This window comes from Ursus arctos, unplaced genomic scaffold (assembly GCF_023065955.2).
Source record: "Ursus arctos isolate Adak ecotype North America unplaced genomic scaffold, UrsArc2.0 scaffold_19, whole genome shotgun sequence".
Lineage (NCBI taxonomy): Eukaryota > Metazoa > Chordata > Mammalia > Carnivora > Ursidae > Ursus > Ursus arctos.
Genome location: NW_026622863.1, coordinates 12,886,759 through 12,958,373, shown reverse-complemented (window position 1 = coordinate 12,958,373; position 71,615 = coordinate 12,886,759). Strand labels below are relative to the sequence as shown.

General features: G+C 48.4%; 1 long non-coding RNA gene across 1 annotated transcript; it reads right to left on the bottom strand.

The window, feature by feature from the left end:
• Window positions 1-42,018: 42,018 nt before the first annotated feature.
• Window positions 42,019-63,260, bottom strand: LOC123000798 (uncharacterized). Its single transcript, XR_006409056.2, has 5 exons — window positions 63,045-63,260; window positions 44,103-44,176; window positions 43,457-43,712; window positions 42,620-42,708; window positions 42,019-42,514 (listed from the first exon to the last, which is right to left on the bottom strand). It is a non-coding gene; the product is annotated as an uncharacterized LOC123000798 (long non-coding RNA).
• Between the last annotated feature and the right edge of the window lie 8,355 nt (window positions 63,261-71,615).

Sequence of the window (71,615 nt, the reverse complement as noted above, 5' to 3'; positions counted from 1 at the left end):
TTCGTAGGCTTCCTCCCCTCTCCCTGATCCCAGCAACTTAGAATGGAACCCTTTTGGAATGTTTGGTGAACCGGAAATGTTTACTGAGTCTCTGGCCCCTCTATTTGTGTGTGGGGGGAGGTGGGGGGAGTAGGGGAGGGGAAGGATGTCAGCACCGTTGTTTCTTAAAACACAAATTAATCATTGTATCAGTTCGCTATCACCACGTAACAAAAGACGCCAAAACTCAGTGGTGTGAAACAACAAACGTTTATTATTTGTCATTAGGCTATAGGCTGGCTGGCTGGTGGGGTCTGGGGGCTCACGCTTGTTTCTGCAAAGCTGGCAAGTCAGCTGGGGTGGGCTGGTCTATGTGGGCCAAGCTGGGACGGCCACACGGTCCACTGCACGTGGTCTGCGACCTCCCAGCAGGCAGTCCTGGGTGCTCAGGTGGGGCACACTCCCAAGGGAGACAGTGGAAGTGTGCAAGGCCGCCTGAAAGCCAGGCTCTGTTACAGCCCATGAGATGTCGATGAGCAGATCCGGTGGTGGGGGAGAAGACGCCAACACGTAACGGGAAGAGCTACCAAGGCCCATTTAAAGGCATGAAGACAGAAAAAGGTGGGACTATTGCTGCAATCCGCCTACCACGATTCTAGCTTCTCATAACAAGCTGGGAGATCCGGGGTCTCTGTCCACAGTGGACTGGAGCCAAGGAGTGGCTGCCCCTTTGGACTGGGTGTGCTTTCTCTGGCTTCTGCGGCCTCCCCGGGCCTATGTTACCCGCCTGTAGGCAAAAGAGTTGCCTACGTCGTTCCCCGAGACCACCAACTCATGTTCATGAACCATCTATGGTTCCCCACTGTCTACAGGAGAAGGACTAAGCCCCTTAGCTTGGCGCTGGAGGCCCTCCTTCATGCCTATTCCAGGCTTACTTCCTGTCTCGGCCTCGCCTCCCTCCTCCCCTGCTTTTCCTTATACCATAAGCCCTCCTCCCATGTTTGCAAACACAAGACTTTGTACACTTCAGAATTTGTCAACTTCACGGGCTGTTCCTTCTGCTGGGACTGCTTCTCCTCAGCCCGGGGAAGCCTACTCATGCTTCAGGGCTTGGCTCGATCACGGTCTCCAGAGTCTTGCTTGATCTTCTCGGGTCTCCCCTGACACCGCCCTCCCCAACCTGACCTGGCACCACGAAGCCCTCCTTCTCTTCCCCCGTCTCCGAGAGCACTGTACGCACAGACCTCACGCTCACGCCACTGCCCCCAGTGCTTCTGCCTTCCAGGGAGCCCGTGAGTCCCACCGGGGCCAGGAGTGGGGACCTGTGCGGACAAGGTAGGCTTTCGGCCACTCAAGTACCAGCTCCAGAAACCCAGTTGCCTTGGGTTAATCGTTGCATGAGCTCTCTGAACCTCAGTTTTTCCCCGTCTGTAAAATTAGTTCTCAACATATCTACCTTGGGGGGTTGACCCAAGAGGCTTAATTGAGATAACCCCTTGAATATACTTAGTCTGCTGTCTGGAACGTAGTAGCTGGTCAGTAAATATTTGTCGTGTGAACCAGCGAGGCTGGATCCCAGGTCCTCTGCAAAGGCTGCCGTCCCCTCCCCGCCGCTGCCCTCCCCACCAATCCCCGCAAAACCCTCATTTCCTCCGTGACAACAGCATTTCTGCTCTCTGATCCACGTCGACTTTCTAATCACTTTGTGAGGATGGAGGGAGGGACACACACACACACAACATGCTCACAAAGTACTTGAAATTATTGCCATTCAGGGATCAGGAGACAAAGATTAGTTGCCTGTTTCTGTCTCACAAACAAATTAATGGAGTGGCAGCTTTTGGTGCAAAATACGATTCTTGTCGAAAGGATTAGGCGTACTAAACCCAGCTCGAATATGCTGTGATTGTGTGTGTGTGTGTGTGTGTGCGCGCGTTTGTGTTCAAGCAAAGCTTCAATAATCATACATTTACAACTAATAAATTGGGTCCTTTAATTCCTCCGCAATAAGTCTTTGAAATATAATCTGTCATTTCAGGCTCACAGAACATGACTTTTCATAATTATAATTCTCTAGCACATGTTACTACTTATAATTAAATTCACTTTTTAAGAAATTCAAAACGTTTTTTTTTTTTTTTTTTGGTAGATTATCTGTTCATATGCTGTCCTGGCAGTGAAATTAATGTGTAATCTGTTGAATAAATGTGGTTAGTTCTTACAGAAGAAACACACACTCTGCTATCAATTGAAAGCTGGAAGGACAGATAAGATGAACAAAATATACACTATTTCTTAGCAACAGACGCACACGAAAGCAGAACAAACCCAAGCCTCTCTCCCCGTCCCTGCCTCTCGAAAAGGGCGGCTAGCCCCATGAAAGGAGAGCGTTCGACACAGTTGAAAGAACACACATGTTAAGTCATGGCCAAGTTATGCCCTGAAGAGGAGGCCGACCCACACATTCGGAAGAAAAGTTGACTAAAGACCCCAGCCTGGATGATCAGAAAACACAGCCTGAAAGGCTCCCACCCCGTGACTATGTGCAGGAGAACACGTAGGCCCCCAATCTATGACACACAGGAAAAGCAGATAAGGAGAACAGGAACTTTGGACTCAGCAAAACAGGCACAGAGAAAGCGGGCGTCCGTGATCTAGTGGTAGCATCCTGAGCTCTGCATACAGAAGAGCCCAGAAGCTATGTTGCAGTTTTGCAACCCCAGACACATTTGAGCCATGCTTTATTAGTCAGCCCAAGGTCAAGTCTGGTCGCGCCCACAAACGGGTGTGCCCCCTCCTTGTGCCTCAAGGGAAGTAAATGCTTCCTCCAAGGTGGGACCTCAGGAATGACAGGAAATGTCTTTCCAGGTAGAGATCCTTGCTAAACAGGGACAATTTTTCCCAAGGGGCAGCTTGAGTGACAGTCGAGTGTTTTTTTTAATTTAATTTAATTTTTTTATAATAATATTTTTTTATTATATTATGTTAGTCACCATACAGTACATCCCTGGTTTTTGATGTAAAGTTCCATGACAGTCAAGTATTAGCACAACCGGGTTCCTTTGACAGAGGTGTGAGAGAAATGACGTCATCCTGCACCCGGGACGGCGCGTTTGAGCAGGAGGCCTGGGTGCGTTGCTGCACGAGTGGCCTCTGGGAGCTGGGAGCTGAAGGTAGGGGCGTGTGCGCACATGTGTGTCGATGTCTCCGTGTGACTGTGTGCCTGTCTGCACGTGAATGTGGGTCTGTATGTGTGTATCCGTATCTGAGTGTGTGTGTGTGTGTGTGTGTGTGTGTGTGTGTGTGTGTGTGTGAAGACTGTAAGAGGGAGAAGAGCGGAACAGGCTTCAGGTGAGTCTCTTCTCTTCTCTGATCCTTAATTCCCCATCAGCAACATGGTTTTTCCCCCAGCGGGCCGGTGACCTGCAAATGTCACACGTGCTACGTGCAGGCTCCGTGCTGGGCCCTGGGGTTGTACAAGTGACAAGTCGAGGTCCCTGCCCTCACAAGGAATCAGTGGCATCAGGTGGGGGATAATTAGGACTGGCCTCTTCCCAAGGCCCTCAGCTCAGCAACAAGGAAGGCCACCACATACAGAGCAGGGCCTGCCTTGCTCGTGCGGTTAAGAGACCCACCCCCCTCCCCTCCCTCTCCCCCTGCCATGCATGAGGACACCTGGGGACACAGGAGGAAGTTCCCCTTCTGGCAAAAGCTCTTCTGACTGCAGTCCAGGCAGTCGCTTATCTCTGAGGAGATGATGGATACCACTTTCTCCTTCGGCTAAAAACATAAAATGCAACAAGTCCACAATGGTGGAAGCCTTTCCTGCGGTTACGGTCCAGGCAGGACACAGGGAGGAAGTCATGATTCAGGCAGGTGAGCCTCTGAAGGCCAGCTCCCCAGAGGGGATGTCAGTGCAAAAGTGACCATTGGCCTGGGGCCGGAAGTGAGGTCAGGAACCAGACCAGCAAGGGTCCCTGTGACAATTGAGAGTCTTATAAAAGGCTCTTCGGCTTGTGCTCTGAGAAAGAAGGGAAGGCACGAATCCAAGGTCCTATGCAACTTAGAAGTCAAGACAGGTCTATCAAAAAAGCTTGCCTTTTAATTCCTGGTCTGTGCTTAAAACACACATAATATTATTTAAATACTGTATCTGGCTACTTCCCTCTCTCAAGCCAAGATAGGATCAGAATGGGCCTGGAGGTAAGACTGAACTTGTGGTTAGACTCATTTCTGTTTCTATTGTATTCACTTGCACCTGGAGGCATTGGTGAATATTCAGTGGAGGATGGATGGGTGGATGGATGGGTGGATGCATGGTGGATGGAGGGATGGATGCATGGTGGATGGAGGGATGGATAGATGCATGGGTGGATGGATGAATGGATGGATGGATGGAGAGATGGATGGATATAGAGGTTAAGGAAGGGACATGCCTGGGACCTAATAGTCCCCTCCCGGGACTGAAATTCATTCACACATGTTTTATTTTGGTCCTATGTTGATCCATGCAAAGGTTTAAATATTTGAATAGTATTAATCAATATTAATATTAAAATAATATTAATAAATATAAATATTAATATTTAATAAGTAGTCAATACAAAATCATAAGATTTCACATTTGAAAAATGCAGATTTCTGGATTTTCCTTAAAAAACTCAGAAGGCAGAGTGATGCCAGGTTTGCACTCCCACATGTAAACAATCTTGAAGCTGAGTAGCCACCATCCCTTTTGAGGGGACAATGATTTCTAGCTCACGGCAAACCCCACCGCTCCCTCCTCCCCTGCTCCTTCCCTACATCCTCAATCATTTGTCACTTGTCTAGCCCCACAGCTATCTGCATTTTCCATTCCTGAGTTAAAAAAAATTCCCATGTCCCTCTTGTTTCCCTCAGTTTGCTGATGTTGCACCCAATTGGTCTGAAGCTGATGTTTTCTCTTATGTCCCCCCACGTTTCCAGCGCACCCCTTATTCTGCAGTTCTGGGCTATGTACCCAAGTAACGCTAATCCAGGCCTTCAACTCGGGCAGCTCAGATCCAGAGAAGCCTCAAGCAGGGATCTGCTGCCCACCTCCGTCCGGTCTCCCGTGGGGATGGTGAGGGTCTGGACGAGGGCCCCCCCCATGGCAGAGAAGAAGGGTGGGTTGAGTACCGGTACTGAGGGGCCAAGCTAGCAGGCTTGAGGGAAGGAGCAGCCAGCCAGCCGGAAGTTAAAAGGGAATGATTTCTGAGATTGTCCCCTATGCACTTTTGTATTTCATTGACATTTTAATTAAGACTGGAGCACTCTTTGGGGAGCTCTGCTCTGAAGTTGAAATCACTTTAATATGCTGCCCTCGCATAAAGCTAGAGATGAATGGAAGCCTGGGGTTCTCATATGTTTCGTGGTACTTAGCGATTCTTTTCCACAACGCATTACGGTGTTAAGACGGTTTATGAGTTTCCATTGGCTGAGTGCAGCCATATCAAATTATAATTTTACCCAGTGGATTTTGCTCTAAGAAGATTAAAGGGTGCCCAGGCCTTCCCCTGTGGGAAGGAGGTCCCAGGACCACCTCGAGTTCCAGGAAAGTTCCAGGAGTTAACATTGCTACTGGTAACGGGAATCCCAGTTGGGATGGCAGTTATCTTGTTGTGTCTATGGAGTCACACCCTTAACAGCGTATTCCAGAAGCTGTCCCAGCTGGGGGTGAGTCCACGTGTCCTGGGAATTCACGCTTACATGAGAGCCTCCTCAGTCCTCGTGTTACAAGTTTTTGTTTACAGAGCTGTGCACTTTTATATCTCGTGTTGGTATTCAAATTTTCCCACTTCGTGGCTGAAACGAGCACACAGTCAGAGGTTCACAATGGCAAGTATTCGCACCAGGCTTTTATTGATAGCATGGGTTGGCGTAGCTCTCCAATGGGTGCATGCTTCCTCCAGCCCTTGGTCCTTAGCAGAATCGTTTTACCTGTATCACCTCCACTGTGTGCAAGATGGCTCCCACGAGCATTGTGAGTGATATTGGCATTGTGGAAATTACCTCGCCTCCAAACAATGAAATAAATGTAGAATGCTGAAATAGTCCAAGGTTTGGGAATTTCAAAGAAGTGGGGGAAAGATGATTTACTGAATAAATGTCTTTGGAATAACTGAGCAGCCATCTAGAAAAAATATAAAATTGGACCCCTACCTCACAACTTCTATCCAAATTAACTCCAGATAAATCCATGTTTGTATACATTCAATAATGCATAAATGAATTGGAGGGAAATATGGGGGAACTTTAAAACAATCTCAGAATGGGTAAGAGTTTTCAAAATATGATGGAAACACTAGGAGCTATAAAAAATTGGTCAATTGGCCTACGAAGAAATATTTTTAAGGCTGCATAAAAACAACAACAACAACAACAAAAACCAAAAACCCACAGAGTATAAGCAATCTAGGTATGGAAGAAATATTTGCATTCCATATCATACGGAGATGAATTTACTGACTATATAAAGAGCTCCTATAAATCAATTAGAAAAACTCATAAGACTGGACAGAAAATCTTTTAAGATTATGAACAGGCCATTCAAGAAAAATACTATTTTTCATCGATCAGAGTGGCAAATATCACCAAGTTTGATAATACATTGTTTTGGGGAAGGTTCTGGAGAAATAAGTAGTCTCTTGGCATATGCTTCACGTTTTCTGGATAGACTCATGAGAAACTAAGGCCAGTGTGTCTGAGGAGAGAAGCTGGGTAGCTGGCTGTTGTCTGTGAGAGACACTTTCCATGACTCAGAAGTTTGGTTTTTTTTTTAACCTTAGGCCCGTATTACCGACTAAAATAGAAGATCGACGTCTATACCCAGAGTGCTACTGGCTTGATGCTTCAACTTATTTCTCCAACAATGGTTGACATAGACTCGAGCTCAAGAAAAAACATTTTGGTTGCAGTTATACATTAATTAACAAAGATTGTTCTCCTTTTCTTTTCATCTCTGCACACTCCAAACCCCTCACAACCTCACACTGAAGAGAACTAACACGACTTTCTTCCCACTTTTTATAAGGATAGGACCTGAACCTCCGGCCTTCCCAGTTTCAAAAAGAGAAAAATTGAGTAAAATCAAATGCCAGGACACTTGGTCCAGAGACTGACAGGCAGAAATGGTGAAGTCTGGCTGTACAACTTAGGGCACGTGACTTAAACTCTCTCTCTTTTTTGAGTTATAATGGACAGATAACATTGTATTACTTTTGGGTGTTGGAACATAATTGTTTGATAGATGTATACATTGGGAAGCGATGGCCATAAAAATGTTAGTGAATACCCATCACCCATCACCACACATAAGTACGGTTTTTTTTTCTTGTGATGAGAACTTTTTTTTGAGAACTTTTAAGATCTACTCAACTTTCAAATACACAATGCAGTTTTGTGAACCTTCGTCACCATTTTGTCCATGACATCGCCAGAACTTATTTACCTCATACCTGGAAGTTTGACCATTGGCCTTAGCCCATTTTGCCGACTCCCACCCCCCGCCACTGGCAATCAGCAATCTGTTAGCTGTTTCTGTAGGTTTGGGGTTTTTTAGGGTCCACATGTAAGTGAGATCCTAGAGTATTTGTCTTTCTCTGTTTGAGTTATTCCATTTAGCAGCATGCCCTCAAGGTCCAACCGTGTTGTTGCAAACAGCAAGATTTCCTTCTTTTTTGTGGCTGAATGCTATTCCAGTGTGTGTGTGTGTGTGTGTGTGTGTGTGAGAGAGAGAGTGTGTGTGAGTGTGTGTGAGTGTGAGTGTGAGCGTGTGTGAGTGTGTGTGTGTGTGTGTGTGTGTGAGTTGAATTTGCTGTATCCATTTATCTGTCAATGAACATAGCTTGTTTCCATGCCTTGGCTATTGTAAATAACGCTGCGATAAACATGGGGGTGCTCGTATCTTTTTAAGACTGTGATTTGGTTTCCTTCAGATAAATACCCAGAAGTGGGATTGCTGGATCATAGGGTGGTTCTATGTTTAATTTTTCGAGGAGCCTCCATACTGTTTGGCATAGAGACTCCACCAACTTTTGGAGTCCCTGTTTCCTGGTCAGCGGAATGGGGAAAGTGAGAACTGTCTCGTCTCACGATCAGAAAAGGCTGATGGAATTGAATGGAGCTCTTATCAGCAAAAGGAAGAGCAACCTCTTGGTCGCCATGGAGATTATGAGGGTGGGAGGCAGGAAGGGGGCAGGGTGGCCGTCCAGGGTGGGCGACAAAAGAACAGCTGAGAGCAGACGTGTTGGGGTGGGTGGGGAAGGGGGTTTATTTCATACGGGGTTTACAGACCTTCAGCCCAGGGAGCTTTGGCTACTTTTATGCCACGTTGAATCAAGACACCAGTCATGGAAGGCCGGACGAGCGTTTGTTATTTTGCAGGCTTTTAGGTCCTTCTGCTTATTTGGATCTCTGCCGTCTGCATTCCCAGGAGTACGCGTGCGAGCGGATGTGCGGAGCGTCGCCTGCATACACACGCGCTTTAGCAGCAAAGGACCTGAACCAGGACTCGGGTTCCATTCTGGTTCCACTAGTGAATGCCTGGAAAATCTTTGAGTCAGGGCTCGGTTTCCTCGTTTGTAAACGGAGATCATTTTCCTTCCTGTCCTCACTTCCAGGGTTGGTTTTGTCTTTGTGTTTTAAGAATTCAATGAGGTGATGGATGAGGCTGTCATTTGCGTGTTGGAAGGAGCTTCCCAACAAGAATTCTCAGGGCTTTCCTGCTTTTTGCTGAATTTCAGGCTGTGGCTCCTGTTAAAAATGCCGACTCTGCGGTCCTTCTGCTCCCCACCCCCGCCCCCCATACTCCCCCTGCTTTTACTCATCTGTGCCTCCGAGGTGAGTGGATAGGTGTGGCCAAGGCGAGTGTAGGGGAGAGTAAATAATAGTACTGGAAATAATCATAATAATGACATCAACAGTAATAGTAACAGTGATATGGATTGAGCGCTGACTCTGCCCTAGTCTCAGTGGAGGCCTGTCCCGGGTGTGGGAGGTACAAGAGAGGAAGGGAAAGTAGAGTCATTTCAAAGTAGACTTGTTGCAGGAGGGCGCTGACGCTCATTCATGCCGTGTGTGTGCGCATGTGTGCTTGTTAGAATGCTGGCTCTCCTCATCGCTTCCCCCTTCCCCATGGCCAGAGGGTTGGGGAGGCATAGAAATCGGGAAGAAGGCTTTGGAGCTGGGTCTGTCGAGCAGCCTGGGGTGGTTGGAGCCCTGGGGGTTCGGTCCCACCACCGCCTCTTCTGGCAGCCCCAGTGGTTAGCAAGGGGATTCCTGAGCTGAAACATCTGGGTCAGAGTCTTGGCTTTGCCAGCACCTTGCTGGGTGATTGGCCAAGATTCTCCTCCCTTCGCTTTGTTACCCCCTCTGCTGAAATGAGAGGGCTGTCATCTCTTCAGGGTGAAAAGAGAGGTCGTCATGGTCGCAGGCATCTGTGGTTTTGCCTCCAGCCCCAGCCTCCATTCAGAATCCCCCACTCCCAAGTCTGGGCATGTTGAGCCAAGAGGAATCCGTCCCCAGGTCCAGGAGGATGTGTAACCTTGGGCACTGTGGTTGGTTCCATGATGGAAAAGTGACTCCATCAGGGCCATGGAGATGCCCAATGGCTGTTGTTTAGATTTCTGGGCAAAAGGACATGCTGATTTTCATGGGACCCAACCTCAGAAACATGTGTGGCTAGAGCTGCTGGCAGCCATTTTGTCACCATGAGGGAAGCATCTGCTAGAGTTTGGGGCCAACACAATAGAAAGTGAAGGAGAGAGATAAGAGAAACTAAGTCCTAGGGACCTTGTCAGAGCACCTGGACCCACCTCTGTACTCTTCTGTTGCATGAGCGAGTGAAGGGGATTGGTATCACCATTATTTGCAGAACCCAATTCGACTTGGGATTCCATCACTTGGAGCCCATGACTTAGTCTTGGCTTATGCTGTGATCATCAGACGCCTTTCAGCTCTGGAATCCCAAAGGTCCACAGCTCCTGCGAGCCTCTCTAAAGTGAGTGGGGCTGGCTGTAGGAAACTGGGTCACAAGATTTCCACCACGGATGCCCCCCTCTGCCAGAAGACACTCCCGACCTGCCAGCGTGGTGAGGGCCTGCCAGCCCTGGTGCCCCATGGGGGAAGGAAGTGGTGACCGGCCCTGTGATACAGAGATATGAGTGAGTCTGACTGTGTCACGTTGCTCCAGAGCCCCACTCAGGGATGTCGGGTAATAAGTGGCAGGTGTGTTGTATGATGTTTTCAAAGCTGCGCATTTCTGAAGGGCTCATCACCCCTCCAGGAGCTGTAATACTAACAGTAGCTCAAGCTGTGGAGAGCCTCCTTAGTGCCAAGCACTCTTCACGCATCAGCTCATAGCATCGTCACAACAGCCCCGGATTGGGGGGATTCTGTCCCCTTTCAGATGCGGAGACAGAGGGTCCAAACTACTCCGTGTCCTGCCCAAGGCCACACACCCTTAGGAAGTGCTGGGGCCGGTCACATCCCTGTCGAACTTCTCTGGACCGTCGTCTGTGGGTCAGTCACTCTGCTGACTGGACCGTGGGATCCCCAACCCGGTCCAGGTGTGGAAGAAGAGAGGGAAAGAAGAGAAATAAGAAAACAAGGGTAGGAAAGGCAACAATTAGAGTAGACGGAGCGTGTCAAAGTGAGGGGCTTTCAGATTATTTGGCTCGCTGTTCTTGTTTTCTCATGGGGCAAGTGGGGAAAGTTCCAAGTCCAACCCCCAGGGTTGGTTTGGAACAGAGAAAAGGGTCATCACAGTGGTTACAGGGAACGGACTCTGGAAGCTAATCCGTATCCCTGGGCTTTGCCATTTGACATCTCCGACCCCCTGCAGCCCTCATTCACTTGCTTTGCCAGAGGGAGGCGAAGTGCCTGGTGCCTGGGGGGTCTTAGCTCGCTCTCTCCCACCTCCAGAACCACCCGCCTCACGGGGGGAGCTTTCTAGAGCACTGGCCCCCGCTGGTGTGCAGCCACACTTGAGCCCGGAGGAGTGTTAAAATTCAGCTGGAGAGGCACCTAGTGTTAGAGAAGCCTAGATGAAGGGAGAGGATTTCAGGCAAGAGGAAAAAATAAAGAGGCAAGACTTAAAAATGTCCTGTGAAATGGAGAGCATTTGGCCCTGGGCACACATGTCTGCGGGAGATGACTCAACTCCTTTAGAAAGTGGTGAGTTTTGTGTGAGCACAGATGCATTTTGTTTTCCTAGGAGGAATCAATGATTAAATTATCAGAAACCAAGCTAAAAACCAGGCTGCTCGCATATTTCCCACACCTCCCCAGCGTCTCCTGCTTATGAGGTGCCGGCTTTATCTTGGAAGCTTTAGTTTAAATGTCCAACACATCTTATTAATGAAAGTAATAAGCTGTTGTTGATTATATGTCATAATGGGGAATATGACTATTTAATATAAATCTGACATTTAAATTCCACTTAGTTCTGCGATGTGGACGATATCAAGGCATAACTCTTTACCCCGGAGTAAAAACTCCCTGGGTCTGCATTTTAAAGCATTGAAGTTTTCAAAGTAATCAGGTTCCTTTTTTTTTTTTTTTTCCAGAGGAACCAAATTGTGAAGACATCTGTTCTGTTATTAATTTCACATAAATCTTAAGCTCCTCAAGGCCAGAAATGAGGCTTCATTCACGTCGAATTAATGAAACATGATTGTAAGTCCCTTGCATGGAAATGCTGTCACAAAATTCTGAGCTGCTTATAAGCACTGAGTAAAGCTCAGAATGAGCCAGGGGACAGCCATGTGAAATCCGCCCTCCCCTCCCCCTGCTACCCGAAAACAATATCTGCAAATATCACAACACTAACCATATCCTGAAAGATTAATAGCAGATGAACATTTCTGCGAAATGAATCAGACTTTCTCAGTAAAGGATACAAATGTCCCGGGTAAGAGCAGATTGCGCAATGTCAGAGCTCGCCCTGCACCTCACAGGAGGGGGGAGGGGGTCCTGGTGTATCTGGCAGGGGTGTCCTTCGGGAGGATACGGAAGAAAGACAGAGGTTTGAAACACGAAAGCTGGACCGGCCCAAGCACGATACCTGTGTCACACGTGTGGGAGAATCTGCGTGCATGCGTGTGAATGTGTGGGTGAATGAGTGCATGTGTGGGAGTGGCTGATGCACGTGTGCGTGTATGGATAGGAGTGCGAGGTTGTGTGCGTGTGAGTGTGAAAATGTGGTCTGAGGGTGTGCGTGAGAAGGTGTGCGTGTGTGTGAATGTGCATGAGTGTGTGCGTGTGCACGTGTGCATTTGGTGTACGTCTGTGGGAAAGAGTGCGTGTGCAGAGGGTGTCTGTAGGAACTGGTGTGTGCGTGTGTCTGTGGTGTGTGTGTCTGTGAGTGCGCGTGTGTCTGAACGATGTGTGTGTGAGTGTGTGAGTCCGTGCACAGACCCACCCGCACAGATAGAAACCTCTCGGGATAGACCCGAATCAGTCAGTTGGAGAAAGATCTTTAGTAGTTCAGCAAAATCTGACGCCCGTTTGTGCTCCTCTTGAAAGGAACTTGCTTCTGGGGTTTCGAGTGCGTGGGGCATGATTTTTTGTCAAATAACCAAAACTGCCAGCAGAAAGATTGTCTGGAGGGAGGCCTGGAAAGGGGAGCCTGAGATTTCTTAATCAAACTTCCAAGTGTTATTTTTGGTCTTCCGCTGAGCTGGGACCCAAAGAGAAATCTGCATATGATATTTACATCTCGAATCTTCAGAGCCTCATTAGCTTTGATATTTATTTATTTATTTATCTGCAAAAAGGAATTTAAATCAAACGGAGAGGCACAAAAGCAAAACCTTTGAATGCGGTGCAAAATTAATTAAAACAGGCAGCCGATGGGCAGAGTGGAATACAATAGAACTCAGAGAGAAGACAATGAAACTAATTAGACTCTGATGGGAAAGATCTCTCTGCGTTTAGTGATCACCCATTGGTAATTAATAAGTCACAAATATTGGTATTAGAAGAAATCGCCAGAATTTTATCCCACTCACCCCCCTCCCCCGCCGGGTTTTCTAGAAGTTTCCTTCCTCTCCTTAGATGCTGATTTTCCAAACTGAGCCAATCAAATTATGAGAGGAGGTTGTGTTTATTTGGTTTTGGAGAAAACAGTCTAGTTGATCCCAGCAACTGACTAGCTCTCACCAACTGTCCCCAAAATAACACATAGGTGGGCTGAATTTCACTGACAGCAGGTAAGGACACATCCAATGCAAGGGGTGTTGAACTCCAACAGTTAGCACTCACCCAAGTGGCAGAACCAATTTGTGTATGTGAACAGATACAGTCCCCGCTACATCTTTGCCCCTGGACATTTTGAGACTTTGTTTTACCATCGTGCTTTGTAGATCTCTGAAAAACATTTCCAGCCACCCAGTCGAAAAACCCTTGGCCAACAATATAAGAGAGGCTTTTAGCTTTGTTTAGCATGAGACGGCATCAAGGGGTCCGGCTTTCTGGTTGGAGTTCTTTTGAATGAAATGATCAGTTAGTATTTATGCTTTTTGTCCTTCTGTATTATGCAACAGCACAAACGTACAACTGTCACAGTGGGACAATTTAATGCATAGCCAGCCTGTCACAAAGTTTTAAAGTTGGCCACATGTGTCTTTCAGCTTCTTTTAGCATCTCCTTCCTACCACCCCCTCTCCCCGTCTGCCCAGCACTCAAGTCTCTCAGGGTGACCCTGGGTCATGCAAGCTTAAAGAGAGGGAGCTTTGAGAAATACCTTGATAAACCTGTTTGAGTTTAAAAGATGGATAAAATGCTAATGGTGGAATTTCAGGTATTGTGGCAGTCGGATGAAAGGGATATTTTTGAGCAAAAGATCTTTCTGACGATTCCTCAAAACCATCCTCCACCCACGCGTGGAGTTGGCCGTGTTTAGGTAAGTCAGTAAATTAAGCCAGATCTCAGTTTTCCTCTGTGTAAAAGGGAAGGAACTGAACTAGAACCAGATTAATCTTTAGGATTTCTTTAAACCGGTGTAATTCGTGATTCTAGCACACACATCACATATGTGTGTCTCTACACGTGTGTGTGTGTATATATGTATATACAGAGAGGAGAACTTTGTTATGTATAAAGAAAACAAGGCTCTTCCTTATAAGTAGAATATGGATTCATTCATTCACCGTGAGTGTGTGTGTATGTGTGTGTGTGTGTGTGTGTGATATCTATGGACCAGGTCCTGACACACGCAGTTCTTCTACATCATTCCATTGAACCCTTGAACAACCTTTCAAGATAGGCATTCCTAACAGGAGTGATAGTCAATCTGTGTAATGATCCATAAACCATGACACCTGCCAATCAGAAAGGACACCTGCAGAGCCCTGGATGCCCTTGTCTGTGCCAGGTATTCACTGAAGATGAGAAGACACAGAGTTTGGGGGAGGTGGGGGACGGGTAGGGTGGCTGGCCAGATGGACAGGCGTGTGGGAGGTTGTTAGCAACTGGCCTGGGAAGTCCTCTAATTTTTAAATAACCAGTACAAGCCTGTCCCACTGGATATTGGCTGAATATCGGCCCTGATTTTCAGCCTCCGCATTCTGCAGAGGACAGACGTGAGGATCTGGGGGGCCAAGGAACCTTCTCAAGGTCAACCCTCAAGGCAGTGACTGCCCTGAATTAGAAGCCACTTTAAGTCTTTAAGACTCCCAAGTTCACGTTCTTAACCACTATGCTGACTATAGAGATCTCTCTAAGCTGACCTCAACATGTCCCAGGCTGGCCCAGCATTTCTTTATAAGAAGAAGTTCGAGAGTTCTGTTTGAGTGGTGGGAGAGCTGCCAGATTTAGCAAACAAATACAGGACACTCCATTAAATGTGAATTTCAGATAAACGCTGATAATATTTTTGGTATATTTCTAGCATATTGCACGGGACACACTTACACTAAAAAAAACCCGATTCATTATTCATCTGCAATTCAAATGTAACTAGGCATCTTGGATTTTATCTGGCAACTCTAAGGGGTGGGGGTGAAGGGGTGGTCACAGGGCTACTAAGATATGTCAGCCCGCAGAAACATTTTCTTTTCTAGAAACTCCCTCCTCCAAAGCCCACGGGTCTCACCCGCAGTCACCTCATACCCTGTACCTTCTTGATTCTAAAGTCGAAATGCCAGAGCAGGGGTCATGTAAGCCAATGCCCTGCCTCTCTTTGTCCTCCCTCCACTCGAGAAGGCAGAACCCCCGGCCCAGTGGCTTGGCTTTGAAGCCGGAGAACATGGTCCACGAGGCGTGTCCTCCTCTCCGAAGCACATGGAAACTATTCCCTTCCAGAAGGCCCTCATGGCTTTTCAGCTACAGATATAATTTCTGTGGCACCCCCACCCCAGCTCAGATGGTAGTTATTAGAACACATTGCTTTTGACAAGAAAACTGCATCTTCATTAAAGGCTGCCGATCCAAAGCCTGTGTGCAGATGAGAAAAATGAAACAATGCTATGAAGCGGGCAGTGTGTCTCCTCCGTAGGTGGGAACACGGCTGTCTACACTCAGGGAGGGTCTCCTATGTTTCCGAGTGCGGAGTGCCACTCGGTGCGACAAATGGAAATGAGCCACCGGGCTTAAGAGGAAGAGCTTTCAGAGCAGAGATGACGGGCTTGTCCCGGATCTGAATCAGTCCTTTCCGCAGCCCGCTGTGCAAACACCTCGCCCCAGGGCGGCTGGGGGGTTAAGGAAGGTGGTTTGGTGTTCAGAACCCAGCCCACTGTCCACGCCAGTGGGTCAGTTTCTGGGTCAGGTCGAAATGGGGAGAATCTGGCTCTGCTCCACCTCGGAGCCAGGACGGAAATAAGCCAGCGGAGAGGGGCCCCTGGGTGGCTCTGTCAGTTAAGCATCAGACTGCTGATTTCTGCTCAGGTCAATGATCTCAGGGTCCTGGGATCGAGCCTTGCGTGGGGCTCCCCATGCTCAGCGTGGAGTCTGCTTGTCTCCTCTCCCTGTGCCCCTCCCCCTGCTCCTGCATGTTCTCTCTGAAATGAGCAAATAAATCTTTAAAAAATAAATAGCTGGTGGAGGATAAAAACACCCATTCTCGGGTGGGGCTCATTAACTTGGGTTTCATGGATGATCCGTGGGAAGAATTCAGGGAGTGCATGAGCTTGCACGGGAAAAGCTCTCGCACACACACACTTGCACACACACGTACGCGCACACAAATGCATTTTTTGGGGTGCAGATTTCTAACTGAAAGTTAGCATTTCCTTCAGTTTCGAAGGAAAGCTCCTTCAGATAACAAAGCACAACCGTTATCAGCACGAGTACTTGTGACTTCTGTGTCTTTGTCATCCATAGATGCCACAGGTGTTCGATGCCATGGGAGAGTTCTTACAGGGTATCTTGAAACAGACTCAATACTATCCTGAAATGAGAACTACAAGACCCACTTCTATATTGTGTTATTTAAAGATTAATAAAAGCACCTGAATGACTGTATCTTTTAAAATTATTTGGAGAACGGTCGTTCGATAGATATTGTTTTCTTTGTAGTCGTATTATTATTATTTTTGGTATCCTTGTGAAAATGTTACTCTGTAATGAAACGCGAGGACATGATGCTTGAATGAAACGAGCCAGGCACAAAAGGACAAACATTGGGAGCCTGGGGGGCTCAGTCTGTTAAGCGTCTGCCTTCGGCTCAAGTCATCTCAGGCTCCTGGGATTGAGCCCCACATGGGGCTCCCCTACTCAGTGGGGAGTCTGCTTCTCCCTCTCCCTCTGCCTGCTGCTCCCCCTGCTTGTGCTCTGTCTCTCCAATAAATAAGTAAAATATCTTTTAAAAATTTTTTAAAAAAAAGGACAAGTACTGTGTGATTCCACTCAGATGAGGTAAGCAAGAGGAGTCCAATTCTTGGAGGCAGGAAGCGGGATGGTGCGGGGCCTGGGGGAGGAGGGACGAGGGAGTTAGCGTCTAGTGGGAACAGAGTTTCAGCTTGGGAAGATGAAACAGTCCTAGAAATGGATGGTAGTCATGGGTTACAACAGTGTGTGCTTAATGCCACGAACCCTCTGCTTAAAAATGGCTAGAATGGTAAATTTTATATTACGTATATTTTATCACACTTTTTAAAAATCCTTGGGAACAATACAGATATTTTCATATCACATTTTTAAAAAGATATACCCTGTAGAGGGGTTCATAGGCCTCCCTGGAGGGCTCTATGTCACAAACTAGGTTGAGACCCCCTGATTTTGGAGGGCTTGCCCTTCCTCATGCCTGCTTTTCCCGGAGGAATGTTCCGTCCTCTTCAGGGCCCGGCTCATACGGCGTTGTCCCCGCGGCTTCTGTTCTGTCCCCAGGGCTCACCTGAGGACACATTCTTCACATCCCTCTAAGCATGCTGGACGTCACCGCCGGGCAAGAGCCCAAGGCCTTGCTCTCTGCCTCAGTGAAGGGTTATTTGGCAAGTGTCAGAGGAGTGGTCAAGCCATGTGAGTCCCAAACTGAGACTTCCCCTTGGTGCTGCAGAGAAACTCGAGTGAATTAATTAATCACTTAATGCTTGTCCACACAGCATTCACACGCATTTCATTTTGCAGATGAGGAACCGAGGCTCAGAAAGGTGACCCTGCCTGACCCCAGAGATCTTCAGCCTCAAGCATCCTTCTGCAGCGATGTTCTTCAGCAGAAGCCCTGGGCTGCATTACATAAAGATCGCGTCTCATTGGAGAACCTGGCTTTGAACCCATCAGAGAAAACTGAGGGACTAAACAAGCAAGGATTGTCTGAAGCTCAGAACTGGAAAGGCCATCCAGCTTGTCCCACCTGTTTCTGCAGGATCGCTGAGGCCATGGGGCTGAGTCTTAGTGTCCTAGCACCAGCCTGAGTATCTTTGAGTTTCTTCTTCAGCCTGAGTCCTGGTGATGGAGGGGATGGGGGAGCGGGTCTGGGTTTGGAACACGTCGTGCTTCTCAGGAGTCATGGCACCTCTTGAGCTGACACCAGAAAACAGCAATCGTCACCACTCTGCCACCCCCTGATGTGGATCAGCTCCATGATTCCAGAACTTCCTTCCCTTGTGGCTCCCTTTATAAATTTGGGCATATCTGAGTGTCATCGAAACTTACCTACGTAATGATTTTTTTCCCCCTTTCAACAGACCTGCTTTTAAGAATTAGACCTACTGATTTACAAAGCGAATTTCACATCACTACCGTAAATAGGCATGTAGTTAGGAACCATGCAAATCACTTCAATCAAAAGAAACTATTTCTTAAATTCGACGTTTGTATTGTTACCTGGAATAGCCTCGAGGCCGAAATATACTCTCTCTTCATTAAAACACGATGGAAATGACAGAAATACTCAGCACGTGTCAGGTGTTAAAGACACACTATCATCAAACGGAGACTTTCATGATGTAATGAGGAGGGTCCAAAGGGAGTTAAAAAAGACATAATGGGGACGCCTGGGTGGCTCAGTTAGTTAATCAAGAGTTGGCTCTTGATTTCGGCACAGGTCATGATCTCAGGGTTGTGAGTTCAGGGCCTGCATCGGGCTCCTCGTTGGGCACGGACCCTACTTACAAAAAGCAAAAACTAAAACAAAATATAACATAACGTCCTTACACTGTGAGTCAACAGTATTTAATGCCTTGTCTGAGTATCACCTAAAATCATTTCAGGGGGCGCCTAGGTGGCTTAGTCGGTTAAGGGTCTGTCTTCAGCTCAGGTCATGGTCTCTGGGTCCTGGGATCGAGCCCCGAGTCGGCTCCCTGCTCAGCGGGGGGCCTGCTTGTCCCTCTCCCTCTGTCCTTCCCCACTGCTTATCTTCTCTCTCTCTTTCTCAAATGAATAAATGAATGAAAGAATGAATACATAAATAAATAAATAAAATAATTTCATTTAAATAAATAAAATCACGTGTGGTCTCTGTAAGCTTCCAAACACTCTGTTATCTGAGTTCCTCCTGGCAACAACCCTGTGCTGGTGTGCTAGTATCAGTCGTTAGTACTACCCCATCTGATGGGTACAGAGAGGCTGCTCCGTTAGCCTGAGGTGGCACAGCCAGCAGGGACACCCCTGCTCTCTGGGCCTCCAGAGCTGGGGCTCTCTCCCCCCTCCGTTCCGTGGTTACATCATTCCTGGGATTGTGTGGCGTTCTGAGAATCCCCAGGAGCTGCCGAGAGAGGCCGGGTGTCCATCCAGGCACGAAGCCCGCTGTGTGGAGCCCCAGGTGACATGGGCTCCGGGCCTGTGACCTGTCGCTGCTGTGATGGCAGCAGGCACGCACCAGCCCCCGGACCTGCTCCGACGTTGCAAACAACGATGACGTTGATGCGGGAAAGGAGGCAGGGACAGGAGGGGAAGACACGGGGGCAAGGCATGGAGAGAAAGAGAGCAGCCTCAACGTCTCCGTCTGGAAAATGGGGATACTAGAAGCTACTTCGTGGGGTAGGTGACTTCGGAGGGACTTGAGCACGTCGTAGGCGCTTCATTCCCCCTCTCCTCCCCTCTCTCCCATCTCATATACCCCCTGCCCAGCCATGAGTGCGTACTACTCAAAGGGAAGATAGGGACTGTGTAGCCAAGGTCTGAACTGACATGGGAATGCACGGGACACTGGGACAAGCAAGGCGCAGTCTGCCAGAGGCCCCTTGAGCGTCAAGGCAAATTTACCAGAAGCTGGAGCAGAGTCCCTGAAGAGGTGCCCTCGGACATGAGCCAGGAAGGCCCTCACCGCCGAGCAGCCTGCGATCCCCTCAGAGCCTGAGTTTGGCTTCCCCGGGCTTCTGCAGGCTCCCTGCGGAGATGCGGGAGCTGACCATAAAGCAGAAATTCGGTTTCAGGCGCTTTCCTTCAACAGATGGCCCAGGAAATGGGGGACCCCGAGAAAGGGAAGGAAGGGGAAAGGACAGGACCCAGCAAGGGTAGAGATGCTTCTCCCTCGCACACGGGCTGAGGGGTCCCGGGGCTTCCCTGGTGCCTAAGAGGGGGAGGGCAGGCCGGCCACAGCCCCCAGATGAGAGAGCACAGAGGGGGCCCCGCGGTTCGTGACCGGGCGTCAGTCCCCTCCACGCTGGCCTCTTATCTGCTGTGGGCGGAAAGTCGGGCCTGATGAGAAGGCCAGATTACACCCCAGCCTGGGCCTGCTTCTCATCGCAGGCAGACCACTTCCGCGGGCTCCCTGGAGCCCGGGACATCTGGCAACCTGGTGGGCTTCCCTTTGGGACCAGGGAAAACACAGACACAGTGGTGCGGGCGTGCGGGCTGGAGAAATACAGCCAAGGGGTGCAGACCCAGGGTAGATAGAGGAGGAGCCCGGGAGTGGGGCATCTAACCTGCTCTGTGAGCCCCAGGAGCCTGTCGCCTCTCCGGGCCTGTTTCCCGAACTGTAAAATTGTGGTGTGAAATCCAACCTATCTGAGGTTTCAGAGCACTTCTTGTTCTTAGAACAAAAAATAATACTATGGAGACTGCTCTCAAATAAAAATACAGATGCACAAGCAACGCCCAGAAAAATGACCATGATAATATATTATTGATCGTCTATTGATTACTGATTGCCTAACGGATAATATATTATGGATAGGCTTATTATCAGTAAGCCTATTGCCTAGTGATAATATATTCAGTAGGCGATAACTTATTGCCTACTGAAGCCCTGTCTCCCATGGAGCCAAATATCTCCATCTTAAGAAAAATCCAATTCGACAACAGAATCTTACTTCTCAGCCAAAGAGAGGGAGTAATGCAGACTTAAGGGCCATATTTGTTTGGTCTGAATTAAATGAGCTTTCTCTGGCTTCTGCATCAGAGCTCAGACACGGGTGGCCTTCTCTATGTTGTGCTGTACGATATTTTCCAAAAACTGAGCAAACAGCTTAATAACAAAAGATTTCCGATGAAAATGCCAATATCTGATGTCGCTAGGAAAATCTGGATCTGGCCACAGTCAGCGGGAGCTGAGCAGGAGAGGGCCGGCCTGCAGGGCCACCGTGGGCTCATCCCGTCCCGGCTGGGTGGCATTTTGGTGTTTGAGTTTGAGAGTTTGCTTTACAGGGAGAAGGTCTGGAAGTTCAAGGCAGAAAAGGGGGGATGCCCCTGGTGGGGGTGTTAGTCTCCTCCCTGGTGACCGATGGAGACACAGCCTGGAGCCTGCTTTGCCTTAAAACGATCAGCCAGCTGCTGTAGCCCAGAGCCGGCCTTGGGTGAGTGGCCCCTCCCCGCCTGTTGGCCAAGCAGGAGGCCCCCCGTGTGGCTGTCTGAGCCCCTGAGAAGCGAGTGTCAGCCTGCTGAGGGCTGGGGCCCATATGCGGCCCAGACGCGTCCCAGCCTCCCACTTGATCTGGGTTTTCCGCTCCACTTCCAGGGCACCTGTTGCCAACTGGTGGCTTTTCATTTCTTCTGCCCTGGGCCTTTTTCCAGCACGTGAAATTGCTTCCTCTTTCTTTCTGCGGGTGGGTTCCATGCTTGGCCCCAGAGTTCTCCAGATGGCGGCTTTTGCAAAAGTGGCCTTTCAGAAAGGCTTTTCTCGGTCTGACTTTCGAGACCCCACCTACCTCATGGTCTTCAGTCTCTCGCTTTGCCTCCCCAGTTTGCCGGGCCCCAGGGGGCGTGACAGCCAGAGAAGCCTTCCCCGGGGGAAACGCTTGATCTGGGTTTTGGAAACAGCAATGTATTGACTAGAATTAACGTATAGAAATGGTCACTAAAAGTTGAAGAAAGAATAAATGCTGCTTTTTCAGTTCTTCTTACAGCTTTAGATTCAAGGCTCAGAGAAAGCCAAGCCCTTGTCCTAGATCACACGAAGATCGGAGACCAGATCCTGAGGGACTTCTTTCTCCAGCTCTGCCTTTCACATTTTACAAAGCCTGTGTCCGCCCCGCGCAGGTGTTTATAAGCGAGAGCCCAAAGAGAAATTGAGAGACCTCACTCTAAGTTTGAACTTCCTGTTTCTTTTGCTAAATCAGATCAGGAGGGGCGCCTGGGTGGCACAGCGGTTAAGCGTCTGCCTTCGGCTCAGGGCGTGATTCCGGTGTTCTGGGATCGAGCCCCACATCGGGCTCTTCCACTAGGAGCCTGCTTCTTCCTCTCCCACTCCCCCTGCTTGTGTTCCCTCTCTCGCTGGCTGTCTCTCTGTCAAATAAATAAATAAAATAAAATAAAAATAAATCAGATCTGGAGACGTTAGATAGTCTCTTCTTTTCAGTTTACCGCACTCCCCACCATTCCCCAAGATAGCCCCCGCACTAGGGTGGGAGGACAGTTGTTATGGATTATTGGGCCTGCATTGTTGTTTTTTCCCTCCTAGAAGAACTGTTATTATATAGTCATGGCTTTAACACGTGGCTTTAAGCAAAATGAAGCTGGCGTGGGCCCAATGTTTGGAGGGAGAGAGAGTCTTTACTTCTTTTTGGTAGAAGTAAAGATTGCTTCCTGTGCTAGCTTGAAGGGGCAAATGACCCCCTCCTTCACTCACTTTCACTGGGACCCCTGTGCCCAAGGACTCAGGCACCAAGGTCATTCCACAGAGGCAGTAGGGCATGGTGGTTGGGAGCGTGGCTCTTCCAGGGACCTTAGGCAAGTTCCTTAAACTCTCTCTGCCTCTGTTTCATCATCTGCAAAGTGGGGTCATGACGGTAATGATACCTACCCTGTAGGGAGTCGCAAGACTGTATAAGGCAACAAGTGTAACGAGCTCAGAACAGCCCCTGACACCCGATAAACACACAAAGGAAAGGAGCTACTTTTGTCATTAGGGTGAGTGGCAACTCACTGACTTATTCAATTATTAGTTAAATCGTTTGATAAGCATTGATCGACTTTAGAAGGTCGATGCCTTTGAAAAATGCCAAACTGTAAAAATGAGCTATAACTCAGTGATTCTCAATCATGATGGACATGGAATGATCTGGAAAACTGGCAAAATACTGATTCTGGGGCCCACCCGAGATCAAACACCAGACCCTCCAGAGGCAGAGTCGGCAGCCCCCATAATGATGAACTATGTCAAGTCGTGGTCAGGATGGGGCACCGTGCTCCAGCCAAGTCCGGGTGTGCGTGACCTTGACAGGGGCTACCTTCTTAAATTTTGCACTTGGTGTGTCTCATTTGCTTGACCTAGCCCCCGTCTTGTCTCAAAGCACTAAAATAGGCCTTCCACAAAGGCAAGATTTATTCCCCCCCCCCCCCGCTGTATTTCCAGTACCTAGAACAGCAGTGAACACATAGAATGCCCTTGATAAATATTATATTTTAAAGGTTTTATTTATTCATTTGGCAGAGAGAAAAAGCACAAGCAGGGGGAGCAGCAGGCAGAGGGAGAGGGAGAAGCAGGCTCCCTGCAGGGAGCCTGATGCGGGGCTCGATCCCAGGTCCCCAGGATCAGGACCTGAGCTGAAGGCAGACGCTTAACCGACTAAGCCACCCGGGCGCCCCCTTGATAAATGTATATTGGATGGCTGGACCTGCCTCTGCTGGGGAGAGCTGGCTCTGCTCTTCACAAGCCAGATGCGTGTCGTTCTAGATGTTACACGGTCCGTGTTGCCAGAAGGGAGCTTGCAGGTCAGCTGGGACAGATTTTCCCAAGCCCAAGGCATTCGAGTCTCCCCATCGAGGTGTTTGCCTTATCTGCATCCCTCTTGAACTGTTTATTATTTCTATACTTCTGTCTGACAAAGAAACCTTAAAAAATCAGTCCTGTAAAGGAAAAACTATTACTGCTTGCCCTACATAAGTAGCTATAAAAATAAATACAAAGAAAAGACCTCATGTTATTAACTTGAGTTGGATGCCAGGTCCGAGGAGGGATGGGAGTCTGAGGCCTCCCCTCTTATAATGATGAAAAGAGGTTTGGAAGCAGAAGAGCAGTGTTAAAGTCATAGTACCTTCAGACGGACACTTTTTCTTGCAGGGACTCAGAAAGCTCGAAGGGTAGTTCAATAGTGACCCCTTTCTCTCTCTGTATGCCAATATGATTTAATGCCATATTCATGTTTATCACCCAGTCCCATCCAGATGGTACCCAGCCATCATGGTACCCATCCCGCTGCGGAAATCCGCAGCTAGTCAAACCCTCTCTTGCTTGCAAGACTTACACCCCAAAGGAGAAGGGTTTACCCGAGGTCACATTCACTTACTCATTCATATATTCATTTGATGTCTATCCATGGGGCGCCGCCTGTATGCCTGGTGCTGTGAACCAGACAGGCCAAGTCCCATCATCATGGAGCTACCGTCCTACAGGCTACATCCCAGGTCCCCTGACTCCCAGTCGAGTGTGCCTTCCCTGCACTAGACTGTGGCCCCCATAAGGTCAGACAGAGACGCTCATCTCCCAGATGGGAGAAGGTGTTTTCATAATTCCTGTCCACTGCCTGCCTGCATAGGTGACTAGCCCTCAGTGTTACATTAACATCTTTTCATCTTAATCAAGCAACTACATTTTCTCCCCGTCCTGAGCTCCCCATCCCGCCAGCACGCACTTTGAGAATGCTGCTAATTTCAGCGTCTGGCTTCCAGACCCAGACGTTAAAACGACTACCTTTCATCTCAGGTTCGTACCACAGAAAACCTCCAATATTGGGAACAGATAGCCTCGAAGGTGGGTTCATATCTCTCAGCAAGATTGCTGTAACTTTACTCTCCCGCGCCCGATCAAGGCTTTTCTCTCTGCCTCGTAGGTATTTTAATACAAATGTTCCTTTCATTTGACTGATTGAAGGTCTCCAACCTGCAGTAAATGAAACATCTGATCCCCTTGAATCCAAATCACTTTTTCTTTGATTTCCTTTTACTTCTATTTCTTCATCCTTTGTTCTGCAGCTCGAGTCAAATTTCCCTTTAGAAATTGAAAGAATGTGTGTGGGTTTTTCCTGCCTTTTTTTTAAAAACCAGGCTCTAGTGTGAGTGCTGGCTCATGGACTAGAATATTAAGGGTCGAGTTCAATGGCTGACTGTCTCCAGCAATGTGTTTTGCGTGCCATCGTCCTCCCCACCCCACCCCGTCCCCCAGTTTTAGGCAATGGCTGTGCAAATTAGCCTCTGTGTACAAGTCATGGAAGCTGGCTTCCTGAGTGACCCCTGGGCTTGAGAGAAAATAAGATTAAAGATTTTTTTTTTCTCCTGCTGCAAGAGTTAAGATATCCACGCACAAAGGCCTACGTGTTGGCATTTGGCTATGGCGGAGAGCATTTCATTGCCTCTGTAATGACTTATACCTTCTACGTGGTATTGGGTCCTCAGTTTCAAGTAACGAGCCGGTGGAGACTGTCAGTCTCTGGAATGACTGGCTTGTCCGTATTAGTGAGTTCAGACGGTGAGCAGCGGTCTTTCAGGAGCTGGCGAAGCGCTCTGTGAGTTCACTTCTCTGGTGGTGCCCTGCGCCCATACTTTGCAAGGATGTTCACCCGAGCAGTGGTCTTGTCTTTGCATCTGGGGAGGCCTTAGGGGCATGTAATGTGGGTACCAGTGCCGCTCCTTCCCTGTGCTAGTTAAACTGTCTTTCCTCCTGAACTGGTAAAAAGGTTTATTCCTTACGGATGATTGGGTAGGTATCAGGGGGCCGTCTCAAGGAACATTCTACTGAACTCTTTACCCTTTGACCGGCTGCTGGCCAAGACCAGTGAGACTTCCTGAGCCTGTGCAGTCTTCCAGGCTTCAAGAGACTCTCTCTGCGGATGACCTGTGTCTAATTCCTGCCTCTCGCTCGCCTACCCACGGCTGGTAGTCAGGCGTCAAGATGGCCCACAGAGATCCCAACTTCTGATAGTCACACGCTCGTTTAGTCCTCTCCTGCTTTGCACCAGGGTAGGGCTGTGTGACCACAAGAAACTGGCGACAGAAATGGTATATGTCATCTGAGAATGGGTCATAAAAGATTCACTTCCATGTTGGGTCCTCTCTCTCTCTCTTCCTTCCCTGCCTCCCTCCCTTGGATCTTTGGCTCTGGAGAAAGCAAGCTGCTATGTTGCCAGAAGCCCTCTGGAGAGACCCACCCTGCAAAGAACGGAAGCCTCCAATCGACAGCCAGTAAGAAGCTGAGCCCTGCCAACAACCATGTGAGGGAGTCTAGAAGTGGGTACCCCATCCCCAGCTGAGTCTTCAGATGTCGGCAGCCCCAGCTCCTTGAGAGACCCAGAGCCACCCAGCTTAGCTGCTTATAGATACTGACCTTCAGAAACTGCGTGATAGAACGCATGCATTGTTTAAAGCTGTTAAGTTTGGGGATAAGTTGTTATGCAGTAAGAGATAACTGATACAGCGCTGAACTAGCCCCAAGGCTCTCTGTAAGTCAGCTTACTCAATCTGTGGGGCAGAGTTCCCTTGCTGTCCCCTCATAGGTATTTTCTGTTCTTGCTCCACAGAGAGACCCCTGGCTTTTAAATGGCTCCTTGGCTGCCTGGAAGAGGTACTGTCCCGCTTTCCTGGCAGCTAAGTGTGATTACGTGACCACGTTCTAGTTAGTGGTCATATGTGGAGGCGGGATGTGCAACTTCCGGAGGGTGCCCTCCCTAGAGACACTGTCTTCCATCTTCCTTTCTTTATAGTGTCCTCCTTCCTGCAGGCTGGGACTGTTCATGAAGGCTGGAGTTCCAGCAGCCACCTCGAATGTTGTAGAAAAAGATAGAAGGCACTAGGGTCCCCAAGAGGGAGGAGAATCAAATCAAACCCTGACCACCAACCCCGGAAGTCCTAGATGGGAGAGAAATAAACCTTCCCCCTGCCTGTGTTATTGTGAGGACTAAATGAGTTAATAGATGGACAGTGGTTAGAAGGCGTAGGCAATGCCAGGCACAGGGGAAGTGTCACGTAAGTTTAGACTCTAGAGCTCCCACCAAGGCCTTGCTTTGACTGAAGGGCCCAAATAGTTCCTTGGAAGCTTTCTTCTCTCCTGGAAATTTAAACGCTCCTACTGAGACATTCTTTCTTAGAGACCCACATTCTGTTCCCTTGTGCAGTCTCCTCTCTGTATGATTGGTCTTGGGAGGCCCACTCCCCCCCATTCTTTCCAGTTGCTCACTCTGCACCCATGGGTTCAGATCGGTTGGTCCCTTGGGGCAGGATCTGGGCTCCAATTCCTGGACTCATCAAATAGATAGCTCCAAAGCATTTGGCTGGATTGACCAGGTGAGTGGCGGCGCTATTGTTGGGATAAGAAAGACCTGGGGGATGGTCAGGGAGAAGGCTTGGAAGGGAAATGTCAAGACTGTGGATCTGGCCGTGTTGAGTTTGAGATTCAAGCCGAACTGTCGAGTAGTCAGGTGGAAATACGAGTCTAGGGAGTTGAGGGTTGAGGTTAAGGATGGGAAAAGAAATCTGAGTACAGAGCATGCTGTACTTATGTCCACAGCAGCAGACCTTCACCTTCGAACTTTGCTGGCAGAGTGGACAATGCTGACCCATCCAAGCCCAGGCAGGTGCCAAGTCCAAATTACTCTGGTGTCATTTTCAAAGAACATCAACTGGACACTTTCAATGCGTAGGCTGTCAGTGAGGGGGCCACATAGACATTTTTAAAAAAATATTTATTTATTTGAGGCGGGGGCAAGGCAGAGAGGGAGGGAGAGAGAGAATCCCAAGCAGACTCCCTGTTGAGAGCAGAGTTCTACGCAGGGCTCAGTCTCATGACCCTGAGATCATGACCTGAGCCACAATCAAGATTCAGACGCTCAACCCACACTGAGCCACCCAGGCGCCCATGACCATTTTAAGATGAATATGAATGGATATTTCTGAAGGAGCTCAGGTTTTAAAATCAGAGAGCCCTGGGCTGGATGTCCGGCTTCATCACTTAGAAATCTATGATCTCTGGGCCACTCGAGCCTTAGTTTCGCCACCTGTAAAATAATGACAATAGAGTTGTTAGGATATTAAAATTAAAAAAAATCATACCACACATGATTCAACTAAGAGAGAGGACTAATTCATCTTACTCAATCTCCCCACTTCCTGGAAGGAACATCCTATCGCTATTTCTTGCCAATGTATATTTTTGCTATAATTCCTAAATAAATTTTTTGGCCAATGTGGTGAACGAAGGCAGGAAGGTGTTGTAATGGTACAAGAGCTTTGATCTCCAGTTGGCACCTTGGAATGTTCCAGAACTTCTAATGCTACAGAATAAGCCCAAGGTGATTTGGGACCCACACATTAGCCACCCACTTCATTTTGCAATAAAAATTTTGGGAGAATGAGAGAGAGAGATCAATCTATGAGTTCTTCCCCCTAGCACCTAAATGCGGCCATGATTTGTGGCCCATGTCACGCATTGAACCACAAATACCGGAGTCAGGCATGAGGGTCTCTAGATACTTATATTTACAGACCAGGTGCCCTGGCTGGTGAAAGTGAACGTGGGAGCTGGCAGGTGGCAGCGTCCTGGACCAGGCTTCCAGAAATCCCAGCTTAAGTGTGTGGAGGAGGGCCTGGTGTCCCCACCTGGAAGGGCCTCAGCTCAGGCCCATGCTCCTGCCGACACCCCCTCAGGAGCTCAGCGCAGCGCTGTGTGGGGGTGTTTGTAAGCTCTTTAACGTGTCCTGTAGTCAGTTTTAAAGGGTCTCGTCGTCCTGAAAGCTCTCTAAACAACAATCATCTCTCTCCTCCTTCTTGGCTTCCTTTCTTTCTTTTCTTTTCTTTTCTTCTTCTTTTTTTCCATCTCTGGATGTGTTTCAAGCATGATTGGAAATCTGCTCTTGTGAGTTTGTGTGGAGGAGGTGAAGGCTTCCCATGTCCTTCTGCTTGTTCCTTGCAGGAAGGCAAACATCAAAAGGCCCCGCGCCCCCTCCCCACGTGGCCCAGATCTTCCTGTATAATGTGCAGAGGAAACTGGGGCCTTTGTGCTTCCCTCGCTCAGATCATATCAATTCAGTTTTCCCCTCCGCTTACTTTGTAGCTGGAGTCGTCTTGGCAGGCACGCGGCGGTGGGTGAGGAGGAAGGTCAGGACGGGAGAGGAAGCGGGCTGGGGAAGACGCCCCAGGAGCTGGAAACGAGGGGGGAGGGAAGGGCCAACATCACCGGGGTAAACCTCTGGTCAAGGGATGGCAATAGGGTTGCAGCATTAACCCGGCTGCCCCTGGCCTCCCCGGGACTCCCCGGGACTCGGGGCCGCTGTCTGTTTTGAATCCATAAAACAAGTTGCTGGTAAGGGATGAATGTTAGAGGCCTCTCCAGCCATGAGTTAGTGATTCTGCATTCTCTTCTGTCTATGAACGTCCAGCCTGGTCCCTGTCACTTCGTCTCCAGGAGTCCGTTCCCGCCTATCTACAGCGGAGCTTCTAGGGGCCTCGGTAGGAGAATAACCACGAAGGGGCTTAGTTGGTTCCTGGAGCATAAGAGAGACCCAATAAATGCCACTTACGTGTGCACCCCTTCTCCACACCCCCCTGTGTAGGCACGGGGAGCACCCAGGGGAGTCATAAGTTGATATATTTATTCTAGTGCACATCTCAGGCTTTGTGGGCTGGGTATGGTCCTGTTGCAGATTTTCCCCCAACTATTTAAAAAATGAGAATGGTTATTCTCAGCTTGCAGTCTGTACAAAAGCTTGTAGAGGGCTGGGGTTGGCCTCTGGGCCATTGTTGGCCAGCCCCTCTGCTCTCGAAATCGACAGTGGGCGTTCAAATCCCAGCTGTGGGACATGGGACAAGTCACTTAGCCCGCCTGAAAATAATTTTCTTCAGCTACCAAGTGGGGCTTCTAACTGCCTTTTCCGTAGTGGAACTGTACGAATTATACACACAGATACAACATTTAGCAGAAAATCTGGGCTAGAGTTAGCACTTAGTCATTATTAGGACTGCTATTAATCAGCAGCTGGGAATTTGGAGCCTGCCCGGATTCCAGAGCTCAGCTGGGGTTAGAACTTCATTTTTCTTGCCACAGGATCAAGGGAAAAGGAGTCTTTGAGCACAAGGTCCAGGGCATCTCTGGACCAAAGATTGATCGATTCATTCATTCATTCATTCATTCACCCACTTACTCACTCACAAACATTTACTGAACGTCTACAGTGTGCCGGGCAGTGTAATAAGAACTGGGGATACAATACAGCAGAGCACAAAACAGACCAAATCCCTGCCCACGAGGAGTTCAGAGTCTAGTGGGGGGAGATGGTTGATACACATCAAAATAAATGTCAGAAAGTGATAAGGACCATGAGAAGAAAAGGAAGCAGCAAAGAGAGGATTAGGAAGTACTGTGAAGGAAGGGTTATTTTTTTGTGTGGAGATCAGAGAAGGCCTCACTGGGAAGGTGTTACATGAGCAGAGATCAGAACGAAGAGAGGGAATCAGCCATGTGGATATTGGAGAAAGAGAATTCCAGGAGCAGCATATGCAAAGGCCCTGTGGCTGGAACGTGTTTGGCCCATTGCAGGAACACTGAGGAAGCCAGAACACCAGCGAGGCCAGAGCTAAGTGTTCTGGAAGAGGTAGCAGAACAGAAGTCAGTGAAGGAGGGAGGCTGGGGAAAGGGTGCAGACCATGTCAGGCCTTACAGGCTGTTGTGAGCTTGTTCATGGACAGGGACGCTGGGGATGCAGCCAGATTCTTTGCTCAGTCCCATCGCAGATACTTTTTTCATCCAGTTCGTATCCATGTAGCACTCACTCTATGTCATAGTCACTCACCATCGTCTCTGCTTTGAAGGAGTTCAAAAATCAAGCGGGGGTAGATAGCTATTACTTCAATAAAGATACAAGAATAAGACCACTACCCTGAAGGTGATGGGGTAAGAGGCTAGAGGGGAAACTGAGTCTGGCAACCAGGGAAGGCTGCCCTGAAGAAGGAACAGTGGCGGGGAGACTGGGCATTTGCTGGGTGGGTCCCCTCCAGGAGCTCGGAGAAGGCCTGCGTGGCTGGGAGGTGGAGAGCGATGGGGAGCATGGTGGGCATGTGAAGCTGGCTCAGTGCCACCGCCTGGGTCTCCCCACGCCTCGTGGACTGGGTAGGGATCCTCCTTCTCCTGAGAGCAAGGAAGCCTCTCAAGTGAGCAAAGCAGAGAACGACATGATCAAATACACAACTGGACAAGATCACTTTGGCTGCCCTATGGGGGCGGGAATCAGACTGGATTTGGGGTTACCTGTTAAAGAGGTCATGACAATTATCAAGCTGAAAAGTTGAAGTTTGTTAAGAGTGGAGGCAGGGGGGCCCGAGAGAGGTGGAAGGACCCTGGAAGTGTTTTGCAGGTAGTATTGGGAAGACTCAGTGGAAGATTAGCCTTGAGGTGTAGACAGAAAAAGGCATCAGATTGCCTCTGAGGTTTGGGATTTGTGCCCCCAGATAAAGGGTGGGCAAGATGCCGGCTGAAGGAAGGAAGCCTTGAGTCTCCCCGCTGCTGGGAGCTGGTGGAACAGGCCCCTCGAAGGTGAGGACCATGGTTAGTTCCCTCCCCAGAAGCACCTGGCTCCTGACCTGGTTACGACAACTGCGAGGTCAGGGTGGCATCGAGGTCCCTTCGAGCCAGGCCCCCTCCAGGGAGTTAGGAGAAAATCTGAAAACACACGAAGCTGGCCAAGGTGGAGTGACATCGAAATTCAGTTTGAAAGCAAAGAAGATGGGACTAAAAAATCTGTGGGGTTTTGACAATCAACTAGGAGAGTGGCCCCCGATTTTACCTGTCAGTTTCTCAAGGTGACTTTGGCTGCCTCAGTTCCCTCCCACGCTGGCTCCTTTCTCTCAGCCTCTCTCCTCTGCCAGCCTCTCCATTCCCCCTAGAGCCTGTTTCCGGAGGCCACTCTGGAGGGCACCTGCCAAGCTCCTTCCAGCTCGAGGCTTGTGCATACACTGGCTTTGCTGTGAGTGCCTTCCCACCCACCCCACGCCATCTCCGCGAGTCCTTCTTGTTCTTATGTGCCACCTGTCACCTGCTCAGGTCACCTTCCCGGATCCCCTTCTCTAAGTTCTTCGTTCCCTGAGCGTCCTGTACTGCCCCTGGGTGGCTCTGCTCACAGCTATCATTGGCTACTGTCCTTGTCCTTTTATATCCTTCTGGGTAGTTGGCGATCCCTGGTGCCCAGGGCTGTGCCGGCCAGTTGCTGAATGAATGAATGAATGAATGAATGAATGAATGATGGGTGGACGGCAAGGCTTCTGCTGTTTCAGGTGCAGATGAACCTGCAACCAACTCATATTATCCAACAGTGTTTTAGGAAGAAGAGACCCTGCTTGCCATCTCCGAGGCATATCTGCATTTTATGAGATGAAATAAACCTTAGGCTAAAGGAATGCACCTCTCGTGATGGAGAAAATATTTTAAAAATATTAAATGCCGTGGTTTTCATCCAAGCCCTCCTTAAATCACGTTGTCCACAGCCCTTCCACCATGCTTGCTCCAATGAAGAGTGAATGCCACCTTGGGAAGGAGGATGATAGAAGGTAGGAGACGGAGGTGAAGAGGAAGTGAAAAGCCCCTTCCTGGCAGGGGAGCAGTGAGAGGAAAACGCAGGGCAGGGCCAGCTAGGGAAGCTCCGACCGCCGTCCTCCGCGGGAAACGCCGTATTCTCCACAAGAGCAGCACCTCGACTGTCCAGATGGGACAGATCGCTGGGGGGCTCTGGTCCTGCGGGCAGAGCCGACACCAGCAGGTGCCGGCAAGTACTCAGAAGGCACGGCTCGGATCAGAGGTCCCTTCCCTCCAGTATCACACATGTGAGGACCAGAAGAGATGATGTGAACTCCGAGGAGGTGCCTCCCCACCCCGCAAGGTAGCACCGTAGCAGCAGAGCACTGAACGCTGTACCGTAAGATCCCTGCCCTTGGCGCAGCCCAGCCACCCTACGGTCCCGAGCGTGCCTTCTCCTCCAGGCTGTCCTCCTCTGCATCGTCCTCTGTCTCTCTTGCACTGGAGAAGCCCAGCGCTGAAGGACTGTCGTAGTCCAGAAGTAAACAGCAAGTGGGGGTCGTGAGGCCGAGGCTCAGCTTCCTAGCTCCCAGCCTCTTTGGTCCGAGACTCCGATGCACAGGAAAGAGCAGTGCCCACAGGTGCATGCCTGTCTCCCTCCCTGCTTTCTTATGCCCAAGATGGGTTGTGTCTCCCTCCCCTGCCCACACACAGACGCTGGGGCCTCAGACCCACTTAGCCAGTCCCCCCACAGGTTCTGTACCCTTGGGCTCCTTCACTGAGCACCCTGAACCCTGATTCTCTTGTGTGGCCACTCTCGCCCATGAATCCCACGCTAACTGAACAGCTTTTCAGTTCGAGCTCATCCTTCGGTCCACTCCAATTACCCTCTGCTCGTCCTAGGAGTTAAATACTCCTGTCATGACTTGACCCTTTTGAAAACGTCTGATGGTTGTATCATAAAACAATGGCGAGGCAGTTTAATTGAATCCTTTTTTTTTTTTTTTCTAAGTGCGTGCTGACATCTGATGTGGAATAGTCATGCTTGGCCCTCCCAGAGAACTTTTCATCTTCAAAGCACTTTGCTCCCATTAAAGGCCACATTTGCCGAAGATAGATTCGCTTTCCTCTGTGTCACACCGGATCGCGTCAGATTGAATTTGGAGGGGACGCGGAGTGGGGGGACTCCCTCGGAGTGCTGAGTGGTGCTTGAAAACATGCGCCGGAGGGCTCAGGATAACTGTCATTTCCGTTCTCTTTCCTCACAATTGTGTCCCCATCATGCTTTCTTATTTCTTTTTTGGGGGGCTGCACAGGCAGGGTTAGGCTGTAGTAACAAGCAATCCCCTGACCTCAGAGGCTTAAGTGGGCAGAAGTTGAAGTCCGATTCCTGCTACATATCCAGCAGGTCACCTCGGGCTCTGCTCCGTATCGCCCCTGCACGAGGCACCCAGGATATCTAAGTGGCCACCATTTGAAACGGTGACAAGTGTCATTCAAAGGGAAAGACAGAGTGTGGGCCATCACCCTTCCACCTGGAACTGTCACATGTCACTTCTGCTCCCAAGCCCCATTGGCACGTCCAACACAAGCCTGACACCTATCCCATCCTCCTAAATCTCTCTCTTGAACCTGCTCGCTTTTCTTCCCGTTTCTACCGTCACCTCCACCAGCAACTTCTCTCCCTCCCTAGGCTTCTAGGGATCATCAGATCGCCCTCATTTCACCCGTGCTTCTTTCCCCTCAGCTGCTCTCCCTACTCCAGAGTGAGGTTTTCTGCTCGTCACACTCACTTCAGTCCCTTCAGCCTCTAGAATGGTGCCCGGCCCAAAAAAGGATCAGTGAACACCTGTGAAAGAAGGATTTTTATGAGGTTGACTCACTGGCTAGTTTTGTCACCTGGGGACATAATTAAGAGATTTAACCTGATCCATCTTTTAGTTGTATGGTAGCCGGTATTTTCTAGATGTTCCTGTAAGTATAGGAGGAATCGTCTTCCAAATTTCAGTCTATTTCTCTTCCCATTTCTGCCTGTCTTTCTGACGCTGTCTCTCACTTTTTCGATCAATCAAAGTCACATCTGCATATATGCGTACATCGACTCAGAACAACTTTATTAGGTCATTAGTCGAGGTGATGGAAAGTTGACGCCCTTTGATTTTGTCCTTCACGTGTTGTAGATTTCAAATAAGTTAAGTTAGTCCCAAGAAAACAAAGTATGAATTTTGCAATTTTCTGAGAATTATTGGAACCAGGTCTTCAACACGAGATCCGAGTCTATAAATATTCTCGATGCTTAAAGCGGTAATTACATTTCGGGGCTGATTCGCACGTAAATGTTTTCATATTTCCACCACATGCATGTTGGAGGGTACATATTTTTCTTTTTTCTTTCTTTCTTTCTTTTTTTTTTATTTAAAGAAAAGCACATAAAATACAAATCTTTCTACTTCAAAGTGGCAGGAGAGGAGTTAGAGTTCTAAATAGTCTCTGATTTGGAATGGTGTTCCACTAGCATGAAAACCAACATTTCATCAAAGTGCCTTGCTTCAATCGGGGTTGTACCGGTGAGATATAAATTATAAATCATATCTTCTGTTTTACATGAGAAATGGGAGCTCCGAGGTGGATCGCGCTGGAACAGATGGACTCGAGATGGTTTCCTGTCTTCTGCTGCTTATGTTTTGCTTCTAATGTCATTTTCAAAGATCCGATCATTAACTTCAGAGGCACTCAGGCAAGGTTCTTTCAACAACTAAATACGGGTTTTGGCAAAGGTTCCAGCAGGCAAACAAGGCAGGGTGGCCTGGGGTGGCTGGGGAAACACAAACAGACCAGAGGAGGGGGCGTGGGGAAGGGGACGGAGCTGGGGACAGAGAAGGGACACCCCCACTGCCTTCCCAGTTCCATTGCCTTAGCTAGAGAATGCCAGGGAAGGAATATAGGACTGATTTTGCGGTCCAACGTCGTCCGTGACCCATTGTTAATGGCAGGCTTCAGCTTCCCGGCTATTTAGTACCTAGAATACGAGGAGGTTGGGCTAGATTGGGCTGATAAGCTATGTTTCCACCGTACGATTTGTTAATTGTTGAAATTCTGTTTGGTAAGAAGTTTCTGAGAGCTAGGGTAGCACATAGCCTCAGGTTGGGTGGCTTAGCCCGTGGAAGTTTATTTTCTCACTGTTCTGGAGGCTGGAAGTTCAAAGTCAAGGTGGCCGCAAGGTCACGCTCGCTCTCCAGGCTTTAGGAGAGAGTCCTTCCTTGCCTCTCCCATCTTCTGGTGGTCCCGGACGTTCCCTGGCTTGTGGCCACGTCGCGCCAACCTTTGCCTCTGTTTCCACATGGGTTTCTTCTGTGTGTGTGTCTCTCTGTGTCCTCTCCCCTTCTTAATAGGACACCAGTCGTGGGATTTGGGCTGCATCCTTACTCTTGAGGTCCTTCACTAATGACATCTTCGAAGGTCCTGTTTCCAAATCAGGTCAGCTTTCTGAGGTTGTGGGGGACATGAATTTGGGAGGGGGGACATTATCCAACACATAACCCCCCGTAGGCTGTTGTTGTCCTGGCTTTCTTGTCTTCTCCCTTGGACTCTATGAAGCTCCCCTGGATCCAGGACCTAAAGTGTTAATGTATTGCACAGCAGGTCACCTAGGGACCAGTCATCTGCTCCCACAAGCGGAGGCCATAAGCAGGACAGACAGTACAAGGGGAGAGCCGGGATGAGCCCCGAGAGGACCAAAGAGACTTCAGACATAGACAGAGGGAAGAGGGTGATTGGGCGCCGTATTCTGGGAAGACTGGGCCCCAGTGGCGGGGTGTGTATGTGTGGGTACATGAGTGTGTGTGCACCCGTAGCCAGCGGGGGGCATGTGCCGAGAGTAGCCTCTGCTTGGCCACAATGGATGCCTTTGCCATGTAGCTGGGCAAAGAGTGCTTTCCTACACCTAAACATCTACCCCTGTTGATTCTCTGCCTGGAATGTTCTTCCACTTTCTCTTAAGCTATGTTCATCCTTCAAGGCTTCCTGGATTTTTTGTTCATGCCTGTTGTGCTAAGACTCTCTTCCCCGTCCTTCCTCTGCTCTGAACTGCAGCGGTGAGGGCTGGGGGGGAGAGTCAGACACCTGCAGGCTACATCTCCCCAGGTCCTGATCAACTGGCGACCAGCTGGATTCAACCAATGGGAGGCATGTCAGGGGCCTGGAGGGCGGGGAGAAGGGAGACGCCTGGATATTTCTCCCTTTCCTCCCCAGCTGCTGGTGGGACCTCACCATCTCATACTGGGCTTATTTTCTCTATCATTGGTAACCAATTCCCTGCATTAAATTCCTTCTGTTTTAAGTACGCAGACCGTCCCTTTGCAGCAGAGCCCAAATCTGCTGCGTAACCATTGATGGATGTACCTCTCTGCCTCCCAACGAGACGGTGAGCTCGCAGAGGTGAAACCTGGGCGTTACTGCTTTTTGGTACCCACCCCCACCCCCATCAGAGCCTTCCTCTCCCATCCCACCCTGTCCAGGGCCTCTTGCATAGGAGGTTCATAGTAAATGTCTGTTGATTGAATGAATAAATGATAGGGGGAGAATCAGCTGTCCAGGGCCTTGTCATTGGCAAGGAGAGATTGTCTCCCTTCCCTTGACTCAACTTACAGGAGTCTGTGCTTTGCCTATGCACGTATCACAATGTATAGTCATCTGGCTATTTGTGTGTTTATTTGATTTATGTCTGTCTCTTCATCTTCAAAGGACAAAGCTTGGAGCAGTTTGTTTAGCTCGCCGCTTTGTCCGGGCCCCGAGCCTAGCAGATTGTAAGGACTCCTGAAATCTTTGTTAAATGAGCAATGGGTGGCCCAGGTCGGCCTTCGAAATTTCTAATTGCTTTGAACTTAAAAGAGAAAACTTAGCTCCACCTACTTTGGAATAAAAGGGGAAATAGGTTAGAAAATGAAATTGGAAGACAAAGCACTGAAGAATTTTGTTTGCATCACCAAATGCTATTTCCTTTTGCTGTCACTGACATGATAGGCCCAACCCAGTTTGACTTGAGAGACCTCTGTTAAACAGAGCAGGATAAAGGTGAGGTTTCCTCCCGATGCTGCAGAGACAGGGACCAAGCCTCTCTTCTCTACCCTTCCACGGCTCCCTGGGTGGCCCTCTGCCAGAGCCAGGGTTGATCAGACTCTAGTGTTCGGTGGATTTACACACCCGGGTCTCTCTCTAGCTGTAACCTCCCAGAGGGCAGGAGTTGTGTCGGGGGTGGTCATTAGTGCTGACCATGAACGTTCCAATTCTTTCCTCCTTCCGGCGCATAGTAGGACTGCATTTCCTGCCTGTCTGTAAAGCCAGGCATGGGCAATGACATGTGAGTAGAAGCGATGTGTATCACCTCCAGGAGGAAGCTTTAAAGAGCGAGGAAGGTCCTTCTCCCACTGCAGCGGCAATGTGGAAGTACCTGGCCAGACGGGGTCTCAGAGACTTGGAGGAGCAGCGCCCCCTGGTGACCGGAGACGGATGGACACGCAGCATGAATGAGAGGTCGACTCAGTACTTAACAGGTTTCTGAGATTGTGAACTTGCTTGTTTTTGCGGCATGATCCAGCCTCTCCTGACTGGTAGCCAAGTCTTAGTCAGGTGTTTGGCTCCTGAATTCAGTATGGTGCCTGACTTCTACCTTGTGGGCTCTTAATAATTATTTGCTGAATTAACGTACGAGTGAAGATAGATTCCCTTACCTTCAAAAGGAGCAGATATCATGTAAGTGAACGGAGTAGGAAGCGAGTGAGGGTGGGAATAGAGACAGAGTTAAGGGTAGGTTGGATCTAGAAGTAGATGGTCTAGTTACCAAATGGGAATGCTGGTGCCTGTTCAACTCGGTTTCATTGGCAGGCTTAGAGTTTAAAATATCACCCTTAGATATTGAATCAGCAGTGCCTTGGTAGTTAAAAAAAAAAAGGGCGGAAAGACAAAATGAATACTTGACAGCGGAGATAAAATGAGGCAGGGGAATCAGCACGTGGTGTGTTTAGTATTTTTTCCCTATTTCTCCTTTCTCATGGCTTAAAGTGCTAATTTATCTGCTGCGCTCTGCTCTTATCCATTCATACATTCTCCCGGTCACTCGGCCCGTAGATATTGGGAGTAGTTCCAGGGTGCCAGCTCCTGGGTTAGGTACAGGATGGATACGACACGATCTATTCACTCCCTGCAGTGCCTATGGAGACAGACCCAATGTGAGCGCTTCACTCCCATGTCCAAGGTCCTTGGAGGGAATCCACCAGCACCTGCATGAAACAACCACACGTTTTGCTCAAGTCCTTGGTGCTTTCATTCCTTAGTCCTCCAAAGTCCCTTAAATTGCTTTCCCAACCTTGGCCAGCATAGCAGCTCTTGGAGGGAAGAAAAACCAGTCTTATTGTCCCCATATGCGAGGGAAAAGCATGGAGGGGAGTAAGACCCTCAGCCAGACTCAGTGCCAGAGCTGGCGTGAAAACTTTGTGGTCAGAGTTTCTAGAGTCAGAGGAGACCAACCTTCTCATTTCAAGGCAAAGAAACCAGTCCGGTGCGTACCTGTGACTTCCTCAAGGTCATTGGTGAATCAGTGTCAACATCAAGCCTCGAATCCAATTCTCTAGGTCTGCAAAGTTCCAGAATGTGTCTTTGTCCAAATCCCATGGACTTTAAAAAAAAAAAAGGCCAGGTTCGAGCTGACTAGCAAAAGGCTCTTCATGTTAATTGTTTTTGCTTCAAATCAAAACCAATTAAATACAAGAGTTGGAAACACCAGGCAGAAAAGGGTCTTCTCAAGACACCTCGAGCCCCTCCTTGGTCTGACATGAGTGGAAAACACAGACGTGAGCTGTGGCCCACATGCCGAGAGGACATCTTGCAGCCCCGCATGTCAGTTGCACGCGATCGATACCGTGGGTGTTGTGCAAGCATCTCCGAACACCAGAAGCTGGGGAGGCAGGTGGATAGTTTTGCGGTGAGGGAGGAGGAAAGCAGCCCTACCAGGTATCTGTTACTCAGACAGAGATGAAAGAGGCATCAGCAGGCCCTTTTCAAAGCTGAAAGCAGCCTGCATGAGCCGCTCTGCTCCGGCGGATGGCCAGCCAGCTGGGCGACAGGAGTTCTTCCATTGTGGTTGACCAGACCAGGAAAACTTCTCTGGGCTGCTTGTGTTAATAGGTTGTTAATGATTGATGCGGGGGCCTTTTAAGTCACCAAATGAAAGGCAGAAACAGGGCCTGGCTTGGGAGCTGATGACTACACCGGCACTTGGTTCGTGCAAAGGCGGAATTTTAAAACATTTATGTTGGCTGAGCTTGAGCTGGGCTACACAACAGCCCGTTGAAGGAATGAAACGATCTTGTCTTGTGTTCGCCTTCCTTTGTTCTTTCACTCAGACATTAAAAATACAGCAGGCTAAAAGGAGAAAATAAATTTCAAAGATCCTGCTAGATGTCAGGCTCAAAGAGGAGGCGAGATGTGGAGTGAGTTTGCTAAACAGATAAAGCAAGCCAGTAGGAGACGAGAGGTAGATTCTTTGGACCCAGAGACTTCACTCTGTCTTGGCTCCTCGTGGCCTCCTTGGGGGATTTCTTGTGTGAGCCTGGGGCACCTGCTGCCCCTCACCCAGGGGTTTTTAAAGAGCACCTAGAAGGCTCTGGTAAAGTAGCCGTTCTCTGGGCTCTCGGCTCAGCTAAGCTGAGAGTTTCCCAAAGTAGTGTGGCTTAGGTACGTAAAAACAATAATCTTATCTCTTGATGTACGAGACAAATACAGAAGAGACTTTTCTGTAAGCAGTACATGGGCACCTTCCTATCCGTGTGTTGTATATGCGTGTGTTCACCAACGGAATACACCCAAGTCACCCCCACTTGCGTCAATGAGCAGAACTTGGGTTTGGACACGTACCCAAAGGATCAGGTGATTTCTTTGCAATGCTTCCCCTTGCAGAGCAGATTTTCTCTTGCTTTGATAATAGCTAATAAGTAGGGTGACTGCAGATTTTATCGCAACGGGGACACCTTTGGAGATGAAAATGTGCAATGGACATCAGCTGGAATTGTCCCGGGAAGCTAGAACGCACGTTCACCCTGCTGAACGACAGTGCACGCGTGCGAAGTGCTGTGTGCCCGATTCTCTACTTCCACGGCCGCACCGCGGTCCTTCTCTGCCCTTCTCTCCCTGCCCTGTGCTCCAGCGAATGGATCTCTATCTCTCTGCACCACATCTCCGGGCTTCGTTGTCCTCTGGCCGCTGCCAGTGGGAAGCCTCGCAGGAGATCCGGGGGAGAGAGGCGAGAGAAGTCAGAGTATTTCTTCCCTGCTACCTCCCGACACGGCTGTAGCATATCTGGCAACGGCTTCCCTCCAAAGCTCAGCTCCTGCCAGGCCGGTCCTCCTCCAAGCCCCAGCCCTCTCTGGCCTCTGGTAGCCAGTTCCTCTCCTTGCCTCTTCAGCGCTGGGGGAGGGAATCAGTTGTTCTCAATCGCCAAGCCTCCAGGTGCCTCCATATACCTCCTCGGTTCGCAGAACGCTGCGCACACCTCTGTGAGTAGCTCCTGCCTCGCTCGTTAGAGGCTTCTCATTAGCACCCGCGGAGTGGGATTCCGTTTCCTGCAGGGATCCTGCCCGGTCCAACGGCTTGCTGGGAGTCAGTGCTTTTGTGCACGTCATCTCACGGAGTCCTGACAGCGGTCCGCGAGGTAGTGCCCGTTGTCAGCCCCATTTCACAGATGAGCACACCGAAGAGAGGGACGTTAAGTCATCAGCCAAGGTGCACAGGTAGGGATCGGGTCTCATGTGAGTGATGGGAATCTGGGGACAGTGAGGTGGGTCTTGCTCGGACTGATGGCTCGGGGGCCTCTGGCCACATCCCGGAATAGGCAGGTAGCCCCAGCAGTTCGGCGCAAGCCCTGCAGTGCAGAGAAGAGCCTCGGACGCGTGTGGACTTGGGCTGGCTGCTGTAGACGGATAAAGCACCAACTGTCTACACTTTTCTCTTTCGCAGCCTTTGCTTTAATACCATAGAGCAGTGAGTTCCCCAGACCTGCGGCATCAGGATCTCTTGTTAGAAATGCCAGATCTGGGGCCCCGCCCCACACCTACTGACTCAGATGACCTACAGCCTATTTACCGGTGACCTGTGTCTTCACAGGCCCCCCAGGGGATGCTGATGCCCTGGCCCTTGGGCTCCTGCAGCTTCCTGCCTGAGGCCTGGCCCTCTCTGGATCTCAGAGCTCCTCGGGACCTCCCAAATTCTTTCTTTGGCTAGTGGGATTGAGAACAGGTGGGAAGTGACATGAAGAGCCCAGGTCCCCTGGCTCCCTGCTTCCCCTGTGGGCCCCTCTCTATTTATGCAGCTGTTAAAATCACCGGAGCAGGTGTTCATGAATATTTCAGGGCCTCTGACAAATCCTGAGCTTGATCAGGAAGGCACAGAGGAAGGAACCCAGAACTGCCCGACCTTACGGCCTGTTGTTAATAGAACCAGTTATTCATTCATCAAATCCTGGTGGGACCCCCCCGAATGCGGAAGGCACAGGCCCTGGTAAACATGGAACCCATGGCCTTCTCCATGCTGAGAAGTTTCCATGGGAAGTATGATGGGGACATTCCCAGTACCTTAGTTTAAGTGGGGTTCTACTCTGGGGTGATAAGCAAAATAAACTAAATTAATGGAGAAATCAAAGACATTTATTAGAAGGTGTATCAGTCAGGGTTCAATCCAAGAAATGGAACCAGTAGAAGATATGTACTCAGTGTTTTATCACAAGGAATTGGCTTACATGCCAGTGGGGCTGGCTAGGCAAGTCCTACGTCCGAGGGCGAGGCTGTTGGGAGGGCAGGCTGGCGCTCTGAGGCACTGTAGCTGTGTCCATGGGCAGAATGTCTTCTTTTCTGGAAAGCCTCCATTCTACTCTTAAGGACTTTCACCTGATTGGGTCAGGCCCACCCAGGTGATCTTGAATAAGCTCTCTTCCTTGGAGTCAACTGATTAGGGGTTTTAATCACAGCTACAGAAAACCTTCACTGTGACAGCTAGATTTGAATAAATACCTGGGGACTATAGGCAAGCCGAGCCAACACATGCAATGGACCATCATGGAGTAACTCCAAGAATTAAGGAAAAGCCACACGGAAAGGATCAGGGACTATTCTAGAAGTCCAAATAGTAGGAGCCCATGGGATGCTTCTTCTGGGAGCCCTGTTTAGGGAGAATAGTTCCAACCAGTTTTGATCTCATGTCATTTCTGCTCCAAGTAACAATTCCTGAGTTTCTAGGATGCCTACAATTCAATTCAATACTCACAGGGCTTTCTTCTTTGCTCCCCCTTTCCCCTTCTCACCACGAGGACGCTGGGTCCCAAGGTTACTGATACATTAGTCGTTCACCCCAGCCTGCAAAACACACACGATAGGTTCAGAATTGCTGCCTTGTACCCCTACCCACAGAAAGCACTCCGAATGCAGGTGAAGGTTTCTTCATTCTTTTTCGGTTCCCAGACTATATCCCACTATAGGTGGGCAGTCGGAATATGGTGTTCAAAAGTTGCCACAATTACTCTGTGTGTGTGTGTGTGTGTGTGTGTGTGTGATGGTATCATTGTGACGTACAGCCCAGTGCATCCATTTCTGTTCGAGTTCAAAGTTAGGATTTGCTTCCTAGACCCTTTTAAATTTATTTTGTTCTCTTAAAACATTCCCAAGTTTCAAGCATTGGAGGCTTTTCGTGTAGAGGGTGTATAAAGACAAGTCTCCGTCCCTTGTCTTTAAGGGACTTTCTTTAAGGACTTTAAGGGCTTTCTCAGCCCACCCCACGGGAAAACATTTTTCTTTGTTTCTGGTTTATCTTTCATGGGTTTCTTTTTAGAAAAAGACACAAATACTATATATGTTCCTCTTCCCTCATGTTTGTTACACAAAAGCATATTATATATATATTTAAACATTTTTAAAAATCGTGGTAAAAATACATTGCATAAACTTACCATTTAACCACCTTAAGTGTTCAGTCCTGTCAAGCATGTTCACACTATGGTGTGACAGACCTCTAGAACCTTCCATCCTGCCAAACTAAAACTCTACACCCATTAAACAACAACTCTCCTCCCCTCTCCCTCCAGCCCCTGGCAACCACCGTACTTACTGTTTCTATGAAGTCGACTACTTTAGGTAATGGAATCACACAGCATTTCTCTTTTTATGACTGGCTTATTTCACTTAGCATACCGCCCTCGAGGTTCTGTATACATCATTTGTACCTTGCTTTGTGACTTAATATTTGCTGGAAGTCACTCCATATTCCTTTTTGTGGTTTGCATAGGACTCTGTTGTATGGATTTACAATCATTTATTCAGCCAGCCTTCTGTGGATGGGCATTTAGGTCGTTTTCAGTATTTTCCTGTAACAAAAAATGTCACAGTGAATAACCTCTTCCATATGTGATTTTTATTTGTGGAAGTGTATTTTCTGGGTAAATTCATGTATGGGGGATGGCTGTGGCAGAGGGTGGAGGCATACATAGTTTTGTTAGGTACGCCAAATCCCTCCGTTGGAGGCGTGCCTTCCAGCCCCCCCTCCAGCCATCCGAGAGTGCACCTGTTTCCCTGCAGCGTCTCCAGCAACGTGTGTTGGTAAGTTTTTGGATTTTTGCCAATGTGATGGGTGAGAGACAGTGTCTAAGCTCTGCTTCTATTTAGCATTTCTATTATGTTAAGTTCAATTGAGCATCTTTTCACGTGTTTAAGGATTACTGGTACACCTTTGATTGTGAGTGACAAAATAGAGTTACCCATTGTGGGATTTTCCTCTTCTTCTCCCTCAACTTTTAGAGCGGAGACTGCACTCTTGACAACCGTACTCGCTCTGCATAGAAAAGAATGTAAAGAAGGGAACAATTTATTGCTGTTATTTATTTATTTTTTTCTATCCAACATCCAAGTTTTCCCTTCTTAAAGCATCGCAATCTCTCTTTTCGGGAAATGGCCCGTTATGCAGAGGCCGCCACGGCCAAGTCCGCCTTCCCGCCCCCAGACCGTGATGGCGGCAGACACAAGCAGCCAGGCATGGCTCCCTGGACTCTGGAACACGGGCAGGTGGCTGCAGCTCGGGGAGGTCATTTGTCACAAGTAGCACCTTCTTCCATCAGCTCGGCTATAATTTTGTAACCCAGCTCTCCCAAGATTGCTGGCTTCCTGCTCCTTCTGAGCCTGCTATTTGAACCCTGATGGGGCTTCCCAACCTTCCAGGTAACTAGCAGCTTCTGCTTCTGCTTCTGCTACCCAGAGTCAGTTTCTGTTGCTAACTCTCAGAAATCCAGAATCGTTCCTTCTGCTGACCATAATTATTGAGCTCCTACAAATGTATTGTTCAAGGCATGAGCAGTGCAGCTGTGAACAAAACAGAAATGTCCTGTCTTCTTGGAGCTTACATTCTGGTAGGGGAGACAGACCACGTGGGAGAGAAATATGGAAGATAGATGGAACACAGGGAGGGGGGTCAGTGTGTTGGAGAAAAAGGAAGCCGAGAAAAGGGACAGGAAGAGGGGATTGGGTTGGCAGTCATTTTAACTGAGGTGGCTGGAGAAGGCTGCATGAGAAGCTGACAGTTGACTGAAGACTAGTAGGAGCTAAGAACACAAACCATGCAATACAGCCGGGAGGAGAAGCTTCCAGGCTTGCGAGCAAAAGATGCACTGGTGCTCAGGCAAGAATGTGTGATATATTTGAGGACATCGATGTGCCTAGAGATGGGTGAGCCGGGGGGGGGAGAACAGTAGGTGACATCCAGGAGGGGGGGACAAGGGACGGCCTGGCTTTGCTGGCCACTTATATAATTGTCAAGACTTGCGACTTTCCTCTGATGAAACTGGGAGCCATGGAAGGACTTGAGCAGAGGGATGGCATGATCAGACTTCTCTAACAGGGTCCTTCTGGCTCTGGAGTGTAGAATAGACTAGAAGAAGCAAGGTAGGCAGGCAGGAATACTAGTGAGAGGACAGGAATTATGTGCTTCCGAGCAGGGTGGCAGCGGAAGGTAATACCATTAAAAATGTAGTTGACGTTTCTCCCCATCCCACCTGACGTTGTGGTATATGCTCTCTGCGGTACAAGTGTATGTTCGGGGGATTGCCGTAGTACGAAACACAGATTTAAATTTCCTGCTGCAGACTAGAAGTCCTGCTGAGTTCGAAGGAGAAGAGATCCCCACGGGTGGTTGGCCATCAGGCTCTCAACTGTCCTCACAATAACAGGCAGAGTGGAACTATTATTATAAAAGTAGAGAGGAAGAAATGGAGACTAGTGGGGGGAATCAGACCAAAAAAAAAAAAAAAAAAAAAGCAAAAAATGAAAATGCCAGTTGTCCAAAAGCCACGAGAAAGGATAAAATGAGGCTGGGCTAGGAACTGGGAGAGACAGAAAACCTGAGGTCTGTATTGGAAAGAAAGAGAAGTCAGCTAAGAGAAGAATGGAGAAGAGAGGGGTCCTAGCAGGCGGTGGGAACAGCGTGTACAAAGGCCCTGGGGCAGGAATGTGTGGCTCAGCCAGAGAAACCTAGGGAAGGGGCTTGGATTTTCCTCTAAGCAGCAACCTCTGTTCATCTCCAGTTTCACATGCATATGCATGTGCCGCGTTAGCTCCAGTTCAGCTGTTTTGTTTTTGGGGGTAGAACGTGGAGCCATTTCTTAATTGCTCTATATTTAGCTTTGTTTAAAAATCTATAATTTAAAAACCACTGAGGGCTGGGCTGGTAAATCAGCTTCCATGGTCCATTTACTCTTTGGCCTTGGCTGCTGTGCGAGCCCACCAAGGTGACAGCGTGTGCCAGTCACGATGGAAGTGTTTGTTAGCAGAACATCTGCTCCCCCAGAGCTGGCCTCGGTCTAGTTGCCAAACCCCAGAGCTAATCCCAGGGCCCCTTGGTTTAGTTTCCTATGGGGGGGGGGGGCAGACAGGGACAGCAGAACAGCTGGGGCCTAGCGGAGGGAGGCGGCGAAGAGCATCACGGGTCCTGGGTCGTTTCAAGTCTGGGCTGTGCTATTTAACAACCACGTCGCTGGCCATCTCGGGGCCTCAGTTTGCTCACCTGTCAAATGGATTGGCTGGAATAAGAGGCCCTAGATTTAGGAGGCATTCTTATTTACTGTTCGTGGGGGTGCCCATTGGCATAGCTTCTCAAGGGTCATGTGACAATATCACGATTTTATTTTTACTTTTTTTTTAAAGATTTTTTTATTTATTTGAGACAGAGAAAGAGAGAGAGCAGAAGCGGTGGGGGGAGAGGCAGAGGGAGAGGGAGAAGCGACTCCCCACTGAGCAGAGCCCGATGCGGGACTCGATCCCAGGACCCCGAGATCATGACCTGAGCCGGAGGCAGATGCCCCACCAACTGAACCACCCAGGCGCCCCGACAACATCGCAATTGTAAAGGCACATTCTCTGATGCAGCAGCTCCAGCTCTAGGAGTCTTTCTTCCAGATGCACTCACACTTGCACAGAGAAGCAGGGGCGAAGATATTCACACCAGCACCGTTTGTGATGGAAGCAACCGAAATATCCATCAGCACGCAGCTCGTTATATAAACTGTGATGTGTCCACACAAAGGCATAGGACGCAGCCTTTGGAAAGAACAAGACAGGTCTCTACGTAGATAAGGCACGATACCTAAAGTATCGTTATGTCAAATGATGAATGTTGTGTGTATTTGCATTTTTAAAAAAGACGATGATATAATATGCTTGCAGGTGCATACGGCATCTCTAGAAAACGCATAAGGGATCTGGTCACAGTGGTTGTCCTGGGAAACTGCAGGACCGAGCGGAAGGGAGGGTTCCTTTTCATGGTATATTCCCTTGGTATGATGTGAAGCTTTCCCCATAGGCATGATTAAATCAATACATTAAATTAAATTGTAGAATATTTTAAATGCCTGCAGAACCAGATCGGCAACCTCACTGACCAAAATAGGCTGAGTATAAAATGTCAGGGAGCAGCGGGGATGTTGTTGAACTGGAGTGCTCAAGTCTACCCAAAGGGACAGTTGTCACTCAGCCAACTTAATGGCGGTGGTGGCTGGAGGGGGGGGTGGGGCGTCAGTGTGGCCAGACCTGACTTCTCAAGAGAGATAGAAATTCGCATGTTAATGTGAATTCTTCTGATGCTTAAGTGTTTACAACTGATTTACATGGTTATAAAGCCAGACACAGCACTGCGGGTCCAAAAAGTCTGGGGCCAACGTTTGCTCCTGCTTACGTCCAGTTTGTGACTGGTGTATTAGGTGACTTTCAAGTGTCCTTTCAATGTCACCCATCCTTGTGCCCAGGACACTTTCAACATGCATGTAATGGGTCTTCTTCCGGTTAGCGCAGATGATTCTTTAGACGGTGGCCCAGCCAGTAGCACCCAGTGATACCCACACGCCACGCCCGGTAAATGAGAAAAGCCCTGGGCTTTGGTAAACGTGGGATGCTTGGCCTGAGACATTCAGCCTTGGTTTTCTCATCCATGATATGGAGACAACCACCATCCTGTCCGCCAGTGGTTGTGAAAATCAAATAAAGAGCTGAGTGTAAGGGTGCTTTGAAAAATGACGGGGCATGGATATGACCTTGCTTCAAGGACACAAGCCTGGGCCACCAGCGCCAGGCCTCCTGGTGAATTTCCTTCCTGTCTTGTGCTCCCAGGGCCTCGGGGAGTTTGCAAAGCCCCAGAGGAAGTTCAGGGAATCCAATATCACACACATCCAGACCCCAATACTACCCCAGCAAATTCGCAAACCCTCAGTGGATAGTGAGACACGCATACCCATGTTCCAGCACACATCCTTCAGACACCCTAGAACGGAAAGGCTGTTTAATTAAGAACTGGGCTCGAGCCCAGAAAGAAGTTATTTTCTACCACCTGTGAAATGACTTGACACAGAAAAAAAAAAAATGTTCAAATCGGAGTGGTATGGAAAACTTGTACGCCAGGACAGCGATTTCTCAACGAATCCCCGCTTTTGCCACGAGTCTCAATGCACTTTTATGGTCTACATTTATACAGCGGTGGGTAAATAAGGGCCTCGTTCGGCGTGGCTGAGGTTCTGAGCTCTGCAAGAAAGATGTGAGAATTGAACGGGCGATAAATAATGTATTAAAAAGCAATTATTTATCTCCTTCCCTCTAATGGCGAGTAGCTGCCTGCTTCCCCCTTGAATGAATCTGTTTCCTAGCTCTCAAAAAATAATAATAACAAGAAAGCCAGCCTCTCCACGGAAGAAGACTGATTCTAGAGGATGCGTTGCCCGGTGCACAGAGGCGGCCAAGTGCGTGGAAGGGGAGTGCCGGTCAGCAAGGAGGAGGGCGGTGATTATGTATTCACACAAGACTCCCCTGAACAATCGGGGAAGAGAAGCCTCAAAGACACACATGAAAGTTGATGTGAAGGGGAGACGCTCAGCCGTGTCTCCCCAATTACGGGACTGGTGCAAGTCTGAAGAGAGCGAGCTCTTTGTATAAAACACTGGAACGCAAGCCCACACCTGAGCCTGCGAAGCCCCCCTGCGCTGACGGATTGAGGTGCGTCTGCCTGATGCAGGGGCTTGAGGGGGAAGTGACGCTACATTTCACATCACTAATGAATTCGCAGCCCGGCATCTGAGAGCCTCTCATCTCCGCTGCCTGTCTCTCCTCACCTCCTGTCCAGCCAGCCTCGGGAGGACCAGAGCAGGACGGTTGTCTGTTGCATGCCAGGCTCTGGGGGCCTGCAGACATTCCCTCTTTCCCACCTCACATCAGCCAAACCGGTGAGGAAATGGAGATGCTCGCTTGGAACCAGAAAGAGACAGCTTCAGGATTTGAACCCGGGACTGGCTACTGTTGGTACCCAAATTCTTCCCACTGAGAAAACCTTCCGGGCTTCTCGCTGTTTAGGGGAGCCCTCAGACTCGGCCTTCAAGGTCTCAACCCACCTGTCCCTTCTTCTGTCAGCAATTCTGCTCCAACACAGCCTGCCCACTTAACCATTTCTGGAATGTTCCTTAAAGCACCTTGCAGATGCCCTTTACCTGGGATCCTCTGCCCTCGTCCTTCCTCTCTTATCTTGCTCACGGTCTGCCACGGCTCTGGAAAGCCTGCTCTCTCCTCTTCTTGGTGGGGTCTCCTGCCTCTTACTATGGTTGATTTTGTGCCTGTCTGAGCCACAGCCTCTCCAGGCCCAGACTTCACAGAGCTTGTCTGGAACAATGACCCATTTTCCTCTATTTTTTGTTCAGCTGCTACACTCGGCCTAAAAGAAATGGCTGGGTTCTAGACCTACTTTTGGCAGACTTTGTGACGGTCGATGGGTGAGGCAATGCTTCCTGGTCTCACTTCCCCCATTTTGACGGAGGGAACCATCCTTGTCCTGCTAATAGAGCTCTTGGTGGGAAGGGGGTGGTGGGGAGACAGACAATGAAACGATGAATTGCAAACAGTGTTTTAAACTCATCAGAGACGTTGTGTTATTATAAATATTTCCATGTTTTGAATTTTCCTCCATCACATCTTGCCCTTCAAATGTTCCCAGGGAAAGGATGCTGGGGAAAAGCATGCTCCCAATTTTTATAGATGGGAAAACAGAAACCTATAAAGGCTTAAGGAAGACACAAAAATAGAAACAGAGCCCCGGGAGGGTCTTTAATGTCCTAACTTCTTGTTTTTTCATTCGATTACAGGGTCTCGTTAATAGTCCTGCTGTTCTTATTCTCAGAGAAACAGTAATTTTAATAACGCAAATCCAGCATGCTCTTACTGAATAGCTACTTTGCTCCGGAAGGAGATTCAAGGGCCTGGACTGGCTCAGGGAACCTCAGTGTATTAGTTCCAGCCTAAGAAACAGAGCCATAGTACGAGCTTCAGGAAGGAGGCAGGACAGCCCAGTGGTTGGACATCTGGGCCACCTGCCCCTTAGTCCTGTTGCATCCTTGACCCGCTGGGCAACAGTGGGCACATTGGTTACTTGCTCTTTGTCTCCATTTCTTTATTAGTTTAAGAGCATCTCTGAAGTCTTAATCCTCATAAAGCGCACGGAACAAAGCCTCGCATCAGTGAAGGGTCCATAAATCCTACTGTTTGCCCGACAAATCTTTGCTAAGTGCCCACAATTTACTAGGCATTGTTTTGAGCACTGGGCATCCGGCAGCGATCAAAACAAAATTCTTGCCCTCATGGGGCTTCTAGTCACCTAGGGAGGTGGGTAATAAACGCATAAATGGCTAGAAACACTCTTAAGTAATTTGGTTAGATTTTCTTAATAACTGGCATTTTATAGATTATGGTATTTTTCATTTGATTTTATTGGCAGAGAATGTGAACACTTATGGGGTCATTGATTTTATATTTCTATATGACTTCCCTTCTAAAGATCCCAAATTTATTGTCAATGTCTCGTTGCCGATTACTCACTGGAAAGCAAGCGCCCAGGAGAAAACAGTTCTGCTATAGCCTGGGACGAAAACCAGTTCGGGTTTCAGACACTGAAGGGTAGAAACTCAGGGTGTGCTAAAATAGGGTTTGCAAACGCAAATGTTTGCTGAGCTCAGGTGAGTCATATTAAAAAAAAAAAAAAAAGCTGGCCAGACCTGGGACCAGGAGGTCACTGTCACATGGGGAAGCGGACCCAGTGTGATTGGATTTTGTGGTCTTTTTCAAGACCGGAGCAATCCTGAGTTTTTGTATAAAATGTCCTGATGTCTGTTTGGAGGCAACAAATTCACCTTTAAGATGAAACCATCAAACTGGACCAAGTGTAGATGAAATGAAACTCTTCTGCAAGCCAAGATCAGCCCGAGAACCACCCGTGTGCAAAGATCCTCGGTTTAGATCATTGGGCGTAACGTTCAACTTTGTCCGAAACTGTCCCGCCTTTGGAAGACACCGCACTTGTCTTCGGTTGTCTGTCTCTTTTCCTGGCGTCGTCCGTGACAGCAGGCCTTGTGAGCAGATTTTGCACGCGGAACCGTGGCCGGACCCGAGAGCCTGGTATGCTTGGACACTGAATCCTCTCCCTTGCTCCAAAGCAAGCCTGCTCTCCAGCGGGCCTTGGAGACCATCTGCGCGCGGGGAAAAGAACCAACTGAGTAACCACTGCCTCTTTGTCCTTCCCATCTTTCTAGTGATGTTTGCTTTCCTTGCATATTAATGTGTCCCTCAGCAGAACGCTGACATCCAAAAGGGACCAAGTGTGGGGAGTAGCAGGAATGCACAACGCAGTCATAGTCCGTCTGGCATAATACCGATGAGACCGGAACCCCTGCGGTCTCCTCTGCTGACCCCAGACATCCAGGAGACTTTGGCTCTTTGTTTCCCGAAGACGACAGGATCAGAGTAACTGGTCACCCTGTCCCAGACTACAGTCCGCCGCACGGCTGCGCTGGGCTCCATTCTGCACCACTGGTGAGTGACTGGCAGAGAATTCGGGGCCGGCCCTGCATGTGCGTGTGAGCCAGTGTTTATTCCTGTGTTCTCAGAGCCCACTGAGGCAGCTCTGAATCGCACCAAGCTTCTCAGGGCTTTGGGCTCTGGCCTTCGCCAAACAGAACTCGGGGGGGATGCGTTCACGTTTTCGGTGCCTGTATTTCAGAGAAGCCCTTCAAGTAACCTCACAAATCTCCCCATCTTCTAAGGTCGAGGTTCTGAAGGTTGAGAGTTCTTCTGGAGCACTTGGAGGGCCTGAGAACACAGGTTTCTGGCTCCCCTGCCCCCTCCAGATTTGGGTTCAGAAGGTCTAGAATAGGGCCCGAGAAACTCCCATTTCTGGCAAGTTCCCCGGGTGATGCCGGAGCAGCTGGTCCAGGGCCACACTTTAGGATCCACTGTTTTAAGGGATTAGCAAACAGGTTTCTTTTCTTTTTTCTTTTTCTTTTTTAAAGATTGTATATTTGAGAGAGAGAGAGAGAGAGTGAGTGGGGGCATGAGCAGGGGGGAGGGTCAGAGGGAGAGGGAGAAGCAGGCTCCCTGCCCAACAGAGGGCTCCATCCCAGGACCCTGAGATCATGACCTGAGCCGAACACAGATGCTTCACGGAGCCACCCAGGGGCCCCAGCAAACAGGTTTCTAAAAAGTCAGAAATGCCTGCTTTTAAAATATGGGCTGCTCTAAATGATATTTAGAAGCTTCTGGTCTGGTAGAAATCAAATCAGGATATCTGGATTCCAACCCTGACCCTGCATTACCAGCTCTGTGGCCTTGGGCAAGACGCTTGCCCTCTCTGAATCTCAGTCTCCCCGCCCCCATCCCACTGGAAGCTGAGAATAATAATTCCAGCCTTCCTTCTCGAACAGGGGTGTGGGGAGATGCCAGTGACCTCAGCCATGCACGTACTCAAGACTGTCCATGCAGGTATGAGAGACTTCTATTGAGACTGTAGGCTCTTGGGGGCTTGTTTCTGGTCTATTCATGTTTTTCGATGTGTGAGTCCTCTGCTGGGAGACTTGTAAGGTGAAAGACCCTCACAATTTGAGACCGTAAGGTTCGTTTTCATGACGCATCAGTCTTTACTGAGAAAAAAGTCACTGTGACTTTCTCAGTCTCCAGGAACCCCTCCCAGCCTGAGAAATGGGTTCACTTGCTGAAGGAGGCAAAGCTCTCAAAATAACGGCAACTCGTAGATGGTCTTAACAGAGCGCTCCTGCTCATGGGTGGGGGGGGTGGTTTTAAATATTATGTTCGAAAAAAGATTGTTGAACTTGAAAAATAATTCGGCATCAAGGGAGAGCTTAATTAGACCAAGACAATAAGCAGATGTTAAAATCGTGGAGAACACCATGGGGTCTCTTCAAAATGGCTGGGATTTGACTCACTGAGCAGGTCTCCAGCCTGCTTCTCCAGCACAGTGGACAGAAACTCTCCCATAATCAGCTCTTGATTTCTTTCTTGATTATAAACAGACATTTCTTTTCCCTGTTGGCTCAGCCCACACCCATGCTGGGCAAAACTAGAATATTTTCTCTTATGTTTCCAGGCTCTTTTGCAATTTCAAACCCGGAGGCTGGGCTGAGTTGGCAGTTGGGTGTCTGGTAATCTGACCAGGGGCTGCAAAGGGTAACAATAGAAATGAAGGGAACAAACTCGGCCATGAGATAAGTTGAATGTCCCACTTCCTGCTCCTAAGTCCCAGAATCTTCCTAAGCCAGTCTGTGGCTTAACTGGCCCGTTGATTTCAAGTGTTCTGTGTGCCTAATATAGGCCATGTAGAAAAAAAATTCTATAGTCAGATTGATGATAAGTTTACTACTATCCCTCAATTCTCAGCTGTGGAGTGGGTAATTTAATTACAGCAAAGGGGGAAAGAATGTGAAATGATCCCTGCTTTGCATTCTGCCACCACCGATTCCACATCCATGTGTCAGCTGTTGCTTTAATCAAAGGTTAGTGGTGTGACATTGTGTGTTCGGAGTGATTCCAAGACTTTCCCAGGGTCTGGATGGAAATTGAGGTGGAAAGAACTGACTTGGAATCCTGAAATCATGGCATGTTCCCATCAGAAGAATGTTTAGAGACCACTGGGTCCAACTTCCTTATTTTACAGATGGGGAAACTGAGGTCCAAAAATGGGGAAGGACGTGTCCAAGTTCACTTGGGTTTTAGTGAAAGGATTATAGAACTAAAAGTCATAGCTGGGAGGGCTTCAAGGTAATCCAGTCAATCTTCCCATTCAGTGGATACCCACCAGGTGCTGGAATTCCCCTCTGCTGCTGGAATGCTTCCTGTGACGGGGCACTCACTGCTATCCCGGGCATCTCATTTCCTTTTCCGATGACTGGAAGCATTGGAAAATCACCATTTTATTTGTCTTCCTGTGGTTTCCCTGTTCTATCCTAGGGGACACATGAATAAATCTCAATCTTTCCTTTAATTGCCAGTCCTGTGGATAATCGAGGCCATCTACCATGTTTTCTATAAATCTCTTTTCCTGCCCTAGGACAAGCATCCCTTATTCCTCCTGAGATTCGCGTCCATTCTCTCACCACCCAGTTGCTCTGCTCACATTTATCTGCATCCCTCTTGAAAGTATGATGCCTCAAACTGAATGCAACCTTCCTGTGGTCTCATTAACATGATTATGTCCTTTGTTCTAAAGACTTCGCATCTCTTAATTCATCCTCAGATCACATTGACTGCTTTCCAGAATAAATCATTTAGGGCTGTTTGGTTGTAAGTGATGAAAATTCAATTTGAAGCAGCTTAAATGAAAGTGGGAATTTAATGGCTCACGTAACCACAGAATCAGAGTTGAACGTCAGGTATGGCTGGATCCAGGGGCTCCGGCAACATTCGCCTGAGGGAGGTATCTCTGTAAATACGGCTCAGCTTTTCCAACTGTTGGCTCCACTGCCAGGCGAGATAAATGCCAGCCACGTGGTCCTCGTCCCTTGGGGCTGCTATAACGATATACCACAGACTGAGGAGTTTTATAAACAACCGAAATTCATTTCTCACAGTTCTGGAGATGGGAAGTCTGGCGTCGGAGTGCCCGTGTGGTAGGGCAAGCACTGTATTCCAGGTTGTAGACTTCTCATTGTGTCCTCACATGGTTGAAGGGAACTCCCAGGATCATCTTTTATAGGAAACTAACCCTGTGCATGACGCCCCCACCCACGTGTCTTAAGTACCTCCCAACGGCCCCACCTCCTAATACCACCATCTGAGAGCGTTAGGATTCTAATGGATGAATTTTCAGAGGACACGTTCGCACCACAGCACATGCTAAACCTAAATTTTCAAAGCTCCCAATACACGGGAATAAAAGAGAGCAGGCCTCTGGATTCGTTTGCTAGGGCCCCTGTAACGGATACCACACTCCAAGTGGCTCAAACAACAGAAATGGATGGTCTCACGGTTCTGGAGACGTGAGATCAGAATGTTGCCGGGATTGGTTCTGGAGAAAAATTTTTCCTTTACCCTTCTAGGCTCTTTTGGCTGGTCTATTCATTAAATGGACATAAGACAGATTAACAGGAAAAAAAGTAATTTAATTACCTATTTATGGGAGCCCCAGAAGACTAGGAGCGCCCCAGGCCTCATTGAGGCTTGTATTGCCATCCTGAGCTAAGGAGAAAGGGGTAGGGGTCTGGGGCTTCCAAGCGGAGGAAGACAACTGACAGGAAGACGGGAAGAGTAAATGTGTGGTAAACAAGTGTCTGCCAGGCCACGCAGAGACCACGGGACACAGAGAGGTGTTTGGGGTCTGGGTCTTGCCGGGCTTCCCCACAGCTTACCATACTTAGCCCGTATTCTCTGTAGTTATGTCCCGTGATGGTCTCCTTCTGGACCAGACCCTTTAGTAAAATCATCTAAGCAATTAATGGGGTGGGGTTAGGGGCAGGGGCGGGCGTGGTAAAAGCTCTTGCTTAGTCTTGTTGGCCTTGATCGACGTCAGCTCACAGTAATCCACATGCCAACGCGGCACGTCTTGGGGAGGTTCGTCCTGAACCCCTTCTGTTCCTTCTGAGGGCCGTGAGGAAGAATCCATTCCAGGCTCTCATGGAGCTTCTGGTGCTTTGCTGGCAATCTCTGGTGTTCTTCGACTTACAGAAGCATCATCCTCACGTCTTCATTTTGGGTGCTCTCTCCGTGCACACCTCTTCGTGTCCCAATGTCCTCTTTTTATAAGGATGGCAGCCATATTGGATTGGGGTCCACCTTACTCCAGTACGACATCGTAACTAATCACGTCTGCAACAACCCTGGGCCCAAATAAAGGCATAGTGGCACATTCTGAGGAGTACTGGGTGTTAGGACTTCAACATATGAATTTGGGGAGGAGGGGGACACATTTCTACCCTCAGCAGCCTCTTCCATGACGGCTCTCAAGAGACCAAGGACTCTCAAGGCAGCAATTCATGGATCTCTAATGAATCACCCACACCCATCCCTGAACCAATTCATCGCTGCGATGCCAGGATGAAGACATGTCTTTCCCTAGAGTCAGCGGTGGAGCCAACACAACCCAAACCACGGGGACTGAGAGCCGGGGAGGGGAGACACTCGAGGACAACGATGGTGCCCTTAGAAGAAGCATGAATGAACGCCAGATATGCAAGAGCAGTGGACCTTGACCGCACGAGGGAAACCGAGCAAGCCAGAAGCCATGACCCAGGGGCTGGGCAACAGCTGAGGCTCCAGAGCAGGCAACTTAAAGGACGGGCTTGACTTTATCCCATTAGAAAGAAATCGTTTGTGTGTGTCGTGAGTCAAAAAGGACAGGGGAGCTGCCCGACTGGTTTCCGTTCTTACAAGTAATCTTGCAAGCGGCGCTGGCTTTTGGTAGTTTCGTGTTTTGCATTCATTTCTTTTCATATTGGAAGATTAAAACAATAGCTTCTGGTGATCATCCCACATCTTATTGATTAAAATCCTTGCCCGAAGACCTTCCATCTCACTTTTCAGCCTGGCGTGATTTACTTTTCTTTTTACTCCCTGTAACATGTGATTAACGCTGATCTCTGGAGTCCCGGTGAGCTGAAGCTGGGTGTCAGGTACGATTTGTCAGCTTGGAAGTATAGATTATTTTATGTTTCTCGAACTTTGTGGCCAAGGGAACACAGCTCTCGATTGTTAAATCCATCCACACTTTCCCCTGGGCTATGAAATGCCAGAAACATTAAATAGCCCACTTAATGCATAACCTCATTCTGTATGCTTGACTATTTTGTTTTTAATTTTTCTTCCCTTTCCCGGCTGCTCACATGAAATGGGATCAAAGAAAAAAATTATCCTCACTGGATTTTGTTAAAATATTAATAGGTTAGGGTTGACTGGCTAAATTGAATATCTTTGCTGATCTCACTTGCATGTTTAACTTGTGCTTAGGAAAATATGTTTCCTAGGTGATAACCTTTTATGTACTAGCCTGACTTCATTGAAATGCATAGAGATAAAAATATGTCACGCTCAGCGGCTATGCTATTCTTGTGTGGCCCTGTGATTATTCAGATGGTAATTGACCCCCACCTGTAGACAGCTCCTATTCTGTAGTCAATCATTTCATTTGATGTTAAAATATGTGAAAGTACAATTATATAATTTACATTACAAATCATTCTGAATGCCAGGGGTCTCTGAACCGCTGATAAATGCAAAGGAACCGGGGGTTGGGGGAGAGAACCCCGGTCAATAAATGAAGTGAATTACACCGGGCGAAGGGTTCCACTTTTCTTATTTGTGTCCGCAGCAAGAGCTTTTGTGCATGTGTCATTGAAAAAGTAGCTAGGGCCTTCTCTCTGCACCGTAAATGGCAGGCTTTTAGACTAGCCTTTCTAAGGATGTCTCCCCCTCTTCTGGCAAAGAATCGCTTCTCCCGTTAGGTAAAGAAGTGAGGGCTTGTCGGGGCCAGAAGGAAAGTGGCTCTATTAAAAGGAAGAAGGCGTCAGGTGTGGGAGGTTAAGGTGGATCCTTGGTGCGGAACCCAGTCCAGGCACGAGTGGTAGACTCGTAAATGAGGCTTACGTGTTTCCAAAGCCCAGATCTTGGCCGTTCAACTTGACACTTGCATTCGTATTATTGGGACTTATGGCCATTATTTATCTTGTATTTAAGATGTGCCCAGCACTGGGTTAAACATTTCAGATACATTATCTAGGTCACCCTCACAACACAGCCCAATGGAGTCGGCCTCCTGACGGTACCCTTTTCCAATGAAGAGAATGGGCACAGTGGTTACACGGCTTGCTTGCTCAGGGCCATGAAGTTAGCAGGTGGGAGAGCAGGGTGGAGGCAGAGCCGGGCTCGGGGGCCACCCTGCTCTTCTGGATCAGACATCAGATGCCTCCGGTGACCATGCAGGCCTGGGAAGGTGCACAGGACACAGTCTCTCACTCAGTGAGGCTTAGGGGAGAGCAGGTGAGGCTGGGCGGCAGTGGGGATCCTTAGTGAGGGTGACCCAAGTAGCGAACTCACCAACCATAGAGTTTCCGGTGGACATGGACAGTCTATCCACTGATGGGAAGCGGAGGGCCGACACCAGTCCTGCTCCATGGCTTGCTGATGAGCTAGCCTTCAAGAACTCTCGTCGGCCAGGGGAGAAGGCATGGCTATTTCTTCTGTGGATACATAATTCTTGCTCATTTGGAGCCACCCAAAGTCAGACTCTTGCTCTTTCTTCTGCCACATTCCAAAGCAGCTGGGCTCTGCAGTCCCAGGGGACCTCTGGCTTCCAGAGTGGGTGTGGTACTGGTCCAGGCCCATGAAAGAAAAATCTCCACTCTCCCCACAAAGTGATTTTGGGCTCCTGGGGCTGGGTTGGTTGCTGATGTGGACACCTGATCCTAGAAATGTGCTGGGAATCCTGCCCTGTTGGCTAAGAACCACAGGTTTGCTTCCAGGGCTCCCGCAGGCGGGAGCTAGCTTCTCAGCGACATCCCCTGGCAGTCCTCAGGAAGACTGCACTTCCGAGTGCGTCACCTGGAGCAGATGCCCATCATGGGGCAGCCACCTTCGTGATTTTTATATCCCAGCCTCCTATACACTTAATCACTGAGCATAATTGCGAAAAGCACAGAGTCTACAGACAAACACCTGGGTTCAGATCCCTGCTCTGCCATCCACTGGCTATGAGATCTAGGATGAGTTAACCTCTCTTTGCCTCGGTTTCCTCATTTGTAGTAAAGTGAACACAAGTGCCTGATTTACACAGTCTCAAGAATTCAGAGTTAAATTGCAAATCACTTGGAACGATGCCTGATAAATGGGAAGAGTACGTGGGAAGCGTTAAACAAATTTGCCTTTTTTCTTCAGTAAGGATTGTCTTGTTCACCCGATTGTATATGCAACCTAAATTTATTTCCCATTTTTTTTTTTAGGCATGGAGCCTAACACGGGGCTTGAACTCAGGACCGTAAGTAAGATCAAGGCCTGAGCCGAGATCAAGAGATGCTCGACCCACTGAGCCACCCAGGTGCCCCTATTTCTTATCATCTTAAAAAAAAAAAACCAGCATGTACTTGTTAAATATTGTTTTAAATTCTGTCCGCGGACTCCCAGTGGGCTGGGCATTGCACTCTGGGGAGCCCCTCCCCCAAAAAGAGTCAAGTTCCAATCCCTTGGCCTGGCATTCAAAATCCCCCACAAATTGTCCCCCACTCACCTTGGCCCATTGTCTCCCACTGACAACAAAAAATGTAAAGTTGTTCTGTTGTTTTGTCCAGAGGCTGTAGAGCCAGCGGTTAAGTACCCAGGTCTAGGGTCCAATGACACGGGTTTGAACTCCAGCTCTGCGCCGTCTTGACCAGGCAACATCATTACTCAGCCCCGTGTCTCAGCTTTCTCATTCGTAAAATGGGGACAGTAATAGAATCTACCTCATTAGAGAGCTTAAAAGCATTAAATGAGTTAATTCGTGGAAGTACTTAGTTCAGGGCTCGGCCAAAGCGAGTGCGAGAAGGGTGAGCTAAGCCAGTCTTTGGTATTTTGGTCACATTGGTATGTTAAATAAAAGCCCTTAAGCCTGCGTAATGGCCCAAAGAATGAAGCAGCGACTTCCCTGCCCAGGCTCTGGGAGAGCTATTTGGGGAGCTCCAAAGCCCTTTCTCCCCCGCTGGAGACAGCTCAGCCGAGAGCCAGAGGCTAGGGAAGCGAGCTGATCTGGGAATGAGCCGGCTATTCCTCCTTTCAATCAGAAATCCCGGCAACAGAAATCGCCCCTCCGTGAATGAGCCAGAGGCTCTGGCCAGGGAAAATTTCCCAGGCACTTTCCGGAGGCTCATTTTGAAAGTGAATTGAGACATTATCTTTAATTAAAGTGGCAATCTGCCCCCCATGAGTTTCTCATCCCTAGATGCTCAAATGATGGCCTCTGCTTTGTCCCCTCCCTGTCTTCTCTACCTCCTTTTAATTTCAAGCCCATCAGAGGGCCAGTTTACTAAATTGGTTTTAATGGAAATTTAGCCAGCATGAATAATAATGAAATGTAAAATTATTCCTCAGCTAATGAACAGCCAGCGGCTTTGGGGTTAATCGTTTGCTTCTGGTGTCGGCTTATTTATATTGAAATAGAATTGTAATAGGATTCCAAACTAAAACTGTTTCATCTTCTTGATCATCGCTTCCCTTAGGGTTTATTCTTTACCATTAGTCATTGTTCAGTAATCGCTCCCACTCTGCACCTACGTGTGAATTAATTAATTACCTAGCTAAACTTGAGTGGTATTTTCTTTAAAAGACAGAAAACTTATCTTACTTTACCTTAGCATTGTGCTTTCATTCCAAAGCTCTCCATATGCACAAAATTATCTTCTTCACTGATCTTGACACCAACTGGCCATCTTGATCAGTGGGGAATCAAGGGGCTCTCGCCACCTCTGGCTGCCCCCACAGGTCCCCTCAGCTGCCCCCCAACAGAGAACTAAGGGACAGACAGCAGAGGGACTGTCCATTTCTAGAAACTCATTTTCCTTCCCAAGGATTCAGGGTCCCCATTTAAAAAGGCGTGGGGTTAGATCACTAGAGCAATGCTTTTTAAACCTGTGGAGGTTGTTCAGGAGTTATTGCTGGGGGACATCGGTGGACCAGGGATCAGTTACTCGTTCGGGGGAGAACTGGTCCTCCAAGCAGTTCTTTCTTTACAGACAGGTTTTCTGACTTGAGTTTTGTTTGGAGAAACAAAAAGAGCAAGAGGTGAAGGTGACATTATTAAAAAAAAAATTTAGACATGGGCCAGATTCATAGTTCCCAAATTTGGCTACATCAAAATCACAAAGGCAATGATTTCTTGGATATAACACCAAAAGCACAGGCAGCAAAAGAAAAAAAAAATGAACTGGGCTATCAAACTTAAAAGCTTCTTTGCATCAAAAGACACTATCAACAGAACCAACAGGCACTCTTCGGAATGGGGCTGCAATCGTATCTGATAAGGGATCAATATCCAGAAGGTATCAAGAGTTAGAAGCCCAACAACTTTAGAAACCCAAGCCGCGGGTTCAGGAATGCACAAAAGACTTGAATAGCTATTTCTCCAAAGAAGATATACAAAGGTCCAAATAAGCACATGGGAAGATGCTCCACACCCCTCATCGTGGGGGAAATGCAAATCAAACCCACAAGGAGATGCCATTTCACACCTACCCACTTACCTCAAAGGGTGACCACCAAGACTGGGCAACAAAATACATGGAAAATATTTAGCACAGTGAAACCTTAAATCAATTATTAAGATGTCAGTGAGTTCACCTGACACGTATTGAGCACCTGCTGTATGCCAATAAGATGTCCCGTATCTGGGTTATAGGGACCACGTCCTACCAGTGAGCTTGCAAGAGGGCTGGGTGGTGAGGGGGAAGGTAAAGTGATAATAAAATATGAAAATGTTTAAAAGCAGGTTCGTGTCTGATGACAGGTATTTCTATTGGGTTGTTCTGAGTTTTTCTTCATTTAGAAAGACCAGGATATTGAAGGGGGAAAAAAAAAAAAGCCGAACTACCCTATCTCTCAGTTTTTAAGACTGTGTCTCATTCCTAAAACCCCTGGAAGTGAATTGAGCACTGGCCACCTGAATCAGGCCTGCGTCTGTTACACTCATCTGGAATTCACTAGAAGGCCAGACCGAGGCACTTTCTGCGGGCCCTCAGTGCAAGGTGGGATTAGGTTGGACCGTCCGAGCAGAAGTCAGGACCAGCCCTCAGCCAAGCTGCCAAGTGTTATGAGCTTAATGTCAGTCCCTGAAGGGGTCCTTGGTGTCTGGTTCATGCCTTTCACTCTGTGGCTAGGGAACCCGTGACCCGGAAAAGGGAAGGACCCTGAGCAACGTTCAGGGATTTATGCCGCAGAAGGGGGTGCGCTCATGATATTCTGCTCATCTGTCTTTGTACCTTGCCCTGCTGAGAACCTATGTCCCCATGGGGGTTTCTGCCTCCCCTGTTGTCAGCTGACCTCCCCTCCAGTCCTTGTTAAAACTTACTTTTCCTTAATCCTGTTCCTTATAACTGTTAAACATGATTCAAGAAGACAATTTGGGTGACAACCTTTATTTCTCAAGTGGGCAGTCTCCACTCCCAAGAGTTGAGTGAACGGCCAAATGGGGCAGAAAGCAGGAAGTGCATATAGGATAAAGAATAAAGAAGGAGGAAGAGAAGAATAGAAAACGAACAAGGAACAAAGAAACTAAGTATAGAGCCCAGAGTGGGTTGGTTTGGGGTCTGGATAGACTGTGTTTTGGTCTGCTGATGTGGCACGTGGGCAGAAGCAACTCCATCTTGGGCCTGGAGATTTCGTTCAACATAACCGTTTGCTCATTCTGAGTCACCTGGAAGGGTCAACTGTGCCCTCAGTGGGGGGACCTGGTAGATTGGTCGGAAGGACTTTCTCAGGCTGGGACCTGTGATTTCCTCAAGCAGCCCCGCACAGGCTGCCCTTGCCCTCTCCCACAATGCACTGCAGCTTGGCCAACCCTCAGTCTGTTAACAACTGTGGAATGGAAGGGCCCAGAGATTCCTGAGTACCTGCTGACCAAACTTACCAGACACTCAGTGTCGTCTAGCACGCTTGCACAAGGTGGGATTCCTAAGCCCTTTCCTTGGAAACTCCAATTCAGGAGAATGCATGTGGAAACGGAGACTCTGATGTCTGACCCAGCATCCAGGTGGTTTTAGACATTGTCTAGCTAAATCAATATATCCTGCCTTTTCCCATCCTTCCAAAACGAGAAAATTGAGCCCCAAAGGTAAGAAAGAAGTAATATTTTCAAGTGTGTAAAAATTGTTCTAGGACCCACCTACCTTTGAAAAAATCATGTATTCTTCTGCTCGAGAGCTTGAAGGAAGACCATAGAAGGATAATCATTTCTTTGTCACTCACAACCTTGACAGCTGGACGGCTCTTTCTCTTGTCTCTCCTTCGGGACAAGCATTGTCATTTTCCTCTGGCAACGACTTCATAGTCACCCCACCCGTGAGCCCTCTTATAAAAACACCCCCATGTCAGTTCACAGGGAGGAGTAACATCGTGCCCGGGAACAAAGCTCTCCTAAAATTATCAAAGAAAAACATCAGCTCTAAATATATCATCCATGATGAGCCTTCTATTTTTGACCCATTGTTGTATGGCTTGATATCCAGGAGTTATTGGTGTGCTAAGCTTTGCTGAAATTAGACTGCAGATATTAAAAGCCATTAATGTTCTTCTCTTTAGCTTTATTTATTTATTTCCAAGTTTCACAAGGCAATTACTTAAGAGGCCTTCAGAAGAAATCCCGAGAATCATTTTCAATCAGCAGAATGAAAATGTCGCCTTTTGTGATTTGGCAAATAAACGACGTGTAGAAATAACTCCCTTATATGCCGCTGTGTACTATTCATTAAGGGCTAATTGCCGTGGTCTCTAAATGAAATATGGCAAACGGTGCCACTTCCGTGCTGGTTTGTTTAAAATCTGCAAAGCTTTATTATTAACACTATTTAATTATGAGAATGTCAGCCACGGAGAATCCCAAACCCACTCTTTCCCTTCATCGTTAGCAACAGGGCAAAAATGAAACACTTTCAACAATGAAGGGTTCATATTTCAAGCTTATACAGTAGCTGCTAAAAGGCTATACTCAGAAAATCAATTTTATTAAAGTCCTCCGAGCACTAAAGGGACTTGCATGCAGCTGAGCAATTTTAAAAACATGTCCAGGAGCCGCGACTTTTTGATTCATGTTTTTAGCGGGATTATTTTGGACTATTTTCAATATTGTCTCCTTGCAGTGGGGTCACGAGTGATTTGGGGAAGGGGCAAGCAAGGCAAAGGGGACATGTCCTCACAATGTCTCCCTGCCTCAATTTCCATCAGGCCGGGGATCTGTGGAACAGGCAATCTAGAAGAGAGAGACAGCGTGCAAGATCGGGACTAGGGGAGGAAGGGCAGGGAGGGAAGGGGGACAACATCTTTCCGGCTTCCTTTTATTTTATTTTATTTTATTTTATTTTATTTTATTTTATTTTATTTTTTCATTTTAAACTCAGGAAGATCTTAGCTAACTATGGATCTCAGCCACAGCTTTACCAGCTCGGGCTTCGAAGCCCTCACGGAACCTCCCCAGCGAGGCCAGTTCTGCTAACCCTTCCAGAATCATGTGTCGATCAAATTCCTTCCTTCGCAATTCATTTACTGCCTTCCTACCACAGTCGTCAACGCTCCTGGCTTTTATCTCTGAACTCTCCTCTTGGTGATTTGTGTGTCTTTTCTCCTTAAAAAGGTCTTGAGTGTTTGGAGGGCAGAGACCACAGATCCATCGCCTAAGAACCAGGAAGCCAACCAACTCTTGCCCTGAGCGAGCCTTTCATCTTCAATTCCTGTTTGTCCAGTTGCCTGTGTCTCTTCTCCCCAGCCTTTTTTGCAAAGCCTTCGGTAAGCCGTGGCTTACGTCACCCGTGTTCAGAAGGGTGCGCGGCACACGGCAGGTGCTCAGCCTATGCGGGCTGAATCCACTGGTGATTTCACAATCAGCGGCTCCCTCTCTGGCTCCCACCTAGCGTGGCCCGGGGCTTTGGTTTAGTACGTACACAGTGATTTCTATCTGTATTACTATTTTAGTGTTTTAAGATCATGTCGTATTTTAGTAGTAGTGTTTTCAGGCTAGTTGGCAGGACGACATGGGAACCCCAATCAGACGGCCTGAGTCTGAACCCCGATGTGGATTCTTTGAGCCATGTTCACTCCCCAAGGTGGATTATTGCCGACTTTAAGGCAAGAACTGGGCCTCAGGCTTCCCAGTGTCTCCCCTGGCTTCATACCATGGTAAAGAACCAGGGTTTTGCCATCATAGAGGCCTTCGTTTGAAGAGGGATTTCATCTTGTATGCCTTGTGTGACCGTGAGCTCCTCCCCTAACCCTTGCAGGCTTTGGTTGTCTTATGTGTAAATTATGCATGATAATGTCCGTTCCATTGGGTTGTTCTGAAGATTAGAGGGGATGAGTTATGCTGGGTTGGGTACATAGCAAGCTCTATCAATGGAGGCTTTTGATGACGTCATCAAGCACACCATGGCTACTGTTTGGTTTGCGGGGGTGAGGGGGCAGGGTGAAGGTTTCAGAGTGAAACTGTGGTGGAGAAGCCGGGATATTTGAGTCTAGTCCCAACTCTGGCTGTGGGCAGGGCCTTTCACATCTCACCTTTATCATCTTTGAAACAGGTGCAACCCCATTTGCCCTGTTTGCATCCCCCTGTTGTGAGGCTAACAGAAAAGACTAGATCTAAAAGGAATGGCCCTGTGCACAATTACTCCGCTTCTATCTAAAATATGTATCTGCTGAGGGCTTGGAGCCCTCAGTGGCACCTACCGCTGTGAGGACATGTATGACCTAAGTCCTGCCCCCTTATAAGGCCAGCCCTACCCTAACAATGCACTTAATATTTATTGAGCACTTGCCGTGAGTTGACCCTAATTCCTGGCCTCTGCTGGTTAACGCATTTAATCCTCGTAACAAATCACTATGACAATATTATTTCCACTTCTCTTACAGCTGAGGACATGGAAGCTCAGAGAGGGAAGGTGATTTGCCCGGGATCACACAGCGAGTGAGTGGTAGAGCTGAGATTCAAACCCAGGCAGTCTCGCTCTTTACCGCTCTCAAGCTGTTTGTTCCGAGGTAAGCAGCTTCCCCTCTCCGGGTCTCTGAGTTCCCTTCTCAAGACGAGTGGACAGTCTTCCCCCCATGTGCCTTGGATTCCGGAAGGCCTCAGGGACAGAGGAGAGGAGTGGAAAGGGATTTCAGCAGGAAGGGTGGGGGAAGGCCAAAGGGAGTAGTATTCCATTTTAATAAAAACAGAAAAATATTTTAAGTTGTCAAACCATTAACATTTTCATACACAGCTCCCTTCCTTGTGTGGATATTTACAAAGAGCCTCCCCAGTCCAAGGTCAGATAAAAATCGCCTTATCCTCTGGTCTACTTCTTGCTTTGGTTTAGTTTTACGTTTATGTCTTTAATTGGACTGGAATTTATTTGAGTACAGGAAGTGAGGTGAGGCTCTAACCTTGTATTTTCTAAATAGTTAATCAATTTCCTTGGCACAGTTTCATTCAATCATTATTAATTTCCTAACTTATTGGAAATACCTCCTTTATCAAACAAATGAATATGTAAATCTGAGTTTGTTTCTCAACTTCCTCTTCCTCTGGGGATGTCTGTCTACTCGTGTTTTGATACCACAATGGCTGTTGCTCATTGATCAAAATTAATCCATATCCAATGTCTGCACTTTAATAATACTCAAAACCGAGAACTTTGGATGTGAGGTCAAAGACAACATGGACCCATTACCGTCAGGACTTTGCATGCCCGGGCAGTCTTCCGTCAGAGTAGTGCAGTGGTACATCAAGGCTCTGGAAACATCGTTTGCCAATTAGTCATTTGACTCATTGTCCAAATGGCTGGTGGGAAGTCTTGGCAACCATCATGAAACATTTGTAAAAGATAAGGGTCAGGTGGAGTGCTAAGAACGTGGTGAGCTCTGCTGGTTTCTGAGAGCCCGCAGAGGCATTTAGAGATGGGTTTCCATGTTCACCCAATGTCATCCCGAGATACAGACTTGGGCTGAGGAAGCCACTTTGCGATCATTGGAAATCCACCTCAGTGGAAAATTCCACACATTGCAGGGAAAACGTCCAGCGAGAAATTCTCTGGCTGTCTGCCTCACCCTCAGGGCTGTTGTCCCTTCATCCCATAGAAGGTATGCATTGGGAAGCTTTGGAAGACCCTTGGAGTTTGGAGCCAGAAGTCGTGCTGCATGAAGGGCCACCATTTACCTTCTGAAGAACTTTGGACAAATCTCTGATCTCTGTCATCCTCCATTTCTTGCTCTGTAAAACGGAGATAGTGGTTCCTGCCATCTTATACAGCTGCCAAGATCAAGTAAGACGATGCGCGTGAAAACACAATACTTTGTAGCCTCACAACTATCAAGATGATAGTTGTGAGCACTACACCTGGACCATGATTCTTCTTTAGGATTTTTAAAATTTATTTATTTTTGAGAGAGAGAGAGCCTGCATGCATGAGTGGGGGGAGGGGCAGAGAGAGAGGGAGAAGCAGACTGTCCACTGAGTGGCGAGCCCAACGCAAGGCTCAGTCCCAGGACCCTGGGATCATGACCTGAGCCCAAGGCAGAAGTTTAACCACAGAGCCACCCAGGCGCCCGTGGACCATGATTCTTTATAGAGATGAATTTCTCAAGATCAGGTACTTTTTCTTTCGTTATTGATTTGGAAAAGAGTCAGATTGTTGGGAAGTCTCTAAAACTTTAAGCAAGAGTTACAGAATCCTCCAAACCCCAATAAAGAGGAACGAGCCTGGAAGAGGCCGTTCACTGGTTAGCTAGGAGGCTCGTTTCATTGGCATGGTAGGATTTTTTTCCACTGAAAAGAAAGGAGGGCACTAGAGATGCTCTACCTTATAGAAATGCCATTTCTATTTTTAAAAAAATGCATGAGTAAAGTATTGGCACTTGGTAAAATGTCCAGTGTAGGCCCACAGAAATGCAGGGCCTTGGGCCTTGCACTTGCATGGAAATCCACAGTGGCACTGAGTGGCCTCTTGGCCACACCAAGATTTGGTGTTACGGAGTTTCACACTACACTCCTCAAAGTAATCGTGTCCTCTCACTATCTTCACTTGCACTTCGTCCATTCTCTTTTGAGCCTGGTCCAGTCAGGATCATCCCATCCCCAGCTCCTCCCTTCAAGGTCGTATTGAAGGTTAAAGCCCATGGCCAAGTCTCAGACATCATCTTACTCAACTCCTGTACGGTGTGTGACATAGTTGATCATCCTTTATGTTGAGGAAGCCTTTTTTTTCTCGGGCTCTAGGATACACCGCACTCCCCTGGATCTCACCCTCCCACAATAGAATCGCTTTCTTCGTTGGAGATCTTCCATTATCCTCTCAACTGTTGAATGTTGCAACATCCCTGAACTCAGTTCTCAGATTCCTTCCCTCCCTCTCCCACCCCTGCTCTTCCCTCTCTTTCCCTCCCATCCCCTTCCTGACTCTTCCCCTCTTCTCTTCTCTGTTCATACTCATGCCTTGGTTGAATTTCTCCTCGGGCTACTCATCCAGTCTTATGGCTTTAAATCCCACCTTAAAACATGCCTTTGGATGAGACCTCTCTCTTGAACCTCAGGTTCATACATCTGCAGGGGTGTCTAAAAGATGTCTCAAACTTAGCAGGTCCAAAACCAAATTCCTGAATCCACCACCCCTTGGTGGTCCTCCTGCAATTGCCCCATCTCAGAAAATACCTCCATTTTCCCAATCACTGAAGCCAAATTCCTGTTGACTCTGCCCTCGAAATATATATCAGGACTTCTACTCACCCTCTCCGGGCTACCAATCTGGTCCAAGCCACCAGCGTCTCTTGGGTGGATGACAGCAATGGCTTCCTTCTGGGCTCCTTCCTTCCAATCTTGTCATAGTCTTTCTAATGCTGGGAGTCTGAATGATTCTGTCAAAATTTGAATCTGATCCTGTCACTCCTCTGCTGAAAGCCCGCCGGTGGCTTCTCCTCTTACTTGGAGGAAAAGTCAAATCCTTACAACGGCCTACAACGCCGTACGTGAGGTTCTTCACCGGCTACTATATAATCTCCCATTTACTCCCTCACACGTTCTGCTCCAGCCAGCCTTGCCTTTTTGTTCCTCTTGTCTCAGGACTTTTGCACGTGCTGTTTTCACCGCCCAGGCTGTTGTTCCTTCCGGTAGCTTCATGATGGATGCCCTTACCCATTTCTGGTCTCTGTTCAAATGCCACCCAATCCATGAGGCCATCCCTGACCCCAACTGATATGATAACAAATCCACGTCTCGCCTTGGCTATCCTTTCTGCCTTGCTTTATTTTTCTTTCTTGAGCTTATCACTACCCGATATCTATCTGTGTGGATACATAATAGGTGCTTGTAAATATGTTTTGGATGGATGTGTGAATGAATGAAGGAGGTCTGGCAAGCAGAGATCCTTAGGAAAGCAGCATCTGTCGAGTGGGCGTCTTCTTTCTGGAACGGAAGACCATCCACCAGCTCCCAGTCCCTGGCGCCTCACACGGGATGGCTTTTCTGGGCTCCCTAGCTCCCCCCAGGTGGTGTGGGGAGAACGCAGGGCTGTCCCCAAGCTTCGGAGGTCCAGACCCCGGTGATGGGCCTGGCAGGACGGGAAGGACTCGGGGTGCTGTTGGCTGGGCAGGCGTCTGGACGCAGGTCTTGAAAAGGAAGCAGCACGACTTCACAATGGAGACGGAAAGCCAAGCAAGCAGGCCGCCATCATAAAGTGCCGAGTTTGCTGTCCTAGGTTTGTAGTGGATTTGTCTGGACTGATTTCCTCCGGGGAAACGGTAATGTGTGTCAGCAATTACTCTTTCAAGTCGAAACACTATCTTTATCACAGGGCACTCAGGCGCTCGCTGGCTTGCTCGGAGGGTTGTAGGGAGGGAAGGGGGTGATAACCAGGGCCTTCCTGGGCCTGGGGCAGGGATGGGGGTGGGAGGGGGGCCCAGGGCACTGGCCCCCCGCCATCTGGAGAGACCCCAGCCTGGGCAGCTCCTTGAGACTCAGGAGCACCTCTGAGCTGGAGCTGGGGAAAGAGAGCCAAGCCACACAGGGCCGGTTTTACGCTTTAAGTTCTAAGATACCGATCGTGGGGGAAAATTCCCTGCGTTTGTGGAATCATAAATTTTTTAAAGTCTCTTGGCTCCACTTTTAAATTTAGTGCCTGAATAAAATGTTGGCTCGGGCTCCATATTCGATTATTAAAAATCATACTCAGGCCTGGGAGACGAGTATTTACACAACTGCCTGCTCGTCTGAAGCCCCACATATCAAAATGTGGCTCACACCACAGTGCGGCTTCATGCGAAGGGGGGCACTCGGGACCCCAGCGCCACGGTGGTTCAATGAGCGAGTCGGACTACGGAGTCTTTAAGACTCTTTCTCGCGCTAACGTTCATGAGTACTCCTGGCTACACTTTCACCAATCCATTGTTTGTTTTCTCCCTTGATTTTTAAAGAAATACATGGACACGCATGTGTGCGTGCGTGTGTGTGTGTGTGTGTGTGTGTGTGTGTGTGAGTTGCTAAAGGAAGGATCTGGAAGGATACAGACCAGATTGGTCCCAGTGGTTACCTCTTACAAAGGGACCAGAATGCAAAGGCCTTGGGTCAAAGGAGACTTTAACCTTATATACGTTTATTATACTTGCACTTCCATGTTTAATTTTTTTTCTAGGAACAAGCGGTAGCGTATTAATTAATTAGTCTTAAACCAGCACATCCAGAAGCCAAAAGAAAGCATAAAAATGAGAATAAACATTTATCCTATTTCTCCCACCCCAGAGAGGATGCTGTTGGCGTTTTGGCCCCTTTGTTTTTTAAGAAACGTGTCCCAATTAACTAGACCCACTTACACAAGGTGCTTGTGTCCAGGTTACAAGGACATAGCTTTTAAAGACAGAGAAGAGCTCTGGTTTTGTTGCCAAAAGGGATGACACATACATCCTTTCCCCCTACATAAAAATCAACCGTAAAATACCCCAAGGAGTGAGATGTGAAAAGTGTCCATTTTGGCCCATTTAAAAAAACATCTGTACATTTTATTTTGGTGGATTATGGATCATCAGAGCCCCAGGCATGATCAGTATTTACCCAAAGGAGGGAGGGGGAGAAGTCACTAACAGGAAAAGGAGGCATGGAAGCTGTTGAGATAAGGACGAAGCTTCTAATGTTTGGTTTAAGGGAAGTTTAGTAAAAAGACAGCTGCCTCCCGACGGCTCCATTAGACCTACAAAAATGCCATGAAAACACCTGTGGTTCAGGAATGGCTGACATGGCAAAATACATAGATTCCTTCAAAAAAACGAAGGAGCCCATAAACAGCTAATCTGTATTTTGGACATTGTTTCCCATGAATTGTAACTGGACGTCACCAACAGCAACAAAGGGCACACACGTTAAAAGCATCAGAATGGATAAACAGAACACCAGCAACTGGAGGAAAATTCTTTTACTATTCACTGCGTCTCAAAATAATGCCCCGAATATGAATGCATGTACCATGCTGATTTATCACGTTTCCGAAAAATCACAAAAGCCAAAAAGACACAGCAATGCCATTTCGGTTGAGAGCATGGGAGAGCCGGGGACTCTGACCCCTGTTTTAGAATGAAGGGTGGTTCTGGGTTGCGAGGAGGAGAGAGACCGGCCCCAGGGTCGGGGACTCCACACTGAGTGGGAACTGACCCAAGAGAAGGGTCCTCAGCCACACCCCCCTGCTGGGCCTCCTGACACCCACATAGAGCAAACCTTGGGGGTAGCAGCCGGA